At 39.5% G+C, this 72,089-nt stretch overlaps 1 long non-coding RNA gene across 1 annotated transcript; it reads left to right on the forward strand.

Annotated features, from left to right (window-relative positions):
• Positions 1-14,726: 14,726 nt before the first annotated feature.
• LOC117096415 lies at positions 14,727-35,174 on the forward strand. Its single transcript, XR_004442477.1, has 5 exons — positions 14,727-14,995; positions 20,033-20,109; positions 29,661-29,728; positions 32,989-33,040; positions 34,918-35,174. It is a non-coding gene; the product is annotated as an uncharacterized LOC117096415 (long non-coding RNA).
• The last annotated feature ends 36,915 nt before the right edge of the window (positions 35,175-72,089 follow it).

The raw sequence follows: 72,089 nt of genomic DNA on the forward strand, positions 1-72,089 counted from the left end.
CACCAGTAACAGACAAGCAGAGAGCCAAATCAGGAATGAACTTCCATTCACAATTGCTTCAAAGAGAATAAAATACCTAGGAATCCAACTTACAAGGGATGTCAAGGACCTCTTCAAGGAGAACTACAAACACTGCTCAGTGAAATCAAAGAGGACACAAACAAATGGAAGAACATACCATGCTCATGGATAGGAAGAATCAATGTCGTGAAAATGGCCATACTGCCCAAGGTTATTTATAGATTCAATGCCATCCCCATCAAGCTACCAATGAGTTTCTTCACAGAATTCGAAAAAACGGCTTTAAAGTTCATATGGAACCAAAAAAGAGCCTGCATTGCCAAGACAATCCTAAGTCAAAAGGACAAAGCTGGAGGCGTTACGCTACCTGACTTCAAACTATACTACAAGGCTACAGTAACCAAAACAGCATGGTACTGGTACCACAACAGAGATATAGACCAATGGAACAGAACAGAGTCCTCAGAAATAATACCACACATCTACAGCCATCTGATCTTTGACAAACCTGAGAGAAACAAGAAATGGGGAAAGGATTCCCTATTTAATAAATGGTGCTGGGAAAATTGGCTAGCCATAAGTAGAAAGCTGAAACTGGATCCTTTCCTTACCCCTTATACGAAGATTAATTCAAGATGGATTAGAGACTTAAATGTTAGACCTAATACCATAAAAACCCTAGAAGAAAATCTAGGTAGTACCATTCAGGACATAGGCATGGGCAAGGACTTCATGTCTAAAACACCAAAAGCAACGGCAGCAAAAGCTAAAATTGACAAATGGGATCTAATTAAACTAAAGAGCTTCTGCACAGCAAAAGAAACTACCATCAGAGTGAACAGGCAACCTATAGAATGGGAGAAAATTTTTGCAACCTACTCATCTGACAAAGGGCTAATATCCAGAATCTACAAAGAACTCAAACAAATGAACAAGAAAAAAACAAACAACCCCATCAAAAAGTGGGGAAAGGATATGAACAGACATTTCTCAAAAGAAGACATTCATACAGCCAACAGACACATGAAAACATGCTCATCATCACTCGCCATCAGAGAAATGCAAATCAAAACCACAATGAGATACCATCTCACACCAGTTAGAATGGCAATCATTAAGAAGTCAGGAAACAACAGGTGTTGGAGAGGATGTGGAGAAATAGGAACACTTTTACACTGTTGGTGGGATTGTAACTAGTTCAACCATTATGGAAAACAGTATGGCGATTCCTCAAGGATCTAGAACTAGATGTACCATATGACCCAGCCATCCCACTACTGGGTTATACCCAAAGGATTATAAATTATTCTACTACAAAGACACATGCACACGTATGTTTATTGCGGCACTATTCACAATAGCAAAGACTTGGAATCAACCCAAATGTCCATCTGTGACAGACTGGATTAAGAAAATGTGGCACATATACACCATGGAATACTATGCAGCCATAAAAAAGGATGAGTTTGCGTCCTTTGTAGGACATGGATGCAGCTGGAAACCATCATTCTTAGCAAACTATCACAAGAAGAGAAAACCAAACACCGCATGTTCTCACTCATAGGTGGGAACTGAACAATGAGATCACTTGGACTCGGGAAGGGGAACATCACACACTGGGGCCTATCATGGGGAGGGGGGAGGGGGGAGGGATTGCATTGGGGAGTTATACATGATATAAATGATGAATTGATGGGTGCTGACGAGTTGATGGGTGCAGCACACCAACAAGGCACAAATATACATATGTAACAAACCTGCACGTTATGCCCATGTACCCTAGAACTTAAAGTATAATAAAAAATAAATAAATAAATAAATAAAATAAAAATCATAATTTACCAAAAAAGATTTTTCATTAGAGACTAGCAATGGTTCTCTAAAAACAGATCCCAATAAGCACAACTGTTAAGTAGGAGAGTCAGTACTCAAATCCATGATTGTCTGAAATCTATGATTTCTTCCCTTGATCTCTGGAATGAAAAGGGAATTCAAGCAGCCTACACTATGCTATAATAGAACATTATCCCTTTTATTCAGTCATTACCTACAGATGAAATTCATGCCTCACAATTCTTTCTGTCCTTGGGTATGTTCCATTCCCACCTGGAATACTGCTTGGCTGAATAAGGGGAGGCTTCAGTTTCACAAAGACGTATGGTCATAATTCTGGAGCAGGATATTAGTCTTACTATGCCAAGTCATTGGCCTTCTAATAAAACTCCTGGAAAGTCTTCATGTAAATAGGCATCCAGTAAGCCAGTCCAGTCAGCCCTTGAATATACCCAGTCATATTCAAATTCATAGTGAATATCGAAGTCTTTTTTTAGGTCCCTGGCTATAAAAACATTCTCCAAGTGTGTTCTGATTTTTTAAAAAGTGAATTGGATAATAAATACCATGCAGCACTCCACAATGGATTATCAATGCAACTTTGTAAACATTTAAAAGATCAATACTGATTCCTGGCAAGATGGCTGAATAGGAACAGCTCTGGTCTGCAGCTCCCAGCCAGACCAATGCAGAAGAGGGGTGATTTCTGCATTTCCAACTGAGGTACCTGGTTCATCTCAGTGGGACTGGTTAGACAGTGGGTGCAGCCCACAAAGGGTGAGCAGAAGAAGGGTGGGGCTTCACCTCACCCAGGAAGTGTGAGGAGTCAGGGAACTCCTTCCCCTAGCCAAGGGAAGCCATGAGAAACTGTGCCATGAGGGACTGTGCTATCCAGCTTTGATACTATGCTTTTCCCATGGTCTTCGCAACCCACAGACCAGGAGATTCCCTTGGGTGCTTACACCACAAGGGTCCTGGGTTTCAAACACAAAACTAGGGGGCATTTGGGCAGACACAAAGCTAGCTGCAGGAGTTTCTTTTCATATTCCAGTGGTGCCTGGAATGACAGCAAGACAGAACTGTTCACTCCCCTGGAAGGGGGGATGAAGCCAGGGAGCCAAGTGGTCTTGCTCAGTGGATCCCACCCCCATGGAGGCCAGCAAGCTAAGATCCATGGCTTGAAATTCTTGCTGCCAGCACAGCAGTTTGAAGTTGACCTGGGAAGCTCGAGCTTGCTGGGGGGAGGGGCGTCTGCCATTACTGAGGCTTGAGTAGGCAGTTTTCTGCTCACAGTGTAAACAAAGCTGTCTGGAAGTTCGGATTGGGTAGAGCAAACTGCAGCACCACAAAGCCGCTGTAACCAGACTGCCTCTCTAGATTCCTTCTCTCTGGGCAGGGTATCTCTGAAGGAAAAGCAGCAGCCCCAGTCAGGGGCTTATAGATAAAACTCCCATCTCCCTGGGACAGAGCACCTGGGAAAAGGGGCAGCTGTGGGCATAGCTTCAGCAGACTTAAACGTTTCTATCTGCTGACTCTGAAGAGAGCAGTGGATCTCCCAGCACAGCTCTGCTAAGGGACAGACTGCCTCCTCAAGTGGGTCCCTGACCCCTGTGCCTCCTGATAGGAAGACACCTCCCAGCAGGGGTCAACAGACACCTCATATAGGAGAGCTCCAGCTGGCATCTGGTGGGTGCCCCTCTGGGACGAAGCTTCCAGAGGAAGGAACAGGCAGCAATCTCTGCTGTTCTGCAGCCTTCGCTGGTGATACCCAGGCAAACAGAGTCTGGAGTGAATCCCCAGCAAACTCCAGCAGACCTGCAGAAGAGAACCCTGACTATCAGAAGGAGAACTAACAAACAGAAAGCAATAGCATCAACATCAACAAAAAGGACAATCACGCAAAAATTCCATCTGTAGGTCACTAACAGCAAAGACCAAAGGTAGATAAATCCATGAAGATGAGGAAAAACTAGCGCAAAAAGGCTGAAAATTCCAAAAGCCAGAATGCCTCTTCTCCTCCAAAGGATCACAACTCCTTGCCAGGAAGGGAACAAAACTGGATGGAGAGTGAGTGTGATGAATTGACAGAAGTATGCTTCAGAAGTAGGATAATAACAAACTCCTTCAAGCTAAAGGAGCATGTTCTAACCCAATGTATGGAAGCTAAGAACCTTGAAAAAAGGTTAGAGGAATTGCTAACTAGAATAACCAGTTTAGAGAAGAACATAAATGGGCCGGGCGCGGTGGCTCAAGCCTGTAATCCCAGCACTTTGGGAGGCCGAGACGGGCGGATCACGAGGTCAGGAGATCGAGACCATCCTGGCTAACACAGTGAAACCCCGTCTCTACTAAAAAAACACAAAAAAACTAGCCGGGCGCGGTGGCGGGCGCCTGTAGTCCCAGCTACTCGGGAGGCTGAGGCAGGAGAATGGCGTGAACCCGGGAGGCGGAGCTTGCAGTGAGCTGAGATCCGGCCACTGCACTCCAGTCTGGGCGACAGAGCGAGACTCCGTCTCAAAAAAAAAAAAAAAAAAAAAAAAAAAGAGAAGAACATAAATGACCTGATGCAGCTGAAAAACACCGCATGAGAACATTGTGAAGCATATGTAAGTGTCAATAGCTGAATAGATCAAGCAGAAGAAAGGATATCAGAGATTGAAGATCAACTTAATAAAGCATGAAGACAAGATTAGAGAAAAAAGAATGAAAAGGAATGAACAAAGCCTTCAAGAAATATGGGACTATGTGAAAAGACCAAACCTGCATTTGATTGGTGTACCTGAAAGTGACGGGGAGAATAGAAGCAAGCTGGGAAACATACTTCAGGGTATTATCCAGGAGAACTTGCCCAACCTAGCAAGACAAGCCAGCATTCAAATTCAGGAAATACAGAGAATATCACAAAGATACTCCTAGAGAAGAGCAATCCCAAGACACATAACCATCAGATTCACCAAGGTTGAAATGAAGGAAAAAATGTTAAGGGCATCCAGAGAGAAAGGTCTGGTTACCCACAAAGGGAAGCCCATCAGACTAACAGTGGATCTCTCTGCAGAAACCCTACAAGCCAGAAGAGAATGGGGGCCAATATTCAACATTCTTAAAGAAAAGAATGTTCAACCGGAATTTCATATCCAGCCAAACTAAGCTTCATAAGTGAAGGAGAAATAAAATCCTTTACAGACAAGCAAATGCTGAGGGATTTTTGTCATCACCAGGCCTGCCTTACAAGAGTTCCTGAAGAAAGCACTAAATATGGAAAGGAAAAACCAGTAACAGCCACTGCAAAAACAAATCAAAATGTAAAGGTCATTGACACTATGAAGAAACTGCATCAACTAATGGGAAAAATAGCCATCTCGCATCATAATGACAGGATCAAATTCACACATAACAATATTAACCTTCAATGTAAATGGGCTAAGTGACCCAATTAAAAGGCACAGACTGACAAATTGGATAAAGAGTCAAGACCCATCAGTGTGCTGTTTTCAGGAGACCCATCTCACATGCAAAGACACTTATTGGCTCAAAATAAAGGGATGGAGGAAAATTTATCAAGCAAATTGAAAGCAAAAAAAAGCAGGAGTTGCAATCCTAGTCTCTGATAAAACAGACTTTAAACCAACAAAAATCAAAAAAGACAAAGAAGGGCATTACATAATGGTAAAGGGATTAATGGAACAAGAAGAGCTAATCATCCTAAATATATATGCACCCAATATAGGAGCACCCAGATTCATAAAACAAGTTCTTAGAGACCTACAAAGAGACTTAGACTCCCACACAATAATAGTGGGAGATTTTAACACCCCACTGTCAATATCAGACAGATCAACAAGACAGAAAATTAACAAGGATATTCAGGACTTGAACTCAGCTCTGTACCAAGTAGACCTAATGGACATCTATAGAACTCTTCACTCCAAATCAACAGAATCTACATTCTTCTCAGCACCACATTTTACTTATTCTAAAATCAACCATATAACTGGAAGTAAAACACTCCTCAGCAAATGCAAAAGAACAGAAATCATAAGAAACCATCCCTCAGACCACAGTGCAAACAAATTAGAACTCAGAATTGAGAAACTCACTCAAAACCACACAACTACACGGAAACTGAACAACCTGCTCCTGAATGACTACTGGGTTAAGGCAGAAATAAATAAGTTATTTGAAACCAATGAGAACAAAGACACAACGTACCAGAATCTCTGGGACACAGCTAAAACAGTGTTTAGAGGGACATTTAAAGCATTAAATGCCCACAGAAGAAAGCGGAAAGATCTAAAATTGACACCCTAATATCACAATTAAAAGAACTAGAGAAGCAAGAGCAAACAAATTCAAAAGCTAGTAGAATACTAAAAATAACTAAGATCAGAGCAGAACTGAAGGAGAGAGAGACACGAAAAATCCTTCAAAAAATCAATGAATCCAGCAGGTGGTTTTTTGAAAAGATGAATAAAATAGATGGATCACTAGTCAGACTAATAAAGAATAAAGAGAGAAAAATCAAATAGACACAATAAAAAATGATAAAGGGGATATCACCACTGATCCCACAGAAATACAAACTATCATCAGAGAGTACTATAAACACTTCTATGCAAATAAACTAGAAAATCTAGAAGAAATGGATAAATTTCTGGTCACACACACCCTCCTAAGACTAAACTAGGAAGAAGCAGAATCCTCAAATACACCAATAACAAGTTCAAAAAAAGTTCAGTAAAAGCCCAGGACCAGGCAGATTCACAGCCGAATTCTACCAGAGGTACAAAGAGGAGCTGGTCCCATTCCTTCTGAAACTATTCCAAACAATAGAAAAAGATGAAATCCTCCCTAACTCATTTTATGAGGCCAACATCATCCTGATAACAAAACCTGGCAGAGACACATCAAAAAAAAGAAAATTTCAGGCCAATATGCCTGATGAACATTGATGCGAAAATCCTCAATAACATACTGGCAAACTGAATCCAGCAGCACATCAGAAAGCTTATCCACCACGATCAAGTCGGCTTCATCCCTGGGATGCAAGGCTGGTTCAACATATGCAAATCAATAAATGTAATCCATCATATAAACAGAATCAATGACAAAAACCACATGATTATCTCAATAGATACAGAAAAGGCCTTTGATAAAATTCAACACTCCTTCATGCTCAAATCTCTCAATAAACTAGGTATTGATGGGACGTATCCCAAAATAGTAAGAACTATTTATGACAAACCCACAGCCAATATCATACAGAATAAGCAAAAGCTGGAAGCGTTCCCTTTGAAAAGTAGCACAAGACAAGGATGCCCTCTCTCACCACTCCTATCCAACATAGTATTGGAAGTTCTGGCCAGGGCAATCAGGCAAGAGAAAGAAATAAACATATTCATATACGAAGAGAGGAAGTCAAATTATCTCTGTTTGCAGATGACATGATTGTATATTTAGAAAACCCCATTATTTCAGCCCAAAAACTCCTTAAGCTGATAAGCAACTTCAGCCAAAGTCTCAGGATACAAAATCAATGTGCAGAAGTCACAAGCATTCCTATACACCAGTAACAGACAAACAGCCAAATCATGAGCAAACTCCCATTCACAATTGCTACAAGGAGAATGAAATACCTAGGAATCCAACTTACAAGGGATGTGAAGGACCTCTTCAAGGAGGACTATAAACCACTGCTCAAGAAAATAAGAGAGGACACAAACAAATAGAAAAACATTCCATGCTCATGGATAGGAAGAATCAATATCGTGAAAATGGCCATACTGTCCAAAGTAATTTATAGATTCAATGCCATCCCCATCAAGCCACCATTGACTTTCTTCACAGAATTTGAAGAAACTACTTTAAATTTCGTATGGAATCAAAAAAGAACCCATAGAGCCAAGACAATGCTAAGCAAAAAGAACAAAGCTGGAGGCATCATGCTATGTGACTTCAGACTATACTCTGAGGCTATAGTAAGCAAAACAGCATGGTACTAGTACTAAAACAGAGATATAGACCAATGGAACAGAATGATGACCTCAGAAATAACACCACACATCTGCAACTACTTGATCTTTGACAAACCTGACAATAACAAGCAATGGGGAAAGGATTCCCTATTTAATCAATGGTGTTGGGAAAACTGGCTAGCCATATGCAGAAAACTGAAACTGGACCCCCTCCTTACACCTTATACAAAAATTAACTCAAGATGGATTAAAGATTTAAACGTAAGACCTAAAACCATAAAAACCCTAGAAGAAAACCTAGGAAATACCATTCAGGACACAGGCATGGACAAAGACTTCATGACTAAAACACCAAAAGCAATTCCAACAAAAGCCAAAATTGACAAATGGGATCTAAGTAAACTAAAGAGCTTCTGCACAGCAAAAGAAACTATCATCAGACTGAACAGGCAACCTACAGAATGGGAGAAAATTTTTGCAATGTATCCATCTGACGAATGGCTAATATCAAGAATCTACAAGGGACTTAAACAAATTTACAAGAAAAAAACCAAACAACTGTATCAAACAGTGGATGAAGGAGATGAACAGACACTTTCCAAAAGAAGACATTTATGCAGCCAACAAACATATGAAAAAAGCTCATCATCACTGGTCATTAGAGAAATGCAAATCAAAACCACAATGAGACACCATCTCATGCCAGTTAGATGGCAATCACTAAAGTCAGGAAACAGCAGATATGGAACAACATTCCAAAAAAATAGGAATGTTTTTACATTGTTGGTGGGAGTGTAAATTAGTTCAACCACTGTGGAAGACAGTGTGGCAATTCCTCAAGGATCTAGAACTAGAAATACCATTTGACCCAGCAATCCCATTACTGGGTATATACCCAAAAGATTATATATCATTGTACTATAAAAATACATGCTCATGTATGTTTATTGCAGCACTATTCACAATAGCAAAGACTTGGAACCAACTCAAATGCCCATCAATGTTAGATTGGATAAAGAAAATGTGGCACATATGGAATACTATGCAGCCATTAGAAAGAATGAGTTCATGTCCTTTGCAGGGACATGGATGAAGCTGGAAACCATCATTCTCAACAAACTAACACAGGAACAGAAAACCAAACGCCACATGTTCTCACTCATAAGTGGGAGTTGAACAATGAGAACATATGGGCACAGGAAGGGGAATATCACACACTGGGGCCTTTCAGGGGGTAGGGGGCAAGGGGAGGGAGAGCGTTAGGAGAACTACTTAACGCAGATAATGGGTTGATGGATGCAGCAAACCACCATGGCACATGTATACCTATGTAACAAACCTGCATGTTCTGCACATGTATCCCAGAACTTAAAGTATAATAATAATAATAAAAATAAGGATGAATACTAAAAACTATGTTTTCACACAGTGTCATTTCCTTTTGTTGTTATTGTTGCCGTTAATAAGGATAGGGTTCTGGGACTTTTAGATGTAGATCTGGTGTTTCAGCATTTGACAAAGCGCCTTGTGAAATCCTCATGTACAGATAAGTGCAATTTGAAACTTGTTAAAATTTTATACAAAGGGGTGTTGGCTAAAGGATCAATGACAATTTGGACAGGTTTTTGGTGGCATACCCTGATCTATTTCATCATTTTTTTCAAGGACTTTAATGAAAACACAGTAGTCAAGCCTATCAGATTTTCAGATGACAGAGATCTAAATGGGATGGAAAACACAGTGGGTTACAGAATCGGGATACAGAAAGACCTTGACAAGTTAAAGTGATGGGCTGCATCTAACAGGATGAAATATAATAACAATAAAAACAAGAATCTGCGTCAGAGTTTCATTGCTAGTTGGATGAATACAGAAAGGGAATGTGGGGTTTAGGGGCTGTTCAGGCACAAGGGAAGTGAATGCAAGATGAGTTAATGTGGCTGCTAGAGGGATTCACAGGCTTCATCAACAGAAATATAGTTTCTAAAACAAGGGAGAGGCTGGGATGGCCCTGACGTGCCTTGTGCTGCAGTGCTGTGTCCACACAAGGGACATAGGGAAACTTGGATGTGTAGATAAAATAAAGGTGCCATGCTATAGGATGTGCTGGCATATGTGTTAGACCTACCAACCCTGGAAAAGACCTATGGCAGAAGGGGCTAGAGATGGACCATAATGTCACAAGAAATATTCAAAGGACTGGCACATTTAAGAGAGAATAGATTTACTCTGTATATTTCTAAAAAATAAAACTTAGGATCAATAAGTAGAAGCTATAGGGATACAAATTTCTAATGGAATGAACAAACATAGGAAGGAATGAGCTTCATATTGCCAGAAGTCTTAAGAAAAATAGGCTCACTTGACGAGGACACTGTACCGGGTATTTAAGCATTACGCTGGGTCACCAACTCTATAATCCTGTTATTCTTAAAGCCATATATTACTCACTCATCCATCTCACTAGCACCCCCACCATGCCATCCTGCCCCTTCCTGATATTACCCATCCTTCTATCCATAAGTTTCAGCATTCTAAGTTGATAAAAATAAGAAAATTGGTCAATTCTTACATAACTGTTCTAGGCTATACACTCATTTAAGCCTCTCAACAATACTATGAGGTATATACTGTTAATATTGCCATTCTTTCCTACGAGCAAATGGAGGTAAATGAAGGTTAAATAACCCATATGTTATGGACTGAATGTTTGTGTGCCCCAAATGTGTAGGTTGAAGCCCTAGCCCCCTACATGATGGTATTCAGTTGTAGGTCTTTGGGAGGTGATTAGGTTTAGATGAACTTACGAGTGTGGAGCTCCCGTGATAGGATTAGTGTCCATACAAGAAGACGGAGAGAGACCAGAGCTGTTTCTCTCTCTACCATGTGAGGACACAGTGAAGAGGCAGCCATCTGCAAGCCAAGAAGAGAGCCCTCTCCAGGAACTGAATCTGCTGGCATTTTGGTCTTAAACTTTCCAACCTTCATAATGGTGGAAAATAAATGTCTCTTAAGCCACCCAGTTTGTGGCATTTTTTTCCAGTAGCCCCAGCTAAGGTGCAGCACATATCCATGCAGTTGGGAAGGAGGAGATTTGGGACCTACACTTGGGCAATCTTGCTCCATGCTGCAGCATCTGTGCCCTTTGTTTGTGGCATGAGTTGAGCTCTAAAATGAGGAGTCACTGGAAAGGTGCTTGTTTCAGTTCTTCTTACCATTTGTGTAGGAATCTCACTTTTTTTTATTTTTATTTTTTGGGCCCAGATATATTAAGGAGACAGAGAGAACCATGAAAGTCCATGGAAGATGGTCAAACTAAAAAGATTCAAGATGAAACCTCCATTATACATGGAATATTGCGATATGGGGAGATGGTGCACCTAAAAGTAAAGGAAGATTCTTTGAAGCAAATGAAGCTATGGGGAACACGGTTTTGTGGAGGGACATCCTAAACACTTGGGTATCTGGTGAATTAGCAGGCAATGCTGACTGAATAAACCAACGATGTCATAAATAAAAATATAATACGCAACATCTGCTTACAAACCAGAAATAATTCTGGGAATTGTCAAATATGTTAGCTTACGTCATAAAAACAGAAAATTCTTAGAGTTAATCAGTTCTAGGTTTGTATATTGACATGTATTACTGAGAATACACTCAACTGCTGGTGCCTAACAAATTGCAGCTTAAACAAAAAAAAACGTATTCTTGTCACTTTATAAGAAATGAAGGAAAATGGTTGGTAGTATTGGTTCATTGATTTGGGGGCTGGTATCTGTGATTCCCTTGGCCTTCTTCTCATCATGAAAAGCTGGCTACTTCATTCAATATCAGGATGTGGCACTGAGCAGGGAGTTTATCTTCATGTACCTTTCTCCTACCAGAGAGTAAAACTATCTCCCAGAAGCTTCCCAGGCAATTTTACCTAATATCTCACAGGCAGGAGTATCAGTCAGCTGAACAAACAACCACAACATTATCTCAGGGACATGCAACAATACATGTTTATTTCTTTCTCATATTTCTGTAGGTTGGCTGAGATTTCTCTACTTTAGGCTGTAAGTTTTGGCAGATCAGCCAGGGAAGCTGCCCTACTCCATGTGTCTCTTATTCTTGTGTGACGTGAGCTACCCAGGGCATGCATTCTCATGGTAAAAGTCAGAAGCTCCCTGAAGGGCAAGCCTAGGCTTGGAATTGACACACTAATCCTGCTGCCCATATTCCAAGGTCAAAATCAATGTTGCAGGAAAGTATACTCTTCTCACTGGAGGAGGTCACGGGAAGGGGGTAAATATTTGCTGAAGGATAATCTATTCTGCCACAAAAGGACTGGATTGAGGCCAATTCCTAGGCCGGAGGTGACCTTGACCATCCCAGAAGCTAAAGGATATTTATCCAAAACACACCAAACATTTATCCAAAACTACTGATATAGTTTGGATATTTGTCCCCTCCAAATCTCATGTTGAACTGTGATCCCCAGTGTTGTAGGTGGAGCCTGGTGGGAGGTGTTTGGGTCATTGGGATGGATCCCTTGTCAATGGCTTGGTGCCCTCCCCACAGTAATGAGTTCTCACTCTATTAATTCACATGAGAGTTGATTATTTAAAAGAGCCTGGCATCTCTCTTGCTCTCTTTCTTGTCATGTGACATACCTGCCCCTGCTTCGCCTTCCATGGTGATTGTAAGCTTCCTAAGGCTTCACCAGAAGCAGATGCCAGCACTGTGCTTCTTGTGCAGTCTGCAGAACCATGAGCCAAACTAAACCTGTTTTCTTTATAAATTACGCAGTCTTGGGGTATTTCTTTATAACGATGCAAAATGGACTAACACAGATGCTAACAAGGAAGAAAGAGGTAAATGGCTTTTAGATAGGCAAGGAACAATGGAGTTGTGATCAAGAAGGAATTTTTATAGTTTTATCCACATTTTTAAATACAAAAGCACTAACATGCAGTGTGTTTAAGCAAATAATTTTCTTTTTCTGCTTTGTACTACGGGAGAAGATGAGGAAGAGAACTACCATTTATTATGTGCCTAGTATATGCCAGAAACTGTGCTAGGAACTTAAGATAGGCTATTTTATTTATTCTTCATAACCCTTTGAGATAAATATTATTTTTATAGTTTTTATGGAGGAAAAATAATGGAGACTTTGAGAAGTAACTTGACAATGTATATATATCATACAAAATAGAGCCAGGATTTATCCCAGGTTTGTTGGCACTAAGGCTTTTATTCTTTCTATTATACCATGTTGTCTTTATTGAATTTAACCGTTATTTCTAGAACATTCTATGTAGAGTCTCATAGAATAAACTTAATTCCCCTCACAGCGGATAGTTCCTTCTCTGTGTGAAATGAGTAATTTTCTCTAAGTTATTGCCTCTGAAGGTGAAAAATAGTTCCTTCAACAATCCCTTGTATCATGTGTGTAACTTCCGTGATATTGACATTTTTTAGAAAGTCTCTGTGTAGTCAGATGTAGAAGAAGATTCCTTAACCAAAACAATCAAGACTAGTAGCTGGCTGGGTAATCACTGGAAGGCAATTGAAGCAGGAATTATTTTTAAAATAGTGGCTGGCTATGTTGGTGCAAGCCTGTGATCCCAGCACTTTGGGAGGCCCAGGGAGTATGATTGCTTGAGACCAGGAGTTTGAGAACAGCCCGGACAACAATGTCTCTATAAAAAACAGAAATAAAAAATTAGTTGGGTGCAATGCTGTGTGCTTGTAGTCCCAGCTACTAGGGAGGCTGAAGCAGGAGGATCACTTAAGCCTAGGACATCAAGACCGAAGTGAGCTATGATGGCACCACTGCATTCCAGGCAGAGGGAGATTCTGTTGTTAAAAACAATAGTAATAACAATAATGTTAATAATGCTTACATGTTTTAAACATATTATTTTAATTTAAAACAGATATTAATACTTTCATTTTGTAATCTTTGAGTTAGGGCCAGGGCCTTTTATTTGAGCACAAGCAGCACTCAGTATTTGGCAGGATGCACTAGAACTACTGTATTAATTACAAGGAGCATTTGGAACTGTGCCAAGATGGATCTTTGATTGTCCCAATGGCTGGGGGCTACACTACCATAGTGTTTAGTGGGTATAGACCAAAGAGGCTAAATGTCTCAGTCCTGCTAAATGAACCAACTTATCCACACTGTCAATAGGGCTCTCACTGAGAAGCCTTGGATTGTTTGGCTAATGGGATTTCACATTAACTAACATAAAACATACTATTGCACACTCTTAATGCATCATCCATGATTTCCAGTTTTGTTTCCTTAAAATGGAAGGAGATATTGTAAGACATTCGTGAAACAAATGGGATACAGGATCCTCCTAGCTTTTAATTACTTTTTCCTTCTTTTGCAAATACCTTATCCACATCTTACTGGGAAGCACTTTTTTCGTGACTGATTTATTAATTCTTCCAAGTCTTTTAACTTGGTTTTTGTAGAAACTACTTTTGTAATCAGTAGTTTTTATAGTATTTAAAGTGTTTATATAGTATTTAATTAAAGCATGTATTTACAATAACAAGTGCAATAACATAAACAGGTTTGGGAGCTCACCCACCTTGGTAAGTACACAAAATAACTGGGACCACCATTAACTAATCAGAAGATTTCACACCAAAAATATTGATTCAGAGAACTTCCACTAAAATATGCTTCCTGGAATTGCCATTAATGATCTAAGGAAAGTCCCTGGCAGCCCAAATTGCAGATGTGGTAGATTGAAATCTTCTGTGGTTGAATTCCCCATCAGGCTTGTTGCTTATTTTCCTCTTTTTTTTTTCCCAGTTTTGCTGGATCTTCTGCTTTTGTATCCTTTGTTTTAGTTTTTAAACCATTTATTGGTTATTCAGTATACAACATGAAACCCAGAGAACAGTAACCTAAGGAAACACAGCTTTATTTTCCTTGCAGATAATGAGAAATGGCTTTTCATCCTGGCGTATCCTTTGCATTTTACTGCATTTGGTTCTAGTGCTCCAGTTGCAAATAGGTCACCTTGGTGAAGCTGACCTGAAAATATTTTAAAACTCTGCTCCTTAACTAATGGCACAAGTGTCAAAACTCCAGCCTTCTACTCCATCTAATGTTGGAGATTAGCCCTTATGGGCATCATCTTCAGCCCTTCCAAAACCTATAGGTAATTATACTATCTCTAATTTGGCAGTTTGTCCACAGGTGCAAGCTTGGCTCCCTAGTTATTCTGACATCAAGTTAGAGACAGTAAAGCCCAGAGATTAAGATCTCAGATGTTTGAATCAGAATAATCCAAGTCCATATTATTTTATCTGAATACTTTTTGGCAGATTTCTTAACCTCTCAAATGGTTTTATCTTCCTCATCTGTAAGAAGATTATTTCAACAATTCCCATATATATCAGGCTTGTTCTGAGCATTAACTGTGATAATGTAAGGATAGAGCAAGTGCTCAATCCGTGGTAAACTTGCACAGTGCTTATGTGTCAAGCATGAGTCTAATAACTTTACATATATCATGTTTAAGCCTCACATCAACTCCATAAGCTAAGTACTGTTAGTCCTATTTGATCGATGAAAAATCTGCAGCACAATTGGGTTTAATGACATACTCAAAGTCATAGAGCTAAGTGATAATCCCAGGGTTTAAGCCCAGGCAGGCTGGTTCGAGAGTATGCCCCACTGACCGCCACACTAGGCTGCCTCTATATTGGTAGTTCTTACCATTGACGTTATTGTCCCTCCCTACATGATCTCGGTAAAGGGAAAAATGAAAAAAGATTGAAGCTTCCTTTTCTGCATGAGGTCATTCTTCCTCCTTTCTTTTACCACTGACTTATGCTCCCCTTTCACCTTTCCTGTGCAGGAGGTAAATTTATAGCCTCTTCTCTCTGTCTTGTCACTCAAGCCCAGCTCTCCTCCTTATTCCCACCTTGCTAGAAACTTCCTATGCCACTCCATGCCTCTAATCTGGCTTTAGCACCCGACAAGGCATAAACTGACAACAAGTTTCTTGTTTGAGGCAATTAGAGCCAGTCTCCATGTGGTTTCTAAACTCCTAAATCTCACTGTGCTCTTAGAGACTGCCTTAGATTGTCAGCAGCCTTTCAAAACGTGTCTCCCATAGCTACACACCACATGAGTGACCAAATTAGACACTTATGAACCCAGTCACTTCCTATGACTTGGATATTGTACTTTTTTTTTTCTTTTTCTTTTTTTTTTTGAGACGGAGTCTTGCTCTGTCAACCAGGCTGGAGTACAGTGGTGGGATCTCAGTTCACTGCAAGCTCCACCTCCCATGTTCAAGCGATTCTCCTGCCACAGCCTCTCGCGTAGCTAGAATTACAGGCCCACACCACCACGTCTGGCTAATTTTTGTATTTTTAGTAGAGATGGGATTTTGCCATGTTGGCCAGGCTGGTCTTGAACTCCTGACCTCAGCTGATCCACCCACCTCGGCCTCCCAAAGTGTTGGGATTACAGGCGTGAGCCACTGTGCCCAGCCTATTGTACTCCTTTTTATACTGTCTTTGACCATGTTGGCTCTCTTAGAAGCCATATCTGGATAAGCCAAGTTAAATTATAGTAAATTTATGATCAACTAAAGCATCACAAGAAAATCTTCCAGGGATGATCATCTCATCCTATAATAGTAAAATAGATATTTTGTTACTTTTAGCCTTACTAAATTTTATCTTATTGATTTTACACTTGCATCCAACACTGTCAAAGTATTTGGTTGGTTCAAAAGTAATTGCAGTTTTCGCCACTTGCGGGTTTTGCCATTATTTTTAATGGCAAAAATCGCAATTATTTTTGCACCAACCCTAATAATTTTGATTGTGGATTATGTTATCTTTTATATTAGCTACTTCCAAATGGTCTGCATGATCTGAAAATCTTACATGTGCTATGTTGATTTTTAGAAAAAATCCACTGTCGGGCTTCATCCCTGGGATGCAAGGCTGGTTCAACATTCGCAAATCAATAAATATAATCCAGCATATAAACAGAACCAAAGACAAGAACCACATGATTATCTCAAGAGATGCAGAAAAGGCTTTTGACAAAATTCAACAGCCCTTCATGCTAAAAACGTTCAATAAATTCGGTATTGATGGAACGTACCTCAAAATAATAAGAGCTATTTATGACAAACCCACAGCTAATATCATACTGAATGGGCAAAAACTGGAAAAATTCCCTTTGAAAACTGGCACAAGACAGGGATGCCCTCTCTCACCACTCCTATTCCACATAGTGTTGGAAGTTCTGGCTAGGGCAATCAGGCAAGAGAAAGAAATCAAGGGTATCCAGTTAGGAAAAGAAGTCAAATTGTCCCTGTTTGCAGATGACATGATTGTATATTTAGAAAACCCCATCGTCTCAGCCCAAAATCTCCTTAAGCTGATAAGCAACTTCAGCAAAGTCTCAGGATACAAAATTAATGTGCAAAAATCACAAGCATTCTTATACACCAGTAACAGACAAGCAGAGAGCCAAATCAGGAATGAACTTCCATTCACAATTGCTTCAAAGAGAATAAAATACCTAGGAATCCAACTTACAAGGGATGTAAAGGACCTCTTCAAGGAGAACTACAAACCACTGCTCAGTGAAATCAAAGAGGACACAAACAAATGGAAGAACATACCATGCTCATGGATAGGAAGAATCAATATCGTGAAAATGGCCATACTGCCCAAGGTTATTTATAGATTCAATGCCATCCCCATCAAGCTACCAATGAGTTTCTTCACAGAATTCGAAAAAACTGCTTTAAAGTTCATATGGAACCAAAAAAGAGCCCGCATTGCCAAGACAATCCTAAGTCAAAAGGACAAAGCTGGAGGCGTCACGCTACCTGACTTCAAACTATACTACAAGGCTACAGTAACCAAAACAGCATGGTACTGGTACCACAACAGAGATATAGACCAATGGAACAGAACAGAGCCCTCAGAAATAATACCACACATCTACAGCCATCTGATCTTTGACAAACCTGAGAGAAACAAGAAATGGGGAAAGGATTCCCTATTTAATAAATGGTGCTGGGAAAATTGGCTAGCCATAAGTAGAAAGCTGAAACTGGATCCTTTCCTTACCCCTTATACGAAGATTAATTCAAGATGGATTAGAGACTTAAATGTTAGACCTAATACCATAAAAACCCTAGAAGAAAATCTAGGTAGTACCATTCAGGACATAGGCATGGGCAAGGACTTCATGTCTAAAACGCCAAAAGCAACGGCAGCAAAAGCCAAAATTGACAAATGGGATCTAATTAAACTAAAGAGCTTCTGCACAGCAAAAGAAACTACCACCAGAGTGAACAGGCAACCTACAGAATGGGAGAAAATTTGTGCAACCTACTCATCTGGCAAAGGGCTAATATCCAGAATCTACAAAGAACTCAAACAAATATACAAGAAAAAAACAAACAACCCCATCAAAAAGTGGGGAAAGGATATGAACAGTCACTTCTCAAAAGAAGACATTCATACAGCCAACAGACACATGAAAACATGCTCATCATCACTCGCCATCAGAGAAATGCAAATCAAAACCACAATGAGATACCATCTCACACCAGTTAGAATGGCAATCATTAAGAAGTCAGGAAACAACAGGTGTTGGAGAGGATGTGGAGAAATAGGAACACTTTTACACTGTTGGTGGGATTGTAAACTAGTTCAACCATTATGGAAAACAGTATGGCAATTCCTCAAGGATCTAGAACTAAATGTACCATATGACCCAGCCATCCCACTACTGGGTATATACCCAAAGGATTATAAATTATTCTACTACAAAGACACATGCACACGTATGTTTATTGCGGCACTATTCACAACAGCAAAGACTTGGAATCAACCCAAATGTCCATCTGTGACAGACTGGATTAAGAAAATGTGGCACATATACACCATGGAATACTATGCAGCCATGAAAAAGGATGAGTTTGCGTCCTTTGTAGGGACATGGATGCAGCTGGAAACCATCATTCTTAGCAAACTATCACAAGAACTGAAAACCAAACACCGCATGTTCTCACTCATAGGTGGGAACTGAACAATGAGATCACTTGGACTCGGGAAGAGGAACATCACATACTGGGGCCTATCATGGGGAGGGGGGAGGAGGGAGGGATTGCATTGGGGAGTTATACATGATATAAATGATGAATTGATGGGTGCTGACGAGTTGATGGGTGCAGCACACCAACATGGCATAAGTATACATATGTAACAAACCTGCACGTTATACCCATGTACCCTAGAACTTAAAGTATAATAAAAAATAAATAAAATAAAAATAAAATAAAATAAAAATAAATAAATAAATAAATAAAATAAAAAATCCACTTTCATGGCAAACAGGTATCTCTTGAAAAACAGTCATCACTTAGAGTCAGCATGAACTCACCAAGACCAAGTTATGTCATGCTTCCCTCATTTCCTTTTCAGTAGGGTCATTATTCGGTTATAGGAATGCTATGCTTAAATTGTACTTAACCAAATCTCTGATTATGTTGTTGGGAATAAGAATGTGAACTATAATCTTGAAGATGGTGCGTGCTAGGAGAAAGCTTATTCAACATCTCTACTAAAAAAATACTGATCAATGACTTCACATCAAACTAGATGATGTCTGTATAGGAGCATACAGCAATTCAGCACTGGACCTTGCCTTGTTCAACTTTTGCATCAAAAAATTGCAGTGTACTGCGCATGAATAATATATAATAGTATAATCTTACTCCCGCTAGAAAATTGGGATACTGTAAAAATCTCTCGCACCCTTGCTTTTGTTCAAGAGTGCCTACAGTGGTTTTGATGTTGATCAAAAGCACCCTTACTACCTGAGATGCCATTCAGCTGGTCTGAAGATGTGAATACATGCAAAGTATATGCTCTGAATTGCAATTCCTTCTTTGTATTATTTACTCTGCCTGGTGCTTTCAAGTTCCCATTTTGTTTTTCTTCTTGGAGAAGACAGAAGCAAAATAAGAGTTGAGCGATTCTGTTCTCTGTCATTTGTTAAAGTGTATTCAACATTCCTCAACCCTCTGTGTGTTTATGTGTTTCCTCTTACTTTTCACAGTTTAAAAAAAAAAATCCTTTTCTGTTGTTCTGACATTGTGTTCAAGTTTCAGCTCATTCTGGAATTTTGCATATCTGACGTCATTTTACAGGTCTGAGCCACTTACTCAACCAGTTTATGGAGTACACATTCTAATGGAGGAAGGTAGACAATAAACACCATAAAAAGGTGAGTTATATTGTATATTATAAGGCAAGCATAGTGGAAAAAATACAGGAGCACAGAAATTTGGAATTTCGAGTTGGGGGTGAGTTGCAGGTTTAAACAGGTGGTCAAGGTCTCCTGGGTGGCCCAGCATCCTCAGTGAATGAGGAGATTTGAAGGAGGTGAGCAGTGGGCGATTCCTTTGTGACCGACATTAATTACATGTCTCTTTCTCCTTTTTATGCATAGGCACTTATGTTCTGAATCAACTGTAGGAAACAAGAGGCTGTCACATTTATTACCCCTTCAATTTTCCACTAACAACCCTCCCTCTCTCCCATCTTCTTTCTGTTAGGGACTAAGATCCACAGACTAAACCTGTGTCCAGTTCTTAATTTCAGCTGTCAAATAATCTTCTCTTAGCACATTGTATGCACTTAGCAAATAGTTATTAAATGAATAGAAAAACGAACAAAGGCCACTAGCTATTATTGACTCTCACTAGCTAATAATAAAATATAAATAATAATTGATATTAAAGCTTCTGGGAATATAATCCCTTGATTGGGATTCTTTGAAGAAATACAATGCAAGACAGAAAGTAGACAAAGACAGTGGGTGAGGGGTTTATGGTTTGGTGCTGAACCCCACCCTCCATGCAGTACTTTGAGGAACACTTTGAGATAGGTGGGCATTGAAGTCCATCCCCTGAAGCTGCCCCTGAACTTGGGAACTGTACACTCAGACAAGGATTCTGTGAGAATAGGGAATGGGAAAATCACCCATGAAGTATTTTCCGTGTAGCTTTTAATTTTTCAAGCGAGCTTTGCTGTCAGTCACCACAAAACAAACAGCGAGCAGTTTTTCCCAGGGTCCCACATCTTGGGCGGGCTAAACGCAAAAGGCCCTTGCCAAAAATTCCTGAACTGACTATGCTGTTAGTAGGGAAACAAAACAGCAACTCACAAATCATGGGGTTCTAACATACTGTGTAAAAAAACTCTGGAACACACTTTTTTCCTTGGCTTGAAATAGGCAAATGGTGGAAATCTAATGCATTCTGTATTCGGTGGACACAGATAAGGAGAAAAAATAACTTAGAAGATAAGTGACCATATCATTTTTTGATGTGAAAGGATCTCTACGATTAATCAGAATGGGAAACAGGCATAAGCCAAGACTTTCTTAGGCAAATTAGAATATGTGGTGATCCCATGTAGAGGAAAATACTACAGGCAAAAGTGTACAGAGAAGTACAGATAAAATTTAGTATTTTTTTCCTACAGCCCATTTTATACACCTTTGACACTGCCATCTCCAATCATAGAATCACCACATCACAGAGTCATAAAGCTCAAAGTGGGCTTAGACATTATCTATGCCCATCTACTCAAAAGAAAATCCAGGCACTCAGTAGTGTAGGCAAGCAACTGGAAGCTGGTTAGAAATACAGAACCTCAACAGGGTGCGGTGGCTCACACCTGTAATCCCAGCACTTTGGGAGGCCGAGGCAGGCAGATCACCTAAGGTCAGGAGTTCAAGACTAGCCTGACCAACATGGAGAAACCCTGTCTCTACTAATAATACAAAAATTAGCCAGATGTGGTGGCGCATGCCTGTAATCTCAGCTACTTGGGAGGCTGAGGCACGATAATTGCTTAAATCTAGGAGGCAGAGGCTGTGGTGAGCCAAGATTGCACCATTGGACTCCAGCCTGGGCAGCAAGAGTGAAACTCCATCTCGAAAAAAAAATAAAAATAAAAAAAGGGAAATGCAGAACCTCAGGCCCCAACCCATACCTGTTGAAATAGAGTTTTGACAAGATTCCAGGTGATCCATATGCCTATCAGTGTTTGAGAAGCACTGATTTAAGCCTTTTAACAAATTAAGAAACTGACATTCCAGGAGATTAAAAATCTTGGTCAAGGTCTACTAGTTATATCCAGGGCAGAATCTCATCTATTCCATCAGGCTAGTTTTATTTCCAGTAGGCAGTGGTTCTCTCCTGCCTACCCCATCTATAAAAACCTGAGGCTAGCAGAGAATAGACCTGAATTCTAGGCCTGCTTTCACCTCAAATTCAGGAGAGTCATTGCATCCAGTTTCCTTAGAGGTAAAAAGAGGAACTTTGACTATATTGGCTAGTAAGTATCCTCCCTTCATGTTCTAAAGTTCTATAGCTCTATGAGTTGTGGAGCATCTAGGAAGCCTGCAGCTAGATGAGAGGCATCATGGAAAATGTCATGGAGGACAAGTGTCTTGATTAATGCCTTTCATGAGGAAGAGGAGAGGCATTCCAGAAGGTGAAATGGCAGATGCAATCATTTGTTCAGAGAAGGGAGTATTTGGGCACAATGGAAGGAGGTGGTATGGGTTATTTGCAAATTAGAAGACAAAATAAAAAAGGCATATTTAAGCACATTGTTAGTAAATTTAGACAGTGCATACAAAATAGCCTGTAAGTTAACAATATTTTTCCTCAGTTGGAGATAACATTTTTATTCACTGCTTCTGAAATTTTTCCTCCTCAACTTTGCGCACCTGTGCCTTATGGGCAGTATGATGGTTGATTTCAAGTGTCAACTTGGCTAGACTAGGATGCCCAGTTGTTTGGTCAAACACTAGTCCAGATGTTGTTATAAAGGTAGTTTTTAGCCATGTGGAACTGTGAATCAATTAAACCTCTTTCTTCATAAATTACCCAGTCTCAGGTGGTTCTTCATAGCAGTGTGAAAATGGACTAATACAGAGAGCATTTCAAGAATGAAGAAATGCAAATGCACTTTGTGTCTCTATGGATTTGCATTTCATATAAATGGATCATAAAATATGTGGCCTTTTGTGTCTGGCTTCTTTTGCTTAGCATAGGTTCATCCATGTTGTGGTATCAGTGCAGATAATCCTTGATTTATGACAGGGTTATGTCCCAAGGAAACCATCATAAATGGAAAATATTATTGAGTCAAAAATGCTTTAAAACACCTAGCCTACTGAACATCATAGCTTAGCCTAGCCTGCCTTCAATGTGCTCAGAACACTTACATTGGTCTACAGTTGGGCAAAACCATCTAACGCAAAGCCTATTTTATAATGAAGTGTGGAATATCTCATGTAAGTCAAGCCATTGAACACTGTACTGAGAGTGAAAAGCAGAGTGGTTGTATGGGTGCTTGAAGTATGGTTCCCATTGAATGCATATCATTTTTGCACCTCCGTAGAGTCAAAAAGTCTTATCATCGTGAGTCAGGGACTGTTTGTACTTCTTTTCTTTTTATTGGCAAACAATACTGCATCATATAGACATACCACATTTTATTTATCCATTCATCAGTTGATGGTTATTAGTGTTGTTTCTGCTGTTCGGCTGTTATGAATAATGCTGTCATGAATATTCATATATGAGTTTTTGTGTGAACATATGTTTTTAATTCTCTTACAATTAGAGATTAGCTAAACAATGTAATAAAACACTATGGAACCATCAAAAAGAATAATGTAGAGTTGTATATGCTCATATGGTCAGAGTGTTAAATGAAAATGTGAGGTACATTAAAATGTGTATTGAACAAACTCCGTGTATAATTGAAAACAAACAAACAAGTGGATAAATATGGAAAAAAGAATGAAGGAACTGGACTTAGGAGGAAAGTGGTTGTTCCATTTTTTTCTCCCCAAATGCAAGCTCTAATATGCAGATACCTGTAGAACATTCAAAAGGGGACCTACCAGTGTGTTTGTGTTAAAAGAAAAAGAAAACAACAGCAAAAAAAATACAAAACCCACCAATTACATCCCTTAAAGGTAATCTTATTTCACCTCTGGTGAGTTTTTCATGAATGTACAATTAAGGTAATTGCCAGTAACTAGGTGAGTTTAGTCAAATTAGGAAGTATTTGCTATTCTAGAACTTGTGTAGGCACAATTAAAAAATAAAAAAGGAAAAATCATTAATGTTTTTGAAAAGCTTCCAGTGTTTTCAGTCCTACAGTACCACTCAAAAAATTACCACTAATCTTAGTTTTGTCCCTGTGAAGCCATCTATTTATTCTCTGGGGGAGCTCTCTTCTTTCTATGTCTTCCTTTTGTTTTCTGGCAATCCTTCCCAGACCAACCCCTCTTTAGTCTGTTACACTGGGGTCTTGCCTCTCAGTGTTTATACCTGTGTGGTTGTGTCCCCTGGAATCTGGATTGGCCAACCACTTTAAGCCCCAAAAGTGTTACTGTGCCAGTTCTGTCCCTAAACCTTAAAAAGGCCTGTCAGCTTCTGCTTTTGTGCATCTGGGAGCCCTAAACCATTACGTAAAAAGTCTGGCTGTCCTGCTGGAAAGACACGTGGAGAGGCCCCATAACAAGGAGGAGGCCCTGAGATCCCGGATATGCCAGCGTCCCTCCTAACCCAGTGGCTAAATGTAGTGGCCTCTGACAAGACCAGCAGGGCTGCTCCCAAGGTGAACCCATCCAGCTACAGAATCCTGAACAACAGCAACAACAATAACAAAAAACAGTTATTGTGTCTTAAGTCACGAAGTTTGGAATGGTTTGCTATGTAGCAACAGATAAACCAAACAAGTAACTGACTCCTTTGCCTAAAGGGAGAGAAGTAATAAAGTTTGAATTAAAACACCCTTACCCCAAAGGGTTAAGAACTAAATTCTTCATTTTCAACCTAGTACTTTGGTAAGCTACTCTTTCAAGTCCCACTTAGAGGGAGTGAGATAGTTAAATGCCAAGTGACCTTGAGTAGTGAACTTAAATGGAATTTGTTTTTTTTCAGCCCACACGTTTTAATCAAAGAAGTGTCTTCTTTCCATTAAAGCTCCAAATCTTTCATTTTCCTCTCTGTCTGCTGTTTCCATGTGCATGTTTGCTGAGTACACTCAAACACGTGTTTATTCCCTTAAGCATTTCTTTACCTACCTTTCCATATTTACTATTCCTCAGAAATCCCTTCCCCTCAGTGTCTCCTCTCATTTTCCTTTTGCTCTCCTTATCCAGTGTGTCATCACAGTTCCTGGTTCTCTTGAACACTGGTTCTCAAAGTGTGGCCACTGTCCCAGCAGCATCCACATCACCTGGGAATGTATTAGTAATGCAAATTTCGGACTCTACTTCAGACCTACTGAAGCAGAAACTCAGAATGGGGCTTACAGTCTGGTTTAACAAGCCCTGCAGGGGATTGCAGATGCACACTGAAGTTTGAACACCACTGCCCTAGAAGAGGGGTCAGCAAATCCTTCCTTTAGATGGCCACATTGTAACTATTTTAGGTTGTGTGAGCCACATGGCCTCTGTTGCAACTCTTCAACTCTGTTGTATGAGGAACAGCCACAGACAGCTGTGTTCTAACAAAAACGTTACGTATGAGCATGAATATTTGAATTTCATATAATTTTCATGTGTTACAAAATATTGTTATTCTTTTGCTCTTTTTCCCCCAACCATTAAAAAATGTGAAAACTAATCTTAGCTCACCAGCTGCATAAAAGCAGGCAGTGGGTTGGGTGTGAACCACAGGCCTCCGTTTGCAGACCCCTGCCTTAGAACATCTCTGGTTTGCTCTTACTGAGGACACATTTTGCTGAAGAATTCATCTTTAATTCAACAGCCTTTTCTTTGTGAGGCCCCACATGATCTATACTCTCCAGGCCATTGGTTTTCCTTAAAGCTTTATCTTGAGGAAATGGCTCAGCTGGGATATTGGATCTGACCTAGGGAGGCCTGTATGTGTCCCTGCAGCCAGGGTCTACCTTCCCCAGCAGGAGAACTGACTATGGCTCAGATCAACCTTGATGGGAGGAGATTCCAGCTTTTCTACTCCCAAGACCAGTAGTGTAGTCCATGCTGAGCCAGACTTCTGGTGCTGACCCCAAATAAACCAAAAGTGTGGAGTTGAGGTGGCCCCTCCAGAGTCATCCCAGGGAGGGATGATATTGGACTAGATTACATCCCCACAGCCACTGCCATTTGGAGTCATTCTTCCAGGATTGGTGCTCCCTGAAGTCTGGATGAGGTGTCATTTGTTTAGTGCCATTCCAAATCAGACCTTGTGGGTGGTCCAAGGGAACAAGGATTATGGGTCTTGGCATAGTTGGGAGAGATTGCACAGGGAGTGGTGGGCAGGAACGCAGCAAGCATTAGTCTTATAATTTTAAAAGAAGAAAACAACATGAATCCTGTACTCTCTGAGATGCTGACATCATTTCTCCCTCTTCCCTTCTCTTCCCAGGGGAACATGCAGACACCTTAATGGTGGCTGGTGTTTATTTTCCCATGCTGTATACAGTCAAAAAACCCTTAAAGCCATTAAACTGCTATCTCTGCCACTGCTCTGAGAATTGCTATGCTTCCAGGCTCTGGAGGTAAATGGCAAGCAGATGGATTTTTGTGTGTGTGTGCTATTAAAAGAAGCAAAACATTTTGGGGCTTCTTGTTTCTGGCAGAGCTGAAGATTTTGTTATTGTTGTTGTCAAGTAAGTAAAGGAGAAAGGTGTTAAATTGGCGAACTTCTTTTCCTGCCTCAGAATCAGAGCATATCCTTCTCCTGAAAAAGATCAACAGCACAGTACATCTATCATTGTACTTAAGCTTCCCCATATGGATCTCAGCGCTAGCTCTTCAGTGTGGTCCAGGGGTAGAGCTCAGCCTGAGCAAAGAGGTGGCTTCCTAACCTGCAACTACATCACACTGTGCAGGAAAAAAAAAAAATAAGGTAGAATGATTAGGACAATAGTCATCATCAGCGATTACCAGGAACCAGGCATTTGACACAAAAGATAATGAAATAGAGGCACAGAGAAATCAGGTAACTTGCTCAAGGTCACCCAGTTAAGTGGCCAACACTGATTGCAGTTCTAGATGTACTTGGCTCCGTGTTCCCTCAGCCACTTTATGCTGCCTCCCAGCATCAACTAGTAGGGCCCTTTTACTGATAATAGCCCTTCAGGTACTACATACCATGTGCTGTTCTAAGCACCGTACATAATTAACTAATTTAATTCTCATCATTACATGAGAAATACTATTATTTTCCAAATTTACATAAGAGGCAATTGAAATACCAAGAGGAAAGAAATCCTCATAGCTAGCAAGTGACTCAGTCAGAATCTGAGCCCAAGCCCGCTTGCTCCAGGGCCCTTTCTCTCAACCACTGCTCTATAGGCTTTGGAATCAGATGACACAGCTGGAGTCCCAGCTCTGCCACTTACGAAATGTGTCACCTTTGACAAGTTGTATAATGTCATGGAGCCCTCAGCTTTCTTATTTGTGACATGGGCCTAGAATGGTTGATAGTGAGAAGTACACAGATTGTCTCCTGAAAGCTTACTGGCCAGGCAGGTAGCAGATGTGTAGTAAATGGAGGCTACTATTATGGGTCTGGAGTCCAACCAGGCTAAAGGGTGGGAATGTGGGTGGAGGAGTAGACATGGATTTTCAAGACTTTTAAATCTTTTTTAAAATTTTTATATTTTAGAGACAGGATTTCATCCTGTCACCCAGGCTGGAGTGCAGTGGTGCAATCATAGCTCACAGCAGCCTTGAACTTCTGGGCTAACGTGATCCTCCAACCTTGGCCTCCTAAAGTTCTGGGATTAGAGGCATGAGCCACTGGGTCTGACCCTAAATCATGTTTAGTAATTTACTTTCCTCACAAAAAAATGCATACATTATATAAAATGCAGAAAATGCAGATAAGGATGAAGACAATAGAGAGTCTCATAACTCCAGGAGTAGGAGATTAACACTATTAACATTTTGATGCCTACTCTTTTGGTCTTTTTCCTGTGCATATGTACACCAATATTTTTATAAAGTTGAGATTATATTGTACATTCTGTTGTATGACCTTGTCTTTTTACTTATCTATTATGAACACATATCTACATCGTTAAATATTCTTCTACAATATCATTTAAAAATAAATATATGGTCTTTTTTATATATACATATCTGTATAGTTACACTGTAATTTAAAAAATCAACTCACTATTATTGGATATTCAGGTTGTTTTCAATTATTCCCTATTAGATAAGTAAATCTTTGATAATTCTTACAGTAAGTAGGAATTACCTTCCTCTGCCTTGTGCTGTCTTCACTGAGTGTTTCCAGTGGACACAGACATTGGCATTATTTGAGATTTTAGTATCACATTTGGGATCTGTATTTGGGTCCCGTTCTGGCCATATATTTACTGTGCAACCTGGAATAAATTACCCTTTCTGAATTTTGGTGTTTTCATTAGTGAGTGAGTACCAGTAATAATAGTAACTACTTCATGAAATTATTCCGAGAGTTAAATTAAGAGACTTAGCATAGACCCTCAATGTGTGTAAATGCTGGGTCAAAGGATATGTACTATTTTCGAGACAGGATAAAATTGCTCTATTACCTTCCAGAAGGGTTGAGCTATTTATATCCTTGACAGCAGTGTAAGACAGTACCCATTTTCTCAGCAACTTGACAACATTAAGTATTATCATTTTTAAAAATTTACCAACTTGATGGGCAAAGAAATACAGCATCATTTTAATTTGCATTTCTGATCATGCAGATTTTTAATAAATGTTTACTTATGTGAGTCACATGCTCCTGCTGACCGTGGAAAGAGAAGACTGATAAGCGAACAAAAGTACCCAGAATGAAGAATGGCAGAGTTATAAAATACGCAGCTGATGGGGGAGACAGGGCTTGGCAGAACGACACTTTATAAGCACATAAACTGTCCCTCTAGAGATCTGAACTCAAAATTATAGGCAGCATTGTATATTGGGTTGTCTGGGAATTTGAAGCAGCCAAGATTCAAAGCTTGGAAAGGAAGTTTAAGTTGGAGGACAGACAAGGGAAATGAGCCTCTTTTTCACAGGATGGTTGGCCACACGCCTCTGAACACTTTCAAGCCCGGCCCCGCTCCCTATGTGGTGGGGGATCAGTTCCAACAGCCCCTGTGTCTGAGGTGCTCTGCCCCCACTCTCACAGTCATGGAAGGAATAGAGCAGCAGGGCAAGACTGCCATCAGCTTGATGATGCAATTCCTCTGGCAGCTGACAACAACGAAGGGCAAAACAACCTCTGCCAATGAAGGAGCATAAACACCCTGAGTGTTAGTCCTTGGCACTTCTTCACGGCTTTATTCCACATCAGAGGAAAATAAGGAAGCAAGATGTGGAAACAGGGCTAAAATTAGCCTTCCAGATTCTATTTTATAAGACTTCTAGAGTGTCGCCCCCACACCCCCACACACAAACAGTAATGAAAGATATTTTCACTTTTGTCAAGCTCGTCTATTGACTGATCCCTTGCCTGAGGTCTTCTGAAATGCACTTGTTACTCTAACCTGGAACCAGGACTTCATTTATTCATTCAGTCATGCTCAACACTCTGAATGCAATGGTATAGAAAATACACTCTTGTCCTGAAGATGCTCTTAGTGACCTGGGGAAATCCTCAGCCACTTGCAAGTTTTTCCAACTCAGTGCTTTAGAAAACTTGCAAATACAACTATATATTAAGTATGTGTGTGTGTATATATATATATATACACACACACACACAAATATATTTAAATTATCATTGCTAGCAGGTATCAAGGAGCATTCAGTGACTCCTCTCCTCTTGAAGAACCAAAGCTGATGAAAAGAAGGCCAGGTAAGGTACAGACCCTGGGTAGAAAAGGAACTTTTCTGTTCTGAGAGCCACATACCATCCTGGGACCCTCCTCTGCCTTGTGCTGTCTTCACTGAGTGTTTCCAGTGGACAACTCTCAGATGCCCAGGAGCTACTCTGCTGGGTGCCACACCACTCCTCAGAACTTCCAAACAGCTCTCGTTCCTCCTACTGGGGAACATGCCCAGATATTCTCACTGCTAGGCTCTTTTTTGGGCTCCCAGGTAGCACTTCCTCAGCACCCACCTCTTGGCAGAAGAAGCCAAGACATTCCCTTTAGATCTGGAGCCCATGAGAAAGAGATATTCATACTACAAAAGGAGAATCTTTAGAGGGTAACCCCAGACATGTAATTATTATCACAAGATGTTTGAAAGCTCTGGCAGAGATTTTGACTTGTAATCATCTGGAATCATTGCTTGGTAGACTGGGCAATTGTCTACCAAGATGCATTAGATGCATTAGTCCTGCATCTTTTAGGACTAATGATATTGGAAACGAGAGGGACACTGCTTGGCAGATGGGATTGTAAATAGCAGCAGGATGGACATGCTGATGGTCCAGCTTCTACAGGGCACGTAGCTGTTAACTGATGGAATCAACAGCCTAACCTTGCAAGGGAGAGCCCCCCACCCCTTACTTATCTCTGCTGACCCAAGGAAACATCTTGGGCCTCCTGCTGCTTCAAGATTTCCCCTGACTGTCCAGCCTCTCAGGTCACTGATCTTGCCTGTCCTATTTTTCTATCTTGATACCTTCTTGTGCACCTCCAATAACCAATCTGTCCCCATGTCTCTCTGATTTCAAATCCTAACTATCTCTCAAGTCTATTCACTTCTGATTATGTTCAGCACTATCACCCTCTTTGTAGCCACCATCATCACTCCCCATGACTCTTGACATTTTGGTCTCCATATTTTCAGTCTTGTTCCTCTTCCATTTATTCTCCCCAGCAAGTCTGGGAGACCTTAAAATACTTCAATGGCTTCCTATTGCTCTTTAAAAAGTCCCAAATTTCTAACATAGCCTTATGGCTCAGGTCCTTGCACATACGTTCAGCTTTTTTCTGACCCTGTTCACTGGGCTTCCATTAAGTTGGTGCAAAAGCAATTGCAGTTTTTGCCTTGAAAGTAATGACAAAAACCACAATTGCTTTTGCGTCAACCTAATAACACCTTAGCCATAGCCATCTTTTAGTTTCTCAGACCACACTTACTCCCTTCTGTCTCAGGCCAATCATGTTTCCCTCAGTCTAAACCACTTATTCCCCATCCACCATTTAATTCCCTGAATTGTTCAGATCTCTGCCCGCAACTCGCTTCCTTATAGATGTCCATCCTCACTTCCTTGACCAGATCAGATCCCATGCATATTCTTAGCTTTCTATGTAATGTATCCATCATGGCCCTTTTCACAATTCATAAATTTATGTTTACATTATCATTTAATTGACATCTGCAGCCAATTAGACTCTAAAATACACAAGGGAAGAGACCAGAGTTTTCTTCTCACTATTCAATTTCTGGCACATGTTTGTTATATAGCAGATAATCAATAAAGTACTTATTAAAAGAATGAATAAAGAAATGATTTAACAAGACCAGTTAGCTTTCTCAAGAAACCTTAAGATTTTTTTTTCCCCCAGAAATAAAACACCATGTATGTATGATTTTTCCTGATTTTGTCACATTGGATACTTCAGGTAATAAAATCAAAGAGGCCAATTATCTCCGGGGTTCCAGGGACTGTATAAACAACCTGAGTTTTCACCCTTTAATGTCAATTTCATAGGTTACTCTGGTGATTTAAGGTGTGCATAGAGTAAGGTAACATAGTGAATGGGTTTTATTATTAACTTTCTTTTCCCCAGCACCTCCTACCCTTGACCTTACTCATGAGTCCTTGTCAAAAGTTTACTCAAGGATCCCTTCAGCATCACAGGCTCATGGTCTTCTTCTTGCTGCCTCCAATCATTGGTCATTAGAAAGGTGTTTCTTGAGTGTACACACGTGTAAGAATGAACACATGTATGTGCAAAAACTGTGTATTATACTTTCATTTCCAGCTTGGAATATGATCCTCTTCACCATCCATCTATCCTAATCTTAGATTTCTAGGTCCAGCCAAAACTCTGTAAGAGTAATCGTTCCATTTGTTGAGTAATTACAATGTGCTAAACACTGCTGAGTGCATTACATAAGTTATTTCCTTTCATACTTAGGAGTGGTGGGGTGGGTATTATATTTTCTATTTGAAAAAAAAAAAATGGGTAAGAGCATCAAAGCTCAGAGGCACTGATTAACTCATTGAGTGTCATCTGGCTGACTCTGAAAGCCACACACGTACTCGCTATGCCATGCTGCCTGTATTTATTCCACAAAGCATCTCTTGGTCATTTTCATTCTTACTGACTTCCTCTTCCTCTGAATTGTTACAGCTCCTTCTGGCTGTGACACCTGGGATTTCACTATGCTCTGTGCAAATTTAGGAGGTCCAATGTAGATTCCCTCTGTCTCCCCAGCTGTCGTTGTGCTGCAGGAGGGTAAGGGCTACCATATCTGCCCTTCCTCACATGGAGCCCAAGTTGGACTAAAGAACGTGGGATCTGCATAGGCATATTTTGTAGTTAATTACACCCACACCATGGCATGAAGTAGTGGGAAGGAGGGGACAGGAGTTCATCAGGGGAGCCATCCACAAGGGAAGGGTGGCACAGGGAACGTCCTGCAACAAGTAGGCTGCCCAGTGAGTCAGCCACGACTTTGGAAGTGTTGTGGTAGTTTTGTTTACATTTGCACATGTCCCAAGAGGCTAAGTAATCATAGAAGAAGTATTACTTCCAAGGAAAGGGCAAGCACAGACCTCTTTGAAAACAAACTATATACATCTTGTCAATGGAATGGCATTCTGCAAAATAGAAAAGCATATGCTATGTGGTGGTGAGTGTTAGAACAACAAACCATAGCTTAGTGATGCCTTCTGAGCAGCTTGTTTTTGCTTAATTACAAGTTGCTATAGCTCTTTCCCTTACTCAATTGTGAGCCTCTCTCCTAATTGTGTCTCACAGATGCCTTGTGAGGAGGTTATTCCGCTTGTATTTACATCATTACCAATCCACCATCAGAGTGTATTGCTAACTGGTTCTCCTTACAAATGCTTGTTGGGTTTGTTTTGTGTTTTTAATTTTATGTTCCACTGCTTGACTACTTCTTCTTTGTTTTTAATCCAAACTTCTACTTCAGCCTCTGCTCGTGAAGTCTCCCTCTCCCGAGTCCTTTGGGTTGCAATAATCAGGTAGGTTACTTTCTCTTCCAGGCATTTAAATGAGACTCACTCCTTTGAGTCCATTTTTAGAAAAGTAGGCCAAAGTCATAAAGAACAGCCTTCCTGAGTGGTGACTTTCTGGCTCATCATTAATCACCTCCTTGTGAACAATTGGGAAAGTGAATCCCATGTGACTCCAGGCAGGTATCAGGCAAAATCCTCTGCTGAGTCCTGTGAGAATATAAGTAATTTTATGGAATGTGAGCAAAATAAGTTTTCCATTTTTCTAAACTGAGGTTTCTTTTTTCCTTTTAAAGTCTCAATAACTTTTGATTTTATCTTCTCAATCAATCATAGGAAATGATTCTGAGGAGTTTATATACTCAGTAGAGTAAGAGTGCTCCAGTGAGTAGGGGGCATAAAGAGGTACCCTAGTCCAGTGGGAGGTGGTCTCAGTCTTTTCTCAGAAATAAGTCCTACTTGATGACTTGGATTTATTAAACCAGCAGTCAACGGCACAGAGGAAGGCAATGAGCCGAGTGGACTCTTCAGTTGTAAATTGCTCTTACTTATTGTGACCTAGCTCCATATGATGAATTTATTATGGGTTCCAGCCCATAATAAAGAGATATTCACACTACAAAAGGAGAATCTTTAGAGAGTAACCCCAGAGTTGACATGTAATTATTATTGCAGGATGTTTGAAGGTTCTGGCAGAGATTTGGACTGCAATCGTCTGAAATCATTGCTTGGTAGACTGGGCAATTAGCCTGCATCTTTCAGGAATAATGATCTTGGAAACAAGGTGGACACTGCCCTTGCTTTGGCATATTGGATTTCAAACAGCAGCAGGATGGACATGCTGAGGGTGCAGCTTCCACAGGGCACACAGTTATTAACTGATGGACTCAACAGCCTAACCTTGCACATTGCCATCAGAACCAGGCCTCTCATACTGAGCCACCAACAGAAGCAGCCTCCAAAGCAGTCAGCACAGTTACTGAGCACAGGAGCCTGCAGGAGTTCTCACTGTGGAGAGACCTCCATTCATAACCTGGCCTTTCCCATCCCAATCTTTTAGGTAGAAAACAGCATCTCCCAGTCCTGTAAGAACAAGCATGGAGCTGCTGAATGCAAGGACGGGACACTGTAGACAAAGTCTGCCTATTTTATTGTACTTGAGAAGTCACCCCAGGAAGAAATCTTTAACTTAGTTATAACCTAGGCCAAAACCTAAAACTATGTGGAAGAAAAGGAGCTATGCCAATTATTTTTTCAGCATCTAATTTGAAAATACTGCCTTACTTTCCAGCTCTGTACAGCTTACGGCATTCATTCATTCATTCATTTGCCATGAATCAGAGCCTGTGCTAGGCTTTGGAGATAGAGATACTCACAGGATGAAGAGGTGGGTGGGTGGGAGTCGGCTCATGATTGATTCTGCTTCCTCTTTAGGATTTTCTTTTCTTTTTTCTTTCTTTCTTTCCTGTTTTTTTTTTTTTTTTTTTCTTTTTTTTAAGATGCAGTCTTGCTCTCTTGCCTAGGCTGGAGTGCAGTGGCACTATCTTGGCTCACTGCAACCTCTGACTCCCAGGTTCAAGCGATTCCCCTGTCTCAGCCTCCTGAGTAACGGGACTACAGGAGCACACCACCGCGCCCAGCAATTTTTTTTGTATTTTTAGTAGAGACGAGGTTTCATGCTGTTAGCCAGGATGGTCTCGATCTCCTGACCTTGTTATCCACCTGCCTCGGCCTCGCAAAGTGCTGAGATTACAGGCATGAACCACCACGCCTGGCCCAGGATTTTCTTTAAAATAACATCACTGTAGTTGCAGTTCCAGTTTCGGTTACTTCCATTTCTGGAGGTAACTGGCTAACTGAATGGGGAAATGTTAGCATTATCCTAGAGACTCAAGTTGAGTGGAGACACACACTGAACAGACGACATGCCCGCAAAACTTGCCCCAAAATTTGGGGAGGGGAATGGTGCTCAACTGAAGGCAGCTGCTCTTGGGAGAGTCTTGACGGAGACCTTTGCAGTGACGGTGTCTGGCATCAGTGATTGAGGGGGGACGATCTGATCGACTTTTGTCTCCGAAGGAAAACCCTGAGGAAACTCCCTACAGTCCTCAGTGGCTGGTGGATGGATAAAGAGGTGGAAAGTAAGTTGGTAAGACTGTGGATGGTCTTTCTTTCTCTCACCCTTTCTTTCTTTTCTTTTCTTTCTTATTTCTCTTTCTTTTCTTTTCTTTCTTTCTTTCATCTTTCTTTCTTTCCTCTTTCTTTCTTATTTTTCTTTTTTACTTTTTTTTGATGGAGTCTCCTCACTCTGTTGTCCAGGCTAGAGTACAGTGTCACGATCCCGGCTCACTGCAACCTCTGCCTCCTGAGTTTAAGCGATTCTCCTGCCTCAGCCTTCTGAGTAGCTGGGACTACAGGTACCCACCACTATGCCCAACTCATGCTTGTATTTTTAGCAGAAACGAGATTTCACCGTGTTGGCCAGGCTGGTCTCAAACTCCTGACCTCAAGTGATCCGCCCGCCTCAGCCTCCCAAAATGCTGGGATTACAAGCGTGAGTCACCGCTCCCAGCCAGACGGTCTTTCTAACCAAACAACAGGGTAGCTGCAGGCTTCAGACCTTCTCTTTCTGCTTAACTGGTCGTAAAGAATATTCATATTGCTGGAACAAGAGGAATAAGAAGGGTGGCTGTTTGCTTTCTGTGTGTGTAACAGAGATGTAGATGGCTGTGCTACATGAGAGAGGCCCAGAGGGCAGGAGAGAAGGAAGTGTCCATGCTCATTATTATAATTTAGTGTCTTAAGATTCATATTGTGTTAGTTATTTTGCTTGGTGAAAGTGACTTAACATGTTCGAGCCATAAGAAGAGACAACCAGAAATGTGATAAAGCCAAAAAAAAACTATAGCAAATGATACTCTTGTGACAAGTCCTCCCCATAATGCCAGACTGTTTTCCCCAAATCCCCTCCCAAGCACATAGCAAAACACAAAACTCCTGTGAACAATTTCAGCTCCAAGTGAGAATGAGAGGTTGGGAAAATATATACAATAGTATGGTTCTCTCAGTTGTATTCTTTTTTAAAAATATTGACTTCGACAGGCCACACTGTTTGTTTCAGTGTGGTTGAGAAAGATGAAATATCAAAGCCATTTCCTTTTACAAAAACTTTCTGGAGGGCTGCTGAGTGTTACTTACCTTTGGGGGTGGCACTTTGAAGGGAGACTGAGGAACTGTAATTGAAGGAACTATGTGAACACTGGCCTGTCTGAGAAGTTTGCCATGCTTTCCCTACAACGCCTCACCTGCAAGATGCCTTAGGAGCTATAAAATCTTTCCCTCCCTTCTCTCCAACAGTCACAGACAGAGATTGGCACTTTCTACAAGACAGGGTTTCCATCATGTAGTTTGCAGATTATTTAGGTGGTTCTGAGACGTGAAATACTCTAAACCTAACTTCTCCATCATTTTCCAAAAATATTTTTCTATGTGAGGTTTCTATCTCATAGATGGCATTGACATCTCAATGCAAGGAAAGGAGCAGCTCAGGCTCCCTGCTTTGACCAACCAACCTCCTCAACACTTCATCACCATCCCTGCCCCAACCCCTGGAGCAACAGTCCCCAAAGGGCCATAGTGGTGGGGCGCCTGGCCTCAGAGCCTCTCCGCATGCCTGGGCAGCTGTGGCAGAGCCCTGAGCATCACTCCTTCGGTAATCTTTGGTCTCTCCTTCTCACCTGTATGGGAAAAGGGACTTAGGCTGAGAAATGCATTGAGATTTTTTCTGGCCTGTAGTCTGTTTTCTTTCTATGGTCTGAGTGTGTAGGGTGAGCAGAAGCTATGAAGAGCCATGAGCAGTTCCGGGGCAGCAGCTGCGAGCATCATGGAAGGCTTCTGCCCTGTCGGAGGAGCTGGGATGCTCTTCAGCTTAGACACTACATCAGTGACACTGGCATTTCCCCCATGCCAGGCAAAGTGGGGTGGGACCACAGGGAAGGCCATGCTCTCCCATGCCACACCCAGGAATGTATGTTTGGTCCCTGCCATGTACAAAGGGAGGTTAGGACTGGGGGATTTGAATCTTTCAGTGTTCAAGAACTCTGGAGATTATTTAATCTGGTGGTTTGCCAATGTCTTTTAGCTGTCCTTTAGCTGCAAATGTCCTTTTGCTCAGGGAAAACTATTTTAGAAGCAAATTTTTTGTAAGCAAAGGCAGATGTGTCTGGTTGAAGCAGGAGTAGGCTTTGGAGATAGAGATACTGACAGGCTAAAGAGGTGGGTGGGAGTAGCCTCATGATTGATTCTGCTTCCTCTTTAGGATTTTCTTTAAAATAACATCACTGCAATTTCAGTTAAGCCCTGGACACTGTTCACTTAGGCCTGAGCCCAGACCCTCCAGAGCCACACAGTCCAATATGGTAGCCATTCTTGTTTTATATTTTATTTAATTTTAATTAATTTAAATTAAGATAGCTCTATGTGAGTTAAAAATCTTTTAAATTCAGTTTCTTAGACACATTATACACAATTCTAGGACCCAATAGCCATAAGTGATGAGTGGTTACCCATCAGGCAGCATGGATAGCTTACATTTCCATCATTGCAGAAAGCTCTGTTGGACCGAAGTTCTGTTGAACAGCCCTGGTTTAATCATATGCTTTAGAGTCTAGAGTTTTCTTAAGGGGACCCTGATTCTCTTGGACTCTGGAAAACCCAGTTAGAAAAGCACTGGTCGAATCTAACACCTGGGCGAGAAGAGAAGTCCACAGAAGCAGCGTGGTTTGCCAGCCACATGGCAGGTTATTGAAGAACTAGAGCTACACCTCAGCTCTCCCGCTCCACCCTACTGCACTTCTGGCTGACCCCAACCCCTAATCTGTTCTCTGTTGCCTCTCCAGAATTGCCATCCACGCTAAGCCTTTTGCCCACATCCCTACTGTTTAGAGAGGGAACCCAGATCTCAGACATCTCTGAGGTTTGAGAAGGGACATTAAATTTTATACATGTGCAATCAGCTTCAGGCACTTAATAGAGACATTTAAACTCACATCAGGCCCAAGCAGATGTAGAGGGAAATACTGTCAATTAGTGAGTGGCTAATTAATCTTTCTTTGCCACATATATTCTGGCAGGGTTTGGAAAGTGCTGTTTTGCTCAGAGCTGCAGGAGCACTTGCTGTGGAAACAGTGCATGATTATAATATTGATTTCTCGACTTTGTGCAGAAGCCAGCAGTGGAGGGCAGATCTCGCCAGGAGTCACCCCACAGTTAGAAAGAAAAGGGATGAGAAAATAGAAAAATACTTTAATTAGTGAACCAGAGCATTTTGGGCTTTCTGCTTTGCATAGAGTATGCATATTTTATCCTCATAGCATCTCCCAATTTAGGTATTTCAAAGTGATTTCCTAATCACGTCTTGTTATTTTTCAATCTATGTATCATCATGTGTTTTTTTTTCAATACACAGGGCTTCAGATTAATGAGGAGACCATTACAGACGAGGCATTGCTCTAGGACCTGGTACTTGCTTGTGCTTTGTCCAGAACTGAGCTCAGAACTTGCCCAGTTCTACCACATGTCTGAAAACTTCTTCCTTCCTGTCCACATCATTCTGTAGTTGCCCCTGAGATATGTCTATTTACAAGGAGATGCTCTGAAAAGGGCCAAGACAGAAAAAATGATTTACTCATGAATATAGATGCAAAAATCCTTTAAAAATATTGGCAAACTGAATCCAAGAATATATGAAAAATATAACACACCATGATAAATTTGCATTCATCCTATAAATGCAAAATATATTTTGCATTGGAAAATCTAGTTTAATTCATGAAATTAACAAATTAAATAATTATTTCAATAGTATTGGATGAACTTTAAACATATGTGGTCTCCTATCTCTCCAAAGACCTCATACTAAAATAATAGTTCTTCTTAATAGAAGGAGCAAGGAGTTATTGTTCCCGAATATTTGTACACACCTCCTCCCTGTAAGAGGAGTGTACTTCCTGGTTGGCTGACATCCAGCCTGGGCCATGTGACTTGCTCTGCCGGGAGTAGCACGAAAGCAGAAATGATGTTTACTAAGTCTTGGCAGAGGCTTTAAGAGCTAATACATGTTTTATCCGTCATTCTTCTCCCCTATCCCCTCCTCAAAGGTCTCACTTCTAAATAAATGTTGGTTTTACAACTTCCATTCCAGAATAAAAAAGCACGTGGAGCAAAAATGAAACAGAGTGGAGGCCAGCTCAGTTTCCACATTATGAAACCAAAATAGACATCTTCGTTGCAGTAAGCCCCCATGATCTGGATGTTGTTTGCTATCACAATGTAACTTACTCTGTGATGATTGCTGTTTTAGAAAGAGTACCTACCAAAAATTTGTAACACATACCATACTTACTAATAAAAAATTAACCTTATTCCCTTTAAAATAAAAAGGGACAGTAAGATAAGGAAAAATAAAATGTAGAAATTATAAAAGGAAACGCTAAGCTTTTGTTATTTGCAGGTAATAAGATTGTTTATACAGAAACTCCTCGAGAATATGGACATAATTTTACAAATCAGAGCACCTAAAATACCAACAAAATCATAATGCATCCAGGAAAAAAATCTAACAAAACTTGTGCAAGACTTCTTTGAACTTATGTATGTTATTAAAATACATTAAGGTAAACCTATTTAGATGCATACATTATTTATTTATTTATTATTATTTTTTGAGATGAGGTCTCACTATGTTGCCCAGGTTGGTCTTGAACTCCTGGGCTCAAGTGTTCTGCTCACCTTGGCCTCCCAAAATGCTGGGATTACAAGCATGAGCCACCACACCTGGCCCTATATTTATTTTGTATACGTATAATGTTTGTGATAGAAAGATACAACATAGTAAAATTTGGTCATTTCTCTTCAAATTGCTCTGTATAAATTAAATGCAGTTCCTTTCACATTCAATCCAGAGTTGTTTGTAGAACTTCATAAGCAGATTCTAAAAGTTTTCTGAAGAAGCAAAGCACAAGAATAGCTGAAACACTCCTATAGAGGATGAACAAGATGAGGGGAGCTGTTTTGCCAGTTTTCATTGCCCTGTATATAAGAGAGCATAATACCGCTCAGGAACATAGACTAGACCAGTGGATCAGCACAGAGCATTTAGAAACAAGCCCGAGGCCGGGCGTGGTGGCTCAAGCCTGTAATCCCAGCACTTTGGGAGGCCGAGACGGGCGGATCACGAGGTCAGGAGATCGAGACCATCCTGGCTAATACGGTGAAACCCCGTCTCTACTAAAAAATACAAAAAACTAGCCGGGCGACGAGGCGGGCGCCTGTAGTCCCAGCTACTCGGGAGGCTGAGACAGGAGAATGGCGTGAACCCGGGAGGCGGAGCTTGCAGTGAGCTGAGAGCCGGCCACTGCACTCCAGCCTGGGCGGCAGAGCAAGACTCCGTCTCAAAAAAAAAAAAAAAACAAAAAATAGAAACAAGCCCGTATGTAAAATGAAATCTAGTATATAACTGGAATGACACTACAGATCAGTGAGGAAAGAATGGGTTGCTCAATAAATGATGCTTTGATCATTTCTTTTCCATATGGACAACAACACAAGAAAGCATACACACAAATAAATAAAAGGGAAAAAAGATGTAGATATGGAAACCACAAACTTAAGACTTTGGGGAAAAATATAGAATATTTCTATGATCTTGGAGAAGGAAAAAAATGATGAAAACAAGACCCAAAAAGCAAAACTGTAAATGAAAATAGGAAAGTTAACTGAGTTAAAATTAATAATACTTCTTAATCAAAAGATTCCTAAATGCAAAGATAAGCAAAAAGGAAAAGCCTGCCTCCCCACAAAGCAGTGGTAAAACATATGAATGAACACTTCACAGAAGAGTCAGCCCAAATAGCTATGAAATAAATGCACAGTGCTCAACCTTTTAAATAATGAGGATGCTGCAAGTTAAAACCACAATGAGTTAAAGTTTTGTACTAAAGTGTTGGTAAGGATGGAGATCACTGCGAAACAAACTGTGTGTGTATATATGTGTGTGTGTGTGTATCTATGCTATGGTCATTTCTACATTTCTACAACCACTTTGGAGAACAATTTTGTCATAGTAAAGTAAAATATGTGTCCGGAGCCATGAGGCCCGGAATTAGCCGACCTCTCTTGCTTGATCTCTGCAAAGCGGAGACAAGACGGCACCTTTCCGGGTTCTTTATTACAAACCTTTCCCGCGCGTGCAAACATTTTCCCGCCCAGGAAGATATGCAGCCTAGGGCGCAGGCGCGATCCCGCGCCCGGGAAAAGTACAAACCCACGGTGCATGCGCGATTGTAATTTGAGAAGACCCGCCCCCCCTCGTCACCGCCCTGGCCCAACCTCTTCCCCTGCCAGCCTATATAAGGCATGACCCTACATTCAATAAACGAGACTTGATCAGGCTATTTGTCTTGTCTCCATTTCTCGTGTTTTCTTGTCTCCTCCATTCCCACTCCCCCTTCCAGGGTCTGTTCGACTGTCCTGCAGGTCGGGACAAATATGCATATCCTATGACCAGGAAACCACACACACACACACACACACACACAGTACACGCTTATGTATACACACCATCCCTAAAAATACCCCTGAACTGGGGCACCCAGAGGTATGTACGAATCTATTCAAAGAACCATTATCTGTACTGAGCTACTATTACAACTTTTAACACAGATGAAGCCCTGATTCAAAAAATTTAATGAAAATGCAAGATGCAGGATACATATAATATGGTTTACATAAAGATAAAGAAATAACCAAAGTATACTGTCTATGGTTGAGAACAGCCAGGGCTGACTATATAATTTTTGGGCTCAGTGCAAAATGAAAGTGTGGGATCCCTTTGTTCCAAAAGCAGGGGAAAAGCTTTTTTCTTTCTTTCATGGTCTCTCTCTATAGGATAATGGGCATAGTATCTTGACAATTCATAGAAAAAGAAACTGTGTTAACTCCAAACATTTGCAAAAGCACTCAACTTACAAAATACACAAAGAAATCATTTTTTACCCATTGGATTGACAAATATAAAAAAATTGATAACACACTGTCTTACCAAGACACTCTCAAATAGTGCTAATGGAGAAATGAAAGGACACAGCCATTTTCGAAAACAATTTGTCAATATCTTTCAAAATTTCACGTCAAATACCCTTTGGTTCTATGGGAACTTCTCCTATATGCTTGAAATTATACATATAAAAGGATGTTAACTGCAGCGTTATATAATTCCAAAAGATTGGAAATACCCTAACTAGCCTAAAGCAAGAGAGAGGCCATATCTGGGTCTTCGGAAGGATAATGGAATGATATATTATGCAACCATTAAAATATTGAGGTAGGTCTGTCTATGCTAATAAATGATCACCAACATATATTGTTGAGTGAAAAAATAAAAAGAATGTTTTGCAAAAGAATATGACTAATATGCTATCATATTTGCTGGAGAGTAAAGAGTGAGGGGAGAGAGAGAGAGAGACAGAGAATATTTTTTCATATATATGTACTGTTGTTTGATGTTTGCACCTCTCCAAATTCATGTTGAAAGTCCTCATGCAACACTGTTAAGAGCTGGGTCCTTTAGGAGGTGATTTATAAAGGATTAGTGTCCTTATGAAAGTGATTGAGGGAGAGAGTTTATCCTTTTTACCCTTCCACCATGTGGGGACACAGAAAGAAGATGCCATCTTGGAAGGAGAGAGCAAGTCTTTACCAGACACTACAGCTGTCGGCACCTTGATGTTGGACTTCCCAGCCTCTGGAATTGTCAGAAATAAATTTCCGTTGTTTATAAATTACCCAGTCTGAGGTATTTTGTTATAGCAACCAGAGTAGACTAAGACAACATACCTCTTCTGGAATGATAGAGTGGGTAACAGTGATTGTTCTTTAGGAAGGAAACCAGGACTTTAAAAACACTTTGTGCACTTAACATTTTAATTTGTGTCCACACACTACCTTTTAAAACAATATTTTTTTTTAAAGTCAAAGCTTACATTATGCACTCACATGATTGCCAATTTATTATCAATGAAAAGCTACAATATTATTTCAACAACAGATAATTATTAAGAAATAAGAGGACCCCAGTGTGCCTGCTGAACAAAGAGAGAAGGACATTTTGGAGAACATAAAACATTCTACATTGGCTTTTGATGTGTCTGAAGTGAAACATACGTACTCCCCAGAGCAAGGTAGTAAAACAATCTGAAAATTTGAAGACACAGGGGGAAAAAGGGGGCCACAAAACTCTTTTTTTACGTATGCCGTTTTCCTGATAAAATATGGTAGTGATCTAATCATCTAGTATATTCTGGGTACCCACTGCTGTGTTAAGAGTGTGAGAAAGGGGGTCTATAAAGGTGAGTAGGGCATAGTCCCTGCCCTTCTATCTAGTTAGGAAGACAAGCCCAGCACACAAGAAGCTCTATGGTTCTATCTGTAAAAGGTTCCATTTAGGCATGTGATCTATGACCACCTCTAACTTTATTTTGAAATTCTAATCAGCAAGTAATACAAGATGATACAGTTTTAAGAGTGTTGGAGTATGGGTCTTAGTGCTGCAGAAATTTCACAATATGGAGAGTGTGGAGACTGGAATAATGGAAAATAACCTATTCCGGTAGGGACAGCTGATGTGGACAGATGGGTGGGATTTGTTTATCTGGAGGACCATCTTGCTATTGCAGTTTTTCTCCATCATCACATTGTAAGATGTCTTTCCTCCTCTGTGTACGGCATGGCTCCTGTTACAGCCTTCCATTGTTCAGCTCAAAAAACATCGTCTTGACAGTGGGGAGTAAACATGAAAGTTGAAAAGTAGCAACAGGCATAAATAAATATGCAGGCTTATCATCATTTTATATTTATTTTGGAACCCTTAGTAAAGAAGGCTTGCATGGGCCTCTTTTCATTCAGTAAGTTGAAAAGTAAAAACAGTCAAGCAGACAGACGTGACTTCATGTTGATCATCCCCACTGCTTATGAGCTGTGTAACCTTGGGCAAGTCATTGGGCTACAGCTTACTAACCAAAAACTAGGGAAAATAAACACTGTGTAGTGTTATTATGAAGATTACATGAGACAAAGGTAAAGAATATATATTAGGCTGGGAGCAGTGGCTCACACCTGTAATCCCAGCACTTTGGGAGGCCGAGACGGGTGGATCACTAGGTCAGGAGATCGAGACCATCCTGGCTAACCCGGTGAAACCCCGTCTCCACTAAAAAAATACAAAAAAAACTAGCCGAGTGAGGTGGCGGGCGCCTGTAGTCCCAGCTGCTGGGGAGGCTGAGGCAGGAGAATGGCGTAAACCCGGGAGGCGGAGCTTGCAGTGAGCTGAGATCCGGCCACTGCACTCCAGCCTGGACGACAGAGTGAGCCTCCGTCTCAAAAAAAAAAAAAAAAAAAAAAGGAATATATTTTAGATACCTAATAAATCAAAGCCATTCACTTTTATTATTATTCCAAATCCAAGCTGCTTCTTTCTTCCCCAGGACATAGGTCCAGGCCATAGATTCCCCTATCAGGATCTCCTCATCCATAGATCAGGATACAGCCCTAGGCCTACCTACCATCTCTTAAGGTTAATCCTTTCATTTTCAACTTACATTAATAATAACACTAACAATTACAACTACTCTTTATTGATTACCTCTGACAGCCAGGCACTATATGCTAATCAGCCTGCATAAATTAATACAATAACACCCTTCTGCTCTGAGTAAATTTCTTAAAACATTTAGCTCACCATTTATGCTGTCTTTATCATAGGCAGCAAAACTGAAAAGTTGAGTAACTTGTTCTCAATCACCTTATCATCAAAAAGTATATCCAAAATTATTTTATATGTCTAGCTGGGCATTGTACAAAAGAAATTGGCAAAAGATAATTCCTGTCACTAAAATTTACTACTTGAGGAAGGCAAATCAATATCTTATACACTGAGGATAGACCTATAATTATGGTCTGCAACAGCCAGAATCAATCTTGCAGAGATGTCAAAAAAGAAAAGAAAAAGACAGAATATGTAAAACTTCCATTAACAGGAATCTAACTATACAGTAAAATAAAACTCCCTTTTTCATCTTCTCTTCATTTTCTAGTCTCTATTCTTAGAACGAAAAATACACACACACACACACACACACACACACAAAACGAAAAAGCAAAGGATAACAAAACTTCCCATCAGGGATGTAGATGATGTTGATGTTGTTTGAATTTCGGGGATGTGCTGATGGGTGGCTGTCTTAGGGGGTTACTGACTGACAGAAAGTTGCCAGCAGACACAGGCAAAGAATACAAATTCCTTTCCTTTAAAGGATTCAAACAAGAACTTTGCCACAATAAGAGTGGAGCACAGGGCAGGAGGTCCGGCAGCAAGCTGATGTTCGAAGATGTAGTCTCCTTAGTCCCACATTTCCCATACCAGGGCATGAACCGTGCAGAATACCACCACATGAGGCTGACCATTTGCTCAGTGTCCTTCCAGAATGTATCTGGGTCTTCCTAGGTTGGTGGGGGAAGTAGGCTGTGGGAAGGTATCTTTTTACCTCTGTGGCACATCTTTACAGTTTCAAGAGAGGGAAGTAGAACTTTTCACTATGAGTCCACTGCTTCTGGTGGACTTAATAGCTTGCTACACAGAGCAAACTATTATTCGACTGTATAAGAATAAGAATGCATTTTGCCCTAGGGATAATTATATCCTTCTTTCATCTGCTTAAGAGCTAGTATGAGTCAGTCCTGCTCATTGCTGGGTAAAGGATGCAAACTGCATTGAAGTAGTCAATCCAGGTGTCTCTGAGGTCTAGCCACCCCAATTAGGATCACACTTCCATTCTGCTTGAAGTCCAGTTCTCATTGCTAAACTTAGCAACATTCAAGATTGAAAGATACAGCTGTACAGGTTATGCACTGCACAATTCTAGGGGACCTGCTGTTTTATTATGGCCCTGGATTCTTCTCAGTCTCCTATTCTTTTGCCTCCCCTGTGATTGCTTAATTCCATCTCAAGAGTTTAGGATATGTGTTAGTTCGTTCTCACACTGCTGGTAAAGACATACCCAAGACTGGGTAATTTATAAAGAAAAAGAGGTTTAATGGACTTACAGTTTCACCTGGTTGGGAAGGCCTCACAATCATGGCGGAAGGCAAAAGGCATGTCTTACGTAGCAGGAGGTAAGAGAGAGAATGAGAACCAAGCAAAAAGGGTTTCTCCTTATAAAACCATCAGATCTCGTGAGACTTATTCACTACCACGAGAACAGTATGGGGGAAATCGCCCCCATGATTCAATTATCTCCCACTGGGTCCCTCCCACTACACGTGGGAATTATGGCAGCTACAATTCAAGATGAGATTTGGGTGGGGACACAGCCAAACCATATGAGGATAATAACCAAAAGCATTGTAAGATCTCAGTGATCAAACGTGAGTAAGACCTATTCTCTATTTTCTACTTTATTCAGGTAGAAAACAGATAAACACAATAAATATCATGTTCTAGGATTTTAAAATAAGGTGTGAAAGAAAAAGTATCTCTGCTTTATAAAAAAAAATTGATTCCACAAATTCATTTGGGGTTTTGCATTTTACATTTTCAATATCCTATTGTAATCACTGCAAAGGAAAATAGACTCTGTCTCTTGCGTATCTCCTCACTTCATCATCCTTTCCACACTGGAAAATTGTTTTATGAGGTTTTCTTTCAGCAAGAGTTGGCTCAATTTTAAGTATGTGAATCAAGAACCTATTAGCCTAAAGTGAATTGTGGTTTGGGAGGTCAATTTGTAATTCATGTCTCTCTACTGATAATGCAGGAAGGTATGAATAAAGATTACACAGGGTACACACAGTATTAATACATTTTAAGCAGAAATGCAGATTGCATTGAATTAAGAGGGATTCAGCTATGCCTCTCTCTGGTTGGGATTATTACCCTTTCCTCAGATTGCTATTAGAATAGCTAGTCTAATGTCCCTGATTGCAAAATACAAGTGGTAATTAATCTCATACCCATTTATTTGAAAACCTACAGCAAAAGCAGAGGTTAAAGCCTTACGCATTTAATGAAAGACTAATATTGAATTAGAATTACATTATTTACTACAACACCCTGGTGTAAGCAGCAAAATCTCCACGTGGGGCTACAGTCCTTTTTTCTCAGATTTCTCAAGTTCAGATAACACAATCTATTTTATCTCAGTGTCTCTCACCAACTCTTTCCCCATTGAGAGTGCTACTAAACAGACTCCTCATCCAGGGAAGGTAAAGGTTCAAGGACTGAACACCTTGAGTGGGAGGAAATGACAACTGAACCAATTAGCCCTTTTATAACCTCCCTTTAGTTTGAAGACAGGTTTTGTTCTGGCTTCTTTATACTGAGAAATTTTTTACACATGGTAATCATTATTCTATAATTACATTAAATGTCAGCTTCTGTGATCTTTCTTGAACCCCATAAAGCTGTAAAGCAATTCACCTAGGCCATGATGAACTTTCTAAATTAGACACAATATACTGATTTAATGTGAATATAGCTAAAGCCCAGTGGGGGTGGCTGATCATATTTGGTTATAAATGTTAACAAATGAGTAAAGAAGACTTTAGTAACTGCTCTTTCTCTTTTTCACACACACACACATTTCACTAGCGAAATTGCTGCTCAAGTATAATTTTCAAAATGATGAAAATCATGACTCATATCAATTCAATACAAGTCAAAAATTTTGTTTATCTCTTTATTTAAAGGGTAAACCAATAAGACGTTGTTGGAGAGTTTAAAGAATTCAAAGACCAAGCAATCAGGGATATTTAAAGGTATTTGCTAATAAATGCAAAGCTGGTTAATACTTTCAAAGGCAATAAAATGTAATGTTTGGCGTAATCTTTTCTACAGGCCAGAAATCATGTATATGCTTACCAGATAAAATCCATTTACATTGCTAAGAATAAGAATTATACGCACTTCTCTCATTTTCCAAAACTTAATTCCACCTTGACAGAGCTCAGAAATAGCCCAGTCAATAGAAACCAACCAAAAGTGCAACCTATATAGATTCCAATGTCCACCATTCCCAGAGTAAAGACAGTAAACCAAAAATAAAATCCTAAGCCCTCCCCAGCTGATCGAATGGACACCCTCTTGGCCAAGGGGACCCCAGAGAAGCCTGAGAAAGGGAATTCCTGATCATGGTGGGAAAGGAGGTTAGACACACCCTGTTATCCCCTCTTCCTTTTGGAGTTTAGGCACAACTGATCAGCATTAACATTGAAATAGAGATTATAAGACTGGCAAAACAGACTCTTTGTGGCAATAAGATACGAAATTCCAACCTGACTATGGTAGAGCATCACATGACAGACAATAGGTCCTGAAGGAAATCAAAATATCTTACCCCAACTATATTTCTTTGACATATTTTGAAATGGCCCTGTAAAGCCATCTTTTGTGGGGGAAATTTACATCTGTAGAGAATCTTCGTTAATACAGTCAAGGCTTTCCCAGACCTGGAGAGATGTGCTAAGAGTCTGGCACCTTTTACCACTCAAAAGTGAGTATTTTGCTGAGAATGATGGTTTCCAGCTGCATAAAATATATTTTAAAAATTATGCTAAAAAAAAAAGTGAGTATTTACCATTTATTCTTTCTGAAGGCTGTTACCTGGAGGCTTCATCTACATAACAAGAATCTTGGCTTCCACAACCCCGCCTCATCTTAAGCATTTCTTTCTATTGACTTCAAGTCTTTAAACAAAGCTTAACTCTTTCAACAAATTGCCAATCAGAAAATCTTTGAATCTGCCTATGACCTGGGAGCTCCACCTGCTTCAAAATATCCTACTTCTTTAGGCTGAACCAATGTATACTTTTCATGTATTGGTTTATGATGTTACAGACAATTCCTGTCCCCTAAAATGTATAAAGCCGGCCTGTAACCTGACTGCCTCAGGCACACTTTCTCAGGACCTCTTGAGACTATTCCCCAGGCCATAGTCACTCACGCTGGCTCAGAATAAACCTCTTTAAATATTTTAAATAATTTTTAAATTTTGCTTTTTCCCCTTGTCAACAACACTTAGCTTTCTCTTTTGCCCTTTTCTAAGAAGAATCATTTTTCTGACAGTCAGCTAAAGCCAACTAGTCATACTGTGATTTCAGAGGAAGAGAAAAAGTAGTTGGAGAAAAATCAGGTGGATCAAATCCACACATGCCTGGGCTAAGTAAAGCAAAGGCTGAAATTCAGGAACATTCAGAATCCTAGAAATTTAGAGCTAGATGGGGCTTTAGAGATCACCTGAGACTTTCATTTTATAGAAAGTAAGTCCTAGACTGCCTTCTTGGCAATTGAAAGAGGATGTTAAACCACTGCTCAGGGGCCTTAGGCTGCTGGAGTCTGCCTCAGGAAACTTATTTCCTCCTTGGTATAAAGAATCTCCTTTTTCCTTCCTCATTCATACTCTGTGCTACCTATGAAACATTTCATCTTTTATTTAGGAATAATCAGAATCACAATGCACAGAAAACGTATCATACTTCAGAATCACAATGCACAGAAAAAATATCCTACTTCTTTAGGCTGAACCAATGTACACCTATCAGGTTAATATATCTCTTTTTAACCATGAATGCACACTCTAAAATTTTTCTTAGAGAGGAGTAGGATATTTAGAGTGGGTTTTAAAGTAAACATTTTTGTATTTCAAATAAATGACATGGAATAGTATGGAAAAAATAGCTTTATAGGTAAGAAATAGTATTCAAATGTCAAACTGTGTCTTTGACCAGAGAGAGGAATAACCTCTACACCTTGGTGCCCTCACTCCCAAGTTCAGGGCCTAGATCTTTGGAGCACTTTTGCTGAGTTGGCAATCCAGCATTTGTCTATATCCTAAACAGAGAAACGAGTCCCCAAAACTGTCACATAATTGAAAAGAACAAAATGCTCAGGAAAAATAAAACATCTCATTTTCATTTCTGTTTTATCTTTTATTTCCAAAAGGAGTGCTCTTTAAAATTTATCTTTTCCCACATATTTTTATGTATAACTCACTCAGATCTGGAGGTCTGGGATAGTGTCTATATTACCAACTCCTGCACATTCAGTAATGATTAAACACAGAATCATGTAGCTCTGTGTCATTATATGTATGTTATGTAATTGGTAGATTAAAGATATTTATTAGTTAAAATTATATTGATGCCAGTAGGAATAAGCAGCTTCTCAAAATGTATAGCTCATCAAAAGCCAGATTCTGATTACTATAATTATTTCTTTCAAAATGTAAAGTACGTGAATTATTCAAATAAATGAGTGAAAAACAGAGAAAAGCAGTGGAAAATGAATCTTATTTGTCATCTTGACATTGTCTTCAAGTCTTAGGCTAAATTGCTATTATTTCATTTTGTGAAATTGAGCTCATTTCTGGCAATACTGTAGAGGTGTGAATAGAATGAACAAAGCTGAGTGGTCACCCCAAATTCAATTTGGAAACTTCATGAAGAGAAATATTTATGTAAGTGTAGAGTTCTGAAGGAGCTGATATTTGTTTCTTGGGTATTTTGAGCGTTTCTTTCTGAACACCTCTCATTATGTCTACATCCCTCGCCCCCACCACCCTCATCCACAATAATTATTACTCCGAACAAAGAACTGAAGCCTGCCTTCTTGTCACAGCATTCACCATCCTAACACCTTGCTTTTAGAGAGGGATTTTCATTTGCACAGCACTTTCCATAAGGTTCTGTCCTTGGAGCTTCACAGCTAGCCTCCCTGGGAGATAAGGTAGGTATTGCCAAGTCCCTACAGGGGAGCTGAGCTCTTCAGGGACTGCACAAAGCCACATTTCCAGGAAATAATAGAGCTGGAAGTTCAGCCCATGTCTTCTCATTTCAAATCTTATGCCCTTATCAAAAACTGTCATTGAAAATTATTAAATTGTGAATAAATAATTGTGATTGTTAGCATTCTCTAGCCTTGGTTTTTATGACAAGTTCCAGGGATCAATACTTGCTAGCTCTAAGCTCACCACAAAAAACAGTACAGTTGTTTTATCCCTAAAATGCAATAAGGCATACAAAAAATGGAATAATTCTTAATGAAGAAGATATTCCATCCCACTAGGGATAGATAACCCATTTATTGCCACAGAAATGCAATTTGTTCCAAATTTAGTTAGTAAATTCAAATAATTTCTTTCAACTGCTAAGGAAAACTCAACTAAGCAAGACCATGAAGCCATGTTTTTTGCCTGCGGAGAAATGAGCCTGATTAAAAGAAAACAAAAAGATAAAGGGGAACACAAAATGTGAATTTACATTGTCCAGATATTGGCACTGTCAGAGGTTGGAGTCATAAGAGGGGAACCCTTAGGGCACTAGGAAAGCAACATAACGCTTCTTCTTCTCCATCACATCTGAGGTGATAAGAAACGCTGATCCTGAGACATCAGACTGACAATCACCCACAAATTGCTCTTGACTACCCAGCAGGGACAAAGTAACATTAATTTTATAATACAGCGAGTAAAGGTCTTCCTTAGGAAACAAAGTAAGGTTCCGGGGACAACCCTCTTCTGTTGCTTTTACTTCTAAAGGTAGCAATCCTGCTCATCTGAAAGGTACCTGGACAAACAATCTAATTACCTTCTGGGTACTCCAGCTCCAGAAGTAGCCCCTTGTGACTCAAACCCAGAATTAAAATAAGTTTTCTGGCTTTTACAGCTGCCGTTTCCAGAGTACGTCCTTTGCCCTTACGTGAAACATCAAAGCACATTACCTGCCATACAGTGCTTTGAATGGAAATACCATAAATGATTATGTTTCAGTGTCAAAATTATGACTTTATATTTTAATTTTCATTTTTTCTCAGTTCTTTGCTTCATCTTGAGGATACTGTGTTTGTTAGGCTCTTTCAGATGCAAAAAATAGAAACGGGTGCAGGTTACTTTAGTTAAGGGAATACAAAGAAAAGTATGAAAATCTGGATGCTGTCTCCAAAGCACAGAGCTAGGGGTCACAGAGAATTGTGATACTGTTCATTGCATGCCGCCTACAACATTAGCTCTGATAGTTTGACAATAGCTTAAGGGCATAGACAGATTTTTTTTTTTTTTTCTGGGCCAAGCTTATTTTTCAGTTCCTCCCTCTGCTTTTTATTAACTGCTTCTTTTTGCTACTTTTATATCAACTTTCTTCTTCTCTTCCCCTTCTACTCTTTATGCTTCCTACTCTTCATACTTTCTGCTTTCTCAGGGCTCTGGTGCTTCACAGCTTCTGCACACTGTCTTCATGTTTTGTCTCTCCAAGCCTGAGTCACTCTGCACCCTGCCGACTTCATAGGTCTTTCATTCAAACTCCCATCAAGAGACCCTGCCCAAGCCTGCTAGTTGTCATGCACATGGCAAGTTGTTGTGCAAAGCTGTTGTGCCAGGCACCCGGAGGCTCCCCCTCAGCCAGCTCACAGGTGGTACAGACCTATCCCTGGTCTAGTCTGCTGAGGCTAAAGTAGCAAGGACATGGAATAAAACATGGTGACCCATATCAAAGGAGACACTCAGAAGAGAGGCGGGTACATTCCTTGTACATCTCAGAAGAGACTGGTGAGATCTACAGGTAAGAATGTCCTTTCCAATATTCTTCTATACCAAATTGTATTACTTCAAGATTTGGATGAAGATAGAGATGAGGCCAAGGCAATCTTATATGACAATTCTGAATGTAATTTTTCACCTAAATATGAACTAACCCCTGAAAGAGGAAAAAGTCTCAGATGGTTGACTCCCTGCAATAAAAAATGTTGGCATTCCAGGGAAAAGGCAAATAGTTATTACTTTTGTAATGTGCTGCATGATGAAGCAAGTATTCAATTCAACCAGCAATTAATGAGGTTGCCAACAATCTGCAGTAGCCCTTTAAGATGGGCATGATATGGCCACAGACTAGGGCCATTATGTACACACTATCAAGGCCAAGCTCTAAATTCATCTCAGACACATGTTTTCAAGCATTTCTTCATACCTATACTCACATTCACTGAGGTTACCGGTTTCAATAAAAAATGGATCTGTTAATAAAAATTGATCAGAAATGTACCTATATGAAATGGGACATATACAAATCACTATAATCAAATCTCATTTTATATGTTACATTAAGTTGTATAGCTTTTTTTTTTTTTGACACAGTCTCACTCTGTTGCCCAGTCTGGAGTATAGTAGTGCAATCTCAGCCCACTGCAACCTCTGCCTCCCCGGTTCAAGTGATGCTCTTGTCTCAGCCTCCTGAGTAGGTGGGACTACAGGCCCACGCCACCACACCCAGCTAATTTTTGTATTTTTTTGTAATAAAGATGCAGTTTGATCATGTTAGCCAGGCTGGTCTCAAACTCCTGACCTCAAGCAATCCGCCTGCTTCGGCCTCCCAAAGTGCTGGGATTATGGAAGTGAGCCACCTGGCCCAGTCAAGTTGTATAGCTTTTTACATTTTAAAAATTTTCCCCAAACTCATCTTTGACTTCTAAATTAGGAAAGCGTATATGTATTTTTAAAAGTGAAGGTCACATCTTATTGAATCTATACTTTAGCCTGTTGTGTTCCTTGAGCCATAGATTACTCATGACTCTAATTTTGTTTTCCCTACACAGTCCTTTAATATTGACGTTGAAAAAAAAATCGACCTGATTTCTAAAAATGTACAGTAGCAATTTCGTTGCTGGGGAAAAAAAAAATTCTACCTAACAATAGGTATTGTTCTCTTATGGGAAGTAAAACATTCTGTCCAAGACATCAATTCCCTTATTTAAAAATGGAGAAAATTCTTCATTCCTGATGACAACATTCAAATTAAATTATTTCATCAAAATCAGGTGATTTCTCAAAGCACTCAGAGCACAATATCTGACTTTGGAAAAGGAAATCACCTTACTGTATATTTGCAGGCTCTTGGGTCAATACAATGAAAAGTAATTGTATTGAATACCAGAATTCTAAAATAATTGTTTAAAAATAGAAATACGACTTATGTCCCCCCAAATTACCATTTCCTCCAGGAATTTAGAATCAAATTATATTGTTCAAGTCTTAATAACCAAAAATAATTTTTTAAAGATCACTAGAAGATACTAGGAAGAGGAAAGTTAGATAAAATACTGCTTATATCATGAGTTTATAAAAAGATATTCAATACTATTCAGCACTTCTGCACTGCCAGGCTGGTAGACAATGCTATTTGGAAATCAGACCTATAGTTATCAATTGTGATGCTGCCACAAGCCAAGAAAAGCTGACAGTCACCAGAAGCTGGACAAGAAAAGGAAGGACTGTCCCCTAGAGCCTCTGGAGAGTATGACCCTGCTAATGTCTTGATTTTAGACTTCTGGTCTCCAGAACTGTGAGAGAATACATGTCTGTTGCTTTAAGCCACTCCGTTTGTGGTCATTTGATGCAGAAGCCACAGGAAGCTAATACACCAACCCTTCTGCACAGACTGGAGGCCTGTTTTGAGGCACTAGAAACCCTAGACTGTAGTACCCAGGGAGCAAATTGAAGATGAGGACATTGCACAGGACTACAGTATGTGAAAACACCCATACACGGCTTGTAGCACAACAGCAAAACAGAAAATCTCTATTATCAGAAACCGTCCTTGCCTACATCTGAACCTTAGAGGACACATCATACAAATCAAACTCTTAGAGACAAACAGAAGCCGTTTAGATTAGAAGTTTCTGAAACCACATTCCCACGAAGAATAAATCCAAAACTTTTCAGCACAGCAGACTTCCAAATCATTCATTCTACAATTCAAGGAACTTTTTAAGAATGGTTATTTTGTCCAGGTACAGTGCTGTGTGCTGAAAATACAAAGAGAATGATATATAATGTAGGCACCCCAAGAGCTTATCATCTACTGGCATAGCCAGACAAGTGAATTACAATGTAATGCAATTAGAATACAATGTGGTAAGTAGCTATTCAATTTCTTATAGAAGCACATGACAGGACATCTAAACCGGATCTGGATGTGGAAGGCATTTTAGAGGAAGTGATGTTTGAGTAGTTTTTTTTTTAAAAGCAGAATTACGACTTGAGGATAGATGATGATATTCCAATACGAGTAGGAACATCCTCAGATGGGATGTGCTGACCAACCTTAAAATGGCTCTATCTGTTCCCATCATGGTAAATTCCCAAGAAGGGTTCTGACATCAGAGACAGTATCAATGTAATTCTCTGCATTGTTTAGACAGTAGAATAAAGTATACTTTAGAGACTCCTCTTGCTCTAACACTTTTTCACTTCCAGGATCCCAGAGTTCCTATAAAAGAGCTAGTGCTGTTTAGTTTTAGTGACTCCATTCCATTGTACTTATTGACCACCTATCAAGTGAAGTTTTGACCACGCTCAGCTGTTGGTAGTTTATTTGCAATTACTATTACTATTATTTACTAGAATTACTTAAATAAATAAGATCCAGTCCATCCTTGTAGAAAACTTAGAATATTGTAAGCATGAAGGTGAAAATATTGCTTTAGACTCATAAATCCAGCATGAAATGCTATAGATGGTCACAGAAGGAAAAGATTATATCTAATAGAAAAGAATCAAAGACAGCAGGATGAAGTAGATGGCCTTTGAAAAGGATCTTGAATAATGGCTAGGATGATGAAAGATGTTGGAAGTAATGTCTTTTTATGGCACTGTGTTTTATATTTAGTTTCATGTCTGCTAACTCTTTATTAAGATCCAGCTTGCCTTTTATAAAGTATTTTTTGTAGAATTAATCTTACACACTCCTCAGCTTTAGTCATTTGGCATAATGACATTTGGCTTGTGAACAGGCACTCATTCGTTGGCTATGAATTGAGAGAGAAAGCAAAAACTTCCAGCCAGAAAGAAATCTTCTCTCTATGATCCAAGGAGTCTATCACCAGTTCTTAAAATTCCAGCATCAAAGACTCATTGCTTTGATTTATATCAGCATAGTATGTCCCCTTTTCCATTTCTAATAGTTACACTTTCTATTCGTGATGTCTCTGATTTTTCTTGATCAGTCTTATCAGAAATTTGGCTATTATATTAATCTTTCCAGAGAACTGTTTTTGTTTTGCTGATCTTCTCCATTTGTTTTCTATTTTAAATCATTTCTGCTCTTATTTGAAAATAATTTTTATTGTATTGTCTTTGGTTTTATTCTTTTATAATGTAACTTCTTGATACGAGCACCTAGCTCATTTAGTTTCTGCTTTTCCTTTTCTCTACCAGCATTGTCTGTATGTATTCCTTTAAACGTTACTTTTGCTTCCTCCTGGAAGATTTTGCTATCATTTAGATATAAGTATTTTCAAGTTTCATTTCCTAATACACATGGTTGTTTAAAAGCATATGTCAAGAACAGTGAAGGGTCTGAGATTTCATCCTACTTACAAGCTTATGAGCTAGTCTGCCAGAATGCTAGATGCTGGCAAAAGCCATGAGACGTCTGGGTCAGAGACAAAGGAGGGCTTATTATTCACAGCAATAATTGTATCCAGAATATCTGCATTTGAGCCAATTCCCTGAACCCCAATTCTCTTAGGCCAACACAAAAAGAGCCAGGTGATGCCTTCACATTACAGCTGTGGAACCCTGAGCTTAAGAAAACCCCAATTTTTTGTATGGGGGTCACTGAATCTTTGCCTCAAAGAAAGGCATTTTCCTTACTTTGTTGTGCCATAATATAAACAACTTGGCCTTTGCTCTGGAGACGCTGTGTTTTCCAAGGCTATTCACTATGCAAATATCCATGAAAGGATATTCCAGAAGAAAGACAGTCAGTGCCTACGACCTCCAGACACAAAGAAACAAAAGAGACCCATAGAGAATTGTCTCCCAATAGAAAGTTTTAGAATTTCCAAATTATAACGTTTTAAGTTTTTGTCATTGCTCTTGATTTTTAAAATCTAATTAAAAATCATCATGATCATGATTGTAATTCTTGCAATTTGATGAGAATTGCTTTATGACCAAAGCAAAGATCATATTTAGAATTTTTCCATATATATTCAGAAGGAATGCCAATTTACGGATTTCAAATTCCAGTATGTGATGTATTAGGTCAAATATTTTTAAAACATATTTCTACTAATTTTTTGTCTGTTTAGTTGCTGGTTTATATCCAAGCATTGTGTGTCTTATTAAGGTGTTTGTCTAATGATGGTCTACATATGGACTTTTGAAATTATAAACAGATAATCTCTATTGTGTAACTGGTGAGGTTAGTATGCTACTGAATGTTTAACCAATTTCTACCATTTGATCTTGTGCTATGTACTCTGAATTGTCTGTGCTCCTCCATTTTCTTCTTCTTTACTTTTTCTTCCTTTGTTCCCTCTTTTGGATTGATTAGGGTTTTGTTATGCTTCTTTATACTGGTCACAAGTTATGCAATATAGGTCTATTTTCTTAATGGAATAATTTTAAAATTTAACGTGTATATTTTACTTTTTAAGAGTTTCAAGTTATGCATTTGTTTACCCTCTTCTAGAACAATATATGGAATTGGGACATTTTAAATCAAATCATCTTTTTCCATGTCTTGCATGTTATTTTTGTGTAGTGTTTTTGTTCTACCTTGTAATTTTGTACTTTTTGTACCTTTGTACAACAAACTGGACAGTATTATTATTTATGCTTTATATAGTCAGCATTTCTTGACTTACCTACATGTTGACCTGTTTATTTTCTCAATATTTTTTCTTACATCTGCTTTTGTGTGTAGGGGGGAGGTGGAGTGGTTTTCTTTTCCTTGATTATGTCTGTTAGATGTCCCTTTAGTAAAAGTCTGTGGGAAGTAACTTGTACTTTTTTGTTTAAAAATGTCTTTATTTTGCACTCATGTCTGAATGAAAATGTAATATGGTAAGTATTTGGTTGATAATCATTTAATTTATCTATGAAGATTTTGTGAAGCCTGCATGGAGGGTGGGTCTCTCCAGAAAGGGTTAAAGTGGTCACAAGGTCCTATCAACCCAGCACCCCTTGAACTAGGTATCTTGGCTTGGGATCTTGTAGGTAATATGAATTTGAATCCCAGGTCTGTCTGAGGGAAAGCCTTTATTACTAATATCCAATGAAGCCTCCCCTCCCCAGCTAAAGCCTAGGTGGATCATTTTCTAGTACGTGCCTTCATCAAGATTATAGCCCTTTCAGGTTCCCAGCTGGATGTGGAGTGTCACTCCCAGCTACTCACATTGCGTGGGCCTAGGTCTTGTCTCCTGCCCTTCATGTAGCTCTTAAGCATCTTGACAGCAAGATCCTCTAATGCCTCCAGTGCTCTTACAGTTTTGCTTTTGTTTACCCCTCTGGTTGCACAGTTTGTTTATCAATTTGTCCGTGAGGAATTTCCCTTACAGTTTTGTGAGCTTAGATCCGTATTTAAAAGGATATTTCTGGCCGGGCGCGGTGGCTCAAGCCTGTAATCCCAGCACTTTGGGAGGCCGAGACGGGCGGATCACGAGGTCAGGAGATCGAGACCATCCTGGCTAACCCGGTGAAACCCCGTCTCTACTAAAAAATACAAAAAACTAGCCGGGCGAGGTGGCGGGCGCCTGTAGTCCCAGCTACTCGGAGGCTGAGGCAGGAGAATGGCGTAAACCCGGGAGGCGGAGCTTGCAGTGAGCTGAGATCCGGCCACTGCACTCCAGCCCGGGCGACAGAGCGAGACTCCGTCTCAAATTAATTAATTAATTAATTAATTAAAAATAAAATAAAATAAAAGGATATTTCTCTTAAGGAAAACCATGTGACTAGCAATGGAGTAAGAAAGTCAGTGATGTGTGAAGCTTGCAAGTCCTGCTCTTAAAGAAAAGGAGAGTTCCCTCTGCTAACTCTGTTTCATCCTTCCCACTAGCTGGACTGCCAATAGGGTAGGGAGCCATTTTGATGAGACCAACAGACCAATAATGAGAACACTCTAGGGATATCAGAGCAACAAGGTAGAAGGAGCCTGGGCCCCTGACAGCTTCACAGAGCAGAGCTGCAGCTCCAGTTTTGGCTTTTGAACCGGAAATAAACTTCTGATTGTTTAACCACTGTTACTGAAAGTCACTGTCATACGAGTTAATACTATATAATAATACAGCAGGTTTTCAATATGGAAAAGATAAGAAAGAACATAAGGAAAGTATAACCAGAGATGATTATGGTGTAGTGGGGAGGTGTCCAGAAAGAAGATTTTAGGGGATATTCAAGCTGTCCTCTGGCTGTTCCACAGTTTTTTTCAAGGGCTAGCCTTGCTGTTTGCAGAAAGGTTTGTCTAACAGAATGCACTAATGTGAATTTGTGATCCTTTATATATTTGCATTTGCAGAGTTTATACTCACAGGCTCTCTATTTTTCCTTAGCAAATATCCACATTTAATTAGCTTCCCCAGAGGGAATTATGTAGTCATAATTACTGCCTCATATTCTGAAGAGGAAGGTATGGGTGCCTGAAAGGCATGACATTAAAATGTTTTCTCCAGAAGGTGTACTTTTTTCATCTAAAGTAAAACTCTTTCCAAATGATATGTTTGTTATTAAGTATCAGCACTTTTTAAAATAATATAAATTAAAGACTGGTGGAAAGAAATATAACCAATTACACATGACCATTCCGAGAACCATCCTAGTTTACTCTTATGCAGCACTGGTTAATCTAGCTTTTCTATCTTCACAGAATTAAGGAAATGGTGATGAGCTGTAATAAATACAGTGACTCATGACATTCATTTATCAATAAATTAGTTTTTATTCAGCAATAACAAGTTACTAAATGAGCTAGGTTCTGAGGAGAGAGCAAAACTTTTTAAGACACAATCTCTGTTTTGAAATATTTATGATATTTCTATACTACACACAATCTCTGTTTTGAGAAATAGTATACACAATCTCTGTTTTGAGATATTTTAGTTACAATATGTAGCTAAAACATGATCTGAAATAAAAACAACATAGATAAAAAATGACGAATGTCAGAAGGGAATGGATGAATGCTCTGTGGGTTCACAGCTCAGCGTTACCCTGTCCCTCTGATTATAACAACACTTGCTTCTTGGTATAATTTTTAGCCAAATCTAAGGTCTTCGGGGTCCTGAATACTTAGCACTTGGTTCAGCTCTCTTGAATGTCTTCCCTTTTTCTAACGCTCAAAAGAAAAAGCCTTCCTTTTATTTAAAAAACAATAGCACAAAGTTGGAACAGCTTAAACCATCACTTATGGTGGCTTTTGAAATGAATAAGCCGTGAATACTGCTTCTGAGCTCTCATAACCATTAGGAGCTACAAACAAACAAAAACCTGAATCAATAGTTAATGTCACAGTGAAATAACGTCTTGTTTCTTCTTTCTAGAGGGAACTGGACAAGACACTTCATTCTCTTTAATCTGCTCTACCCTGTCATATACCATTGTTTATGATGCTAACAATTACGATGGTGCAATAGCACACTCAGTGACTCATTAGCGCCCGCCTTCCAGAGGCACTCAGCTTTCACATACGCAGTAATGGCTCGTAGAGACATTGCTTAATATCCGTAATCAGTTTTAGTCTGATGCAATTCTGAAAATGCATCCTTCTTTTCCAATAAATGATAAATTATAAGGCTATTGTCTGGCAAAGAGAGTCATTTTTCCCAGGCAAAGATTTATTTCCCAACCAAGCTGTTTTTGAATCCTTGAATGTCACTTTTAGCTGTTTCCAATCCTCTAGACAAGTATCTGCCAATCACCCGGACGTGTGAGAGGCAACACTAGGGTATATAGTTATTTAGTGTGAAATGTTGCCATCAGAATTGAAGAGATGGTCTGTCTAAATCTGAAGGGGTGGCAAGAAGGAATTGAGGAGGCTATGGAAGGAGGAAAAAAAGGAATGAGTAGGAAAAATGTCATACAGGCACAATGAAGCAGAAAATTTCATATGACTTCATCAATCTGGGCTAGCCAACAAAAATTATTGTTTTTTAAAATGAGGCTAAAGTCTTTGAATTATCCTTGGAAAATAATTTCCTAAGTAAAGAAAAACTGTAAATGAGATTGCAAAGAGGCTCTTTAATCTGAATCTAAAAATTCTTTACATCTTCTAGTGATGTCTGTTTGCAAAAGCAAAGATATTTCTTGCTTTCTTGTCCACCAAAGCAGCCCTCTCCAGCAAGTCTCCCTTGACAATTTTCCATTAACCACCATTTTTTGTCACTGCACAATATAACAGAATAGAATTTAAGGGTTGCATAATTCAGATTTCTCATTACAAAATTATTTTGGATTAGCTATCTGTTAACTCATTTAGGATGAATATGTTAATAATTATTATTTTGTAGTTCTACAATATTACTTTGGTCAGCACCTTGCTGATGAAGAGTAACAAGCTAGATAGTAAAAGGATATTTACACAATTAGGCACGGGGTTTTTGGTCACAGATGGATGCCCTGGAATTCAGTGTCCCTTCCATTGCCTGCTCACTCAAGGTTCCGTGAGCCCAGCACAGTCATAGATATGGTGGGGGCTGGAAATTATCACATCACTTGATGTTCAGTTTTATCATCTTTTCATTCTCTTACTACCTTCTAGCCACTATTTTCTAATCATTTTCATGGCTTTGTCTTTCTCTACCTCTTCCATTTAGTCAGTTTCCACAAGGTGCATTTCTCTTCCTGTTCTACATTTTCTTCCTGGGTGATAGCACCACTTCCATCATTGCAGTGGACCAAACTTGTTAATCAATCTGCTGATGGATGTTAAGTCTATACTTCCTGACTTAACCTGGCTTCTGAGCCTCAGCTATATTTCCAACTGTACGTTTCTACCTGGATATGTTCCACAGGCACCCAAAACTTGATATAATTGAACTAAACACATCGGCTCCTTCTGCCCTTAAACTTGTTCCTCCTTTGTTCCTTGAGTGACACCATCAGACTCAGTTGCTTCAGCTAGAGACTCCCCCCAATTCTTACCATCTGATTGTTAAGTCAGATCAATTTTATCTTCAAAGTATCTCCAAGGTCTCTCTCCACTGTGCCATTCTCATAATTTGAACTAGAGACTCCTTACATAGCTGTTGATTCTCCTTACAATCTGATCCCAACTAATCATTCTGGTCTTATAGCTCACCCATTACTCTACCACACACCTCAATGCTATGTAGTTATGTGGCTATGGAACCCTTTTCATGTCTGTTAATCTCTCAATACCTCAACTTTCTCCTCTGTAAAATAGGGAGAATAATAAGCCCTGCCCTAGAAATTTGTCTTGAGGATTACAGGAGACAATAGATGTAAAGTATTCAGCATAGTACCTGGCCCAACCAAAGCATTATATGTGTATTCTCCTCTTATTTCTCCCTTTTTGCTCATCTTCTTTCTCCTCCTTCTTCTTCCAAGTGTATAGTATGTAATCTGTCAAGCATTTATTTTACTTATTTATTACTTTATTATTTATGTATTAAAATCTTTATTTTGGCATAAACTAAAATGAAAACATTATCGACATAAAACTTCACCCTTTAACCATATCACATCTATGATCTAAGGCTCCAGTTTTCCCCAAACAGCAGTAACTCCATTACCAAATTTATAATTATAACTACTTTTAGGGAAAGAGTGGTGAACAAACCAACCAATAGATGTGTAAGTAGAAAAACCTTCCTCCCTGTCCTCCCCACTACCATTCTAGAAGATTTCCAGACAGCCCAGTAGAGTTGCCACTTTGTCACATAGAACCAGAAAGGGCCAGCAGGGTCAGGATACAAATACCTCATGGGCATTAAAATATCACTGGAAATGCAACAGAATAAAAAGATTGTGTATTCAACAAAATTCCTTTCGGGGAGAGTTAATGGTAGTGGTGGTAGCACAGGCAAGGGTAGGGATAAAGTGTGGGGTCCCCAAAGCACAGGCTTGAGTAACAATAAATGCTCGCCATGTCATCTTCTAAGATTTGTAGGTAGACGGACTTTGTAGGGTAAGACTTTGGGTTTTCTGAATGGCAAATGTGATTTTGTGGCTGAAGCTGAATTGTTGCAGACGAATGCTTTTGAAACTTCCATACATATCAGCATCTCCCAGAGGTTTTGTTAACACGTAGTGCTGGGCCTCCCTCCCAGAGTTTTTGACTCAGCAGCTCTGGGATGAGGCCCAGGAATCTGAATTTCTAGGGACTTCTCAGATGAGGGTGAAGTTGTCGATGTGGAGAACATGCTTTGAAAACCATTGAGAAGATGCCAGTCATGGTCACCAGCAGTACTACTCTGCTACTTCTCCATCCTAAACATCATATTTTTAAAAAAGAATCAGTTTGATGAATGACATGTTATTAGCATTCTTGATATTCCTAACTACTAATTTGCTCAGAGTACCTGCATGTCTGGATCCAGCCGTGACTACCAACTAATAAATAATAAAGCCACTAGTTTCCTCTCTTCCTCTCTCCTACATTCCCTACATGGCATTGATCCTAAAATGGCTACCTTCACATCAACCAGGAAAAAAAGGAATTTAGGCACAAACATAAGAAAACATTTGACAAAAATATTACTTTTGTAATTAAGTAACCTAGTGAGATATAAAAACACATTTTATCTGTTTCAAACATTGAATTTCATCAGCGTATGGAATATGCTTCATTATACTGGTTAGTGATGTCTGTTACAAACAAGGTTCCCAAATGCCACGCCAGCTTGCATAGTTCTGAGAAAGAGGTCCAAATATATTCCATTGCATTTCCCAATTAAAATTGTTCATTTTGGAATGAAGTTGTAAGAATGATTGGCCAGGCAGCCCACTCTTTTATTTATAGTCCTTTCAAATTAAGTCTCAAGGCATTTCAATAATGATTTGATTCTGGTATTTTTTCATGTTTCTCACATTTAATAAACATCAAATTGCCGGACAACCCCAACTCTATCTTACTTAACTTTAATTCTCCAGATTCTAGCATATGGCTGGCACATAGTAGGTGCTTAACTCATTTTTTTGTCAATTAAAGGGAGTATGTGTGAGACTTTTACAATTGAATTATGACCATGCTGAGGGGACTTTCCCCATATGACCCACTGCTTTATAGTCAGCCATATAACCAATCAGACCCCAAACCTTCCATAAAAAACAGAACTAGAGACAGAGCCACCCATCTGGGCATGAGTGGTGTTGGTGTTAGAGTAGTCCATTAGATTGAGCCTTGTTCTCACAAGGGAAAGAGATTTCACAGTTCTCTTAATTATCCATGTTTTATTGCTAATATTCACAGCCCTTTCTTCAAAAGATCTGAATCCAATCCATTTAGCATGGACATTTCTCTTAGAAAAGATTCAAATAATATATGTTTAGATAATCTTTTTAAAAAGATGTTGAAGCATATATATACAGACATAATCTTGATAAACCATCTATAGTAAATGTTATTGAATGTTTCTTTTGATGTTAAAAATGTCGGGCCAGGCGCAGTGGCTCACACCTGTAATCCCAGCACTTTGGGAGGCTGAGATGAGCGTATCACCTAAAGTCAGGAGTTTGAGACCAGCCTGGCCAACATGGGGAAACCCTGTCTCTACTAAAAATACAAAAATTAGCCAGGCGTGGTGGTGGGCACCTGTAATCCCAGCTACTTGGGAGGCTGGGACAGGAGAATCACTCGAACTCAGGAGGCGAAGGTTGCAGTGAGCCAAGATCATACCATTGCACTCCAGCCTGGGCGACAAAAGCAAAGCTATGTATACATTTCAAAAATGTGATTAATATGATTCTCCTGTTTGAGGAAAGTCTGGTATAATAAAGGGCCTGACTCCATGTTTGGTGTCTGCTGCTGACAGCGCCGAGCTCCACCGCTCTGCCGTCCTCTCTGTCACTCTGTGGAAGCTCATGAGAGGCCCTGCACTTCCTCTTTGGCATGGGCAGGAATGTCAAACCTGCAAGCTCTCATCCCTGTGTGTGGGAACCCTCACCTCAGCTCTTTCTCTAACACCGTGAACCCCAGGCCAGGCTCCTTTCTTTGCTCTCTTAAGCTATTTTTGGACTTGCTTGGGAGCCTGCCCTGCTGTCCCTAGAAAGCCTCATTATGTGAGTAAAAACCTTTTCCTACCCTCTTAGTGCATGTGTGGCAACATCAGTCTCAACCTCTGAACCAGATTTTGGGTGGAGGAACCATTAATCTCTGCAAAGTTACCAGAAAAACTGGTATCTGGAATCTATAAAGAACTTTTGTCTGTCAATAATAAGAAAAAAATCTAATAAAAAAATAGGCAAAAGATTTAAATAATCACCTCACAAAATAAGATACACAGATTACACATAATCACATAAAAAGATGATCAACATAATTCATCAATAAGAAAATGCAAATTAAAACCATAATAAGATATAACTACACACCTAGTAGATAGCTAAAAAAATATTTTTAAATATGGTCTCACTTTGTCACCCAGGCTGGAGTGCAGTGGTGTGATCATAGCTCACTGCAACCTCAAATTCCTGAGCTCAACGGATCCTCCCTCCTCAGCCTCTTCAGTAGCTGGGACTACAAGTGTGTACCATCACAACCAGCTAATTTTATGATCAGTTATTATTATTATTATTATTGAGATGAAGTCTCTCTCTGTTGCCAGGCTGCAGTGCAGTGGTGCAATCTTGGCTCACTGCAACTTCCACCTCCCGGGTTCACGCCATTCTCCTGCCTCAGCCTCCCTAGTAGCTGGGACTACAGGCACGCACCACCACGCCCAGCTAATTTTTGTATTTTTAGTAGAGACAGAGTTTCACCATGTTGGCCAGGACGGTCTTGATCTCTTGACTTCATGATCCTCCCACCTCATCCTCCTAAAGTGCTGGGATTACAGGCATGAGCCACTGCACACAGCCTCAATTATTATTATCTTATAGAAACAAGGACTTGCTCTGTTCCCCAGGCTGGACTCAAACACCTGGCCTCAAGCAATCCTCACCACCTTGGCCTCCCAAAATGCTGGGATTACAGGCATAAGCCACCACACCCGGTCCTAATTTTTTTTTTTTTTTTTTTTTTTTTGAGGCGGAGTCTCGCTCTGTCGCCCAGGCTGGAGTGCAGTGGCCGGATCTCAGCTCACTGCAAGCTCTGCCTCCGGGTTTACGCCATTCTCCTGCCTCAGCCTCCCGAGTAGCTGGGACTACAGGCGCCCGCCACCTCGCCCGGCTAGTTTTTGTATTTTTTTTTTAGTAGAGACGGGGTTTCACCGTGTTAGCCAGGATGGTCTCGATCTCCTGACCTCGTGATCCGCCCGTCTCGGCCTCCCAAAGTGCTGGGATTACAGGCTTGAGCCACCGCGCCCGGCCAATTTTTTTTTTTTTAATGACAAGACTAAGTACTAGTGAGGATGAAAGCAGCTGGAACTCTTACACGTTGCTGGTGGGAATGGAAAATAGTACATCCACTTTGAAAAACAGTTTGGCAGTTTCTTACAAAGTTAAACATGTGCATGACATACAATCCAGAAGTTCCACTTCGAGGTAAGAGGAATGAAAACATATGTATACAGAGAAATATATATTAAAAAAACTGACTAACCAAATGTCCATCAATTGCTGAATGAACAACTTTGGTATATACATTAAATAAAATACTCTTCAGTAATAAAAAGATCAACTACTGATACATGCAACAACATGGGGAATTTTAAAGGTATTATGGTAAATGAAAGAAGCCAGACTTAAAAGGCTACCTAGCATATGGTTTCATTTGTATGACATTCTGGAAAAGGTGATACTACAGAGAGAAGAAACAGATCAATGGTTTCCAGGGCCTGAAAGTGGGAGGAAAAGTTTGACTTCAAAGAGACAAGAGAGAATTCTGGAAGGTGATGGATATGTTATATCTTTAGTGGAATGGTAGTGGTAACATAACATTTGCATCTGTCAAAACTCACAAAACTGAGTACAATATATACTGTATTTAAATTATACCTTGTAAACCTGGCTTTAAATAAGTTGTAATTCTTACTAGTCAGTGACTTCAACACCATTTTAGCCAACTTGTATGAAATATATAGCACCACTATTTCCAAATATATTGCAATGCTTCTCTCAAATGGAGAAACGCAGGGACCAAATAAAAATCATACAGTTTTGTGCAGTGAAGACACAAAAGACAAAAAAAATTTCCCCCCTCCTTGTCTGCTACCTCGTCTTCAACCTATTTCCCTTTGCTGTTTCATGGTAGTTAGAGTGAAGATTAAATCCTACCTTTTTAGACTGCTTATTGGAGATTAAGTAAATTCAAGGGTTGGGATGAAAACATTTTAAATGGTTCGAGTTTATTCAACATTTTGCCTAATAGCATTTTTGCTCATATGTCTTATCAATTAAGGGGTAATTTTAGATCAGCGAACATCATTAGAAGGATGCATACTAAGTGTGGATATTGAAGCACTCATATTGGCCTCATCAAGAATAATTTGATTAAATAATTTGGATAGATTCCCTCTCTTTATAATTCTATGAGGAACAAAAATGGGAGAGCATCAGCTCCCTAGGGGAATGAATGAAATAGATAATCTTGTGGTCAAATGAGCAAAGAGAGGCACTTTACTAAAGATGGGGCTTTCTGTCTTCATTAGAAAAATTGAAGATGTTCTAAAGAACTCCATTAGGGATAATGGTGTCTCTTAGAAAAACTGTGTGCTTCATGGCTTAGGTACTTGATTAAACGGCTAATTCACCCTCTGCTTATCTAATTGATCTTGTTTTCTTCTCCTTCATCCTGCCCTTCAGATATCACGAAGTAGATTACATGTAACCACTATCAGCTTCTTTCCCTTACTCATCCAGGCACGTCAAACTGTGTGCTTCTATCATAGGTCCTCTCAATACCTGAAGATGATTGACTGAATTCTGGGGGTGACTACACTTCCTTTGGGAAGACAGCTCCTAGTTCTCCTGCGCATGGGAATCCCTTCTGAAAATGTAACTGCCTGTCATCAAGAAAAGAAAGAAGTCCTCTGTCATACTCACTCCCCTTCTTTTCGAGGAAAAGATCCTTTACTATTGTGGGCAAAAAGGGACTCGTCCCTTGATCCATACCCATATTCCCATTGAGGCCTGTAGGGAAGATTCATCTCGAGAGAGGAGTGGAGGATATCCATGAGCAAACATGGCAGCCGACTGGCAGTTTCAAAGATGCCTTGAAAATAATTCTATTTCTAGTTCGCCCTTCATGATATGTGATGTAGGAGTGCTTTCCAACTACTCTCTGTTGGCACACTGTTGGTTGACGACATTTTCATACATAGCACCATCATTCATTCATTTCAGACATATCCATGGAGCACCTGCGATGTGTCAGGTGCTTTTTTAGGCACTAGCAATACAACAGAGAACAAATAGACAATAATTAATCCCCTTGGGAATTTACATTTCAGTTATGCAGACAGGTAATACAAAGATAAGTAAGACACATATATACATTTAAATTATAAGTATTTATTTAATTATTGCTGAAAACAGCAGTACATTGGAAAACAAGAAAAAATCATGTAAAATAATATAAAAATATGAAAAATGATTCAAAATAAGATTATAAATATTAAAGACAAAGCAGTTTCATCATTGTCTAAGTGATTGATATGGTTTGGCTATGTCCTCACCCAAATTTCAACTTGAATTGTATCTCCCAGAATTCCCACGTGTTGTGGGACGGACCCAGGGAGAGGTAATTGGATCATGGGGGCCGATCTTTCCCATGCTATTTTCATGATAGTGAATAAGTCTCATGAGATCTGATAGGTTTATCAGGGCTTTCCACTTTTGCTTCTTCCTCACTTTCTCTTGCTGCCACCATGTAAGAAGTATCTTTCACCTCCCGCCATGATTCTGAGGCCTCCCCAGTCCTGTGGAACTGTAAGTCCAATTAAACCTCTTTTTCTCCCCAGTCTCAGGTATGTCTTTATCAGCAGCATGAAAATGGATTAATACAGTGACATATCCAAAAATAATAATAGAACAAACGGTACATGGGTTCAGTACATTATTACAAAATGTTCTTAAAATAGTCTTGAATATTTGAAAAGTTAGTGCATTTCAAGGATAAAGAAAATATCCTATGGAAAATGTCTGTGGAAAACTCAAAGTATTTACAAAATTTTAGCAAATAACATTCTCTTAAACTTGTTCATAATTATATTTAATGTCCAGAGTGTACAAAACTTTGTTATAAACCCAAGAAATTTTGTCCATAGCTAAGTTGTCCTTTGGGTCAGGAATACAAGTACTATTACCCAGACATTCTCGAACATGAGAGAAGACATTCTCCATGAGCCTCACTTGAAAAATACTCGAGATCTGAGGACGGTATCTTTTCAACCATAAGTGAATCAGAATAGATAAAAATCAGAAATGAAAAAGCTATGGTAAAAGACCTGACAGTCAACATAGAATCTATTTATTAAATTCTATAAAAAAGATGGAATTATGAGGACAAAACATAACGTATATGTAAAAACTGGAGAGTTAAGAGAAGGGGAGGCAGCATAAGTATAAAGGGATTAATTTTCTCATATTAATAGTGGGAAGTCAATTGATGTGGCCTAACATTGAAAAACACAACCAAATACACATTCACATCATGATTTGAAACTCATGTTGTTTTTCATGATCTTCCTTTAAACTTGGAGAAATATTTTAGAAACTCATAGCACTCATGGTGAACAAATGTTTTCTTCTACTACTTAATAGGATCTTATTTTAGAAAATTATGCCTAATCATCTTGATCTCTGTATAAATGCATAGAAAAATAACACAGATAATGTTCACCAGATGTAGGAAGTGATTATTTCTGGGTGGCAGGATTTGGAATAATTTTTAACTTTCCTCCTTTAATTTTTCTATATTGCTTGACTAGTCATAATGAGTACATATAATTTTTTATGTGAAAACAATTAATTTACAAAAGACATGCCTATAATCCTTTATTCAAAATCCTTGGGATGAGATATATTTCAAAGTTAGAATTTTTCAAATTTTAGAAAAATAATAGGGTGCTTATGGAACATCCTTGGAGAGTCTGGGCCAGCATCCCCAAATCAAGCACGTTAATACCACTATGGCAAAAATAAGAATATTCATACAAAAAAATTATGACTATAATTAACTTTTCTAATATCAGTTCAGGTCAGGAGTTATCAAACTGATAAATGATCATGATTTGTAGGCAAATCAACAAAAATGTTTTTACTTTCAGGGCTCTTTGATTATATTTAATAGTTTTATGGATAAGGATTTAGGGATCATCATGCAACAGTTACCCATTTTTCAGGGTTTTGCTTTCTTTGGCTTTGGTTTCCTGTAGTCAATCATGTTCTGAAAATAGGCGAGTACAGTACAATCAAATGTTTTGAGACAGATTACATTTATATAACTTTTATTACAGTATATTGCTATAATTGCTTTATACTATTACAGTCATGTAATAATATAAAGTCATGGACCACATATATCATGGTGGTCCCATAAGATTATAATGAAGCTGAAAAACTTCTATTATCTAGTGATGCTTTGATGATCTGTACCCTGTGTAAGTCTAGGATAATATGTGTGTTAGTGCCTTAGTTTTTAACAAAAAAGTTTAAAATAAAAAAATTAAAAACAAAACAGTTTATAGGATAAGGATACAAAGAAATAAATTATTTTTGTACAGCCATATAATGTGTTTGTGTTTTAAGCATGTATTACAAGGGTCAAAATGTTAAAAAAAATTTAAAAGTTTGTAAAGTGAAAGTTACAGTAAGGTAAAGGTTAATTTATTATTGAAGAAATTTAAAAAATAAGTTTAGTGTAGCCTGAGTGTACAGTATTTATAGAGTCTACAGTCATGTACCGTAATGTCCTAGGCCTTTACATTCACTCGCCATTCACTCACTGACTCACCCAGAGCAACTTCCAGTCCTGCAAGTTCTATTCATGGTAAGTGCCCTATACAGGTGGACCATTTTAAATCTTTTATACGCTATTTTTACTGTACCTTTTCTATGTTTAGTTACACAAATACTTACCATTATGTTACAATTGTCTACAGTATTGGGTGCAGTAACATGCTGTACAGGTTCGTAGCCTATGAGTAGTAGGCTACACATATAGCCTAGATGTGTAGCAGGCTATACCATCGAGATCTGTGTAAGTATACTCTACAGTGTTCGCAAAATGATGAAGCTGCCTAATTACAAGCGTCTCTGAACATATCCCCATCATTAACAATGCATCGCTGTATTAGTTACTATTGTTAATCTCTTACTGTGCCTAATTTATACATTTCTGAATTAAACTTCACCATAGGAAAAATCGGTATATATAGAGTTTGGTACTATTCACTGTTTCAGGCATCAACTGGGGTCTTGGAATGTATCCTCCCTCAGATAAGGGGAGACTTATTCAATTTGAATACACACTTAATGTAAGCAACTTAGCATCTTCCAATCATCCTAATGTGTTTGTGTTTTTAATCTAGATATTATGGGTAGCTGCTCCAATTCTTTATTCTCCACCTATTTTGCAAGCCACACAGTCATCTCCTTTCTGCTATATACACCTTTTCTCACCTTCATCTTTACCCCTCACTTTCTCGGTTTCACCAACATAGGAAGGCAGGGTGGCAGAGTAGGAAATATTCTAAACAAGAGGATTAAGAGAGTTTATTTTAGCTCTGCCATCTAACAGTTATGTGACTTTTGACAAGTCAGAGTCCTTGGTAAGACTCTCCACACAGCACCAGACATTTGTAGCACATACTACATCTAACTATACTTAGATATAAATCACATTTTATATCTAATTATTCAAGAGGTCAGTTGTAAAGGAAAAGAAGGAAGGGATTTGTTAAAAAAAGAACGACAATGAGTGGCCGGGAAGCTGGGCTCAGGAGCTATTTGTCTACGAGTCTCAGGTACATTTTAGCAATAACATACAGGCTTTGTTAGTGTCATAATCAAAACAAAATCTCCCTGCTTTCAAAAATATCTTTCAGATCTTTTTATGTGCC

The sequence above is a fragment of the Trachypithecus francoisi genome, unplaced genomic scaffold, assembly GCF_009764315.1.
Source record: "Trachypithecus francoisi isolate TF-2019V2 unplaced genomic scaffold, Tfra_2.0 Contig01461, whole genome shotgun sequence".
NCBI classification, from domain to species: domain Eukaryota; kingdom Metazoa; phylum Chordata; class Mammalia; order Primates; family Cercopithecidae; genus Trachypithecus; species Trachypithecus francoisi.